Here is a 72,089-nt window from a genome sequence, read left to right on the forward strand (position 1 = left end):
CGATCGAAGGTGAAAGTGACGGTGAACCAGACGGAACAGTTCATGGCAATGTGGGACAGGACACGGAGAACAGTGCACACAGAGGGGACGTTCAGGAAACAATCGGGAAAATAATGATAATTGAGTTGACATAAAACGACCTCAGTGATAATTAAAAACACAAAATGCTGGCAGAACTCAGCAGGCCAGACAGCATCTATGGGAGGAGGTAGTGACGACGTTTCGGGCCGAAACCCTTCATCAGGATACTTCCTCACATAGATGCTGTGGCCTGCTGAGTTCTGCCAGCATTTTGTGTTTTTATTTATTTCCAGCATCTGCAGATACACTCGTGTTGCCTCAGTGATAATGACCAGTAGATCCGCCGCTGCCATGGTCACCAGGTACCGCGTGGTGCAGAAGGAGAGGCCGCACTTTCCCCGGGACAGGATGACAATCGCCACTAAATTCACTGAAGAAGGAAAACGGAATGACATAAACATTATGATTCGCAATCAGGCACCCCGAACTTAATCGCCCTCCACTACCCATCAAGGGTAAGGTTGAGTTACTATTAACCTCAGATTCACTGTTATCGGATTCCAATGATTCTCCACTCACGAGCGTTAAGGAATTTTATCTGATATCCGTCGTGAGCAGTGCATTCATTCTTCTGATATTTTGCCTCCTAGGCTTCGACTGCACGGTGCAGGATACATATTCCCTGCACCCGGTCTGTCAATCACAGAATCATAGAAATCTACAGCGCATTACAGGCCCTTCGGCCCACAATGTTGTGCCGACCATGTAAACTCAGATAGAGATTATCTGCAATATTTGCCAATCATTCATCTTGCTCAGTGTGAATGAATGCACAGGTCATTGTTTGAATGAAGCAGCTTCGTGACGGAGGGTCCAGTCCACGTGATCCAATCGCCGTCACAGTACAGCCACGTCAGAAGCTAAGATGGTGAACATTCCTCTATTGCGAGTCGGTTTTTCTTAAGCACGGAGCACAAGTTACATGCGACACTCCAAATTTTGCCTCATAATGTCGAGACGAAGTTGGAGTAGGAAAACATGACTCTGACAGGGGGATAAAAGTTACTTGCTGAGAATATCAACTGACCATCTCTGAATCTGACGGGTTGTCCTATTTACACGTGAACAGTGAACAGTGTTCCAGGTGACCTGAGAATTGGCGCACGAGAAGTTTCCAATATATTATGCAAGTCGCTATTTTGGTAACACTTCGCTTTTAATTTTCCCCATACAGTACATTTATCCGCGTTATTTATTAATTGCCATGGATTTTCGCACACATCGAGATTCACAAAATTGCACTGGATCATCCCGGCGTCCTCATAATTCTCCACATCGCCCAATTTCACGTCGCCCGGGACGCCAAATAAATATGTCTCGTCCGCATAATTCTCACATCAACCAATTTCACCTCGCGGGAACAGTAAAACCCATCCTCATAATTCTCCACATCGCCCAACTTCACCTCACCGGGAACGCCAGAAAAGAATAAAACGCCCGGTCCCGATCTAATCGACATAATCGATACAGTCTATATCGTGACAGACGGGCTCCATTCTGTTCCGTACCGCACATATGATTGCCTGCTACCCTAAAACGGAATAATTTCTTGCCAATGTCTGTATTTTTCGTCTGACAACGATTGTTCAAACTCGCACATCACTGTCATTTACGCGAGGGAATTTATCCGAGATAATACTTATAATTTCATACTTTATCGGGGATTAGAGAATCGTTCCTGTTATTGCTGATGGACTAGACAGTTCAGAGAGATGGAGCAGAAAAGGAATAAAAGGGTAGGGAGAGGGGTGGAGAGAGGAGCATAGGGTGTGGAGAGGGGTGGAGAGAGGATAGGGTGCGGAGAGGGGTGGAGAGAGGACGATAGGGTGGGGAGAGGAGGATAGGGTGGGGATGGGTGTAGAGAGGTGGTTAGGGTGGGGAGAGGGGTGGAGAGAGGAGCATAGGGTGTGGAGAGGGGTGGAGAGAGGATAGGGTGGGGTGAGGGGTGGAGAGAGGAAGATAGAGTGGGGAGAGGGGTGGTGAGAGGAGCATAGGGTGTGGAGAGGGGTGGAGAGAGGATAGGGTGGTGTGAGGGGTGGGGAGAGGATAGGGTGGGGAGAGGGGTGGAGAGAAGACGATAGGGTAGGGAGAGGGGTGGAGAGAGAAGGATAGGGTGGGGAGAGAGAGGTGGGGGATGAGATGAAGAGGGGACAGGGAGGGAGAGAAAGGCTGAGGGAGTGGGTAGTGTGACATCTCTCCTCATCTTCACTTTCTCCCCTGCCCTCCACATTCTCCCCTCCCTTCCTCAATCTGATCCTTCCCTTTCCCCCACCCTGCAGAAAATGGTGGTGATTCACGCCAACCAGCCCGTACCGCCAGATCTCGCCTCCGTCTTCTCCGGCAAGCCAGCGCCCACTCCTGCCTTTGACGGGCCCCACTCCACGGGACAGCCTGAGGGATTCAGGCCGAGCTACCTGAGTCTCGGCCCGAAAGATAAATCAAGGCGGGATTTTGGAGACGGAGGGGGAAGGAGGGTAGCGGTGCTGGCCACATTCCTCCCCGTGGGAACACCCCCAGTTCCAGCTCCCTTGTTACGAGTCGCCCTCTCCCACCCTCGGCTCCCGTCACTCCTGAAACACTCCGCTCTTTGTCCCCTCGCTCTCCCCTCTATCACCGCCCATCTCACCCTGGCTGGCGGCCATTTTGTGATGGTTACCATTGACAACCGCTCTCCCACCATGGTAGAATGGGGCACATCCTTTTCCTCACCTTCCACTCACTTCCCTTCCTGTTTATTCAATCTCAAATCCTCATCCCTCCTCTCCTTTCCCTCGGTGCCCGATCTCCCGACTCTCCATTTAACCTTCTGCCGACAGCCATTGTGTGACAGTGTGAGACCCTCCTTCCCACTTCCTCCACCATGAAGTGTGTCACTCCCTCACACTCACCATCTTGTCACCCCCCTTCCCATCCCATCACTTGCAAACACCTTCCCTCCCTCCCCTCGCTCTCCTCTCCCAACCACCTCGATGCTCTGCATCGTATGCTAGTTGGCTGCCAATTTGCGATGCCAATCTTCACCTCTCCTCATCGCCCTGTCTCTCTCTCGCTGTTACCCAGTGATTCACTCCCCTACTCACCCCATCACTCCTGACACCCTTTCCCCTTTCTTCCGCCATGCACCACATCCTGGGTGATGAACGGTTTCTGATGGGAAATTCTGCTCCCGCACCCGATCCCTTCCCTCCGTCGTTGAGTGAGTCGCTCCTCTCTCCCTCTGTTGGGACACTCAACTCTCCGTCTCATCAGCCCTGGCCGTGTCCCCAACCACTCCCCACCGCTCCCCCTTGCCTCCGAGCACGCCGCCTTTCTTGCAGCTCGTCTTATTTGCGAAGGCAAATGTCACCACCCATTCATCTTCCACTATTGAAAAAGTCACTCTCCCACACTCCCCACCCTGTCCAATCAGACCACTCCCTCCCGTCCCATTACATCCTCTCCCTTCCCATTACATCCCCTCCCTCCCCGTCCCATCACTCCCGCTCCCTTCACATCGTTTCACTCCTCCTCACCCCGTCATTATCTTCTCCGTGTCGGCCACCAGTTTGTGACAGGAACTTCCGCCCCTCCCCTTTCCGTCCTCTGACTTCGCCACGCTCACCGTCTCATCAGTCCACTCCTCGTCCCATCACTCCTCTTCTTCCCAAACCCCTCACCCCCCCCCTCCCCAAAACCCACATGTATATGTGTATGTGTGAATATCTGAGAGAGGTACATTAGTTTATTCAATGACAACATTATTAGAATTAAATCATATATACAATATGGTAGACGATATAAAACACAAATTAAAATACTGTTATTACAATCAATAACACACTCGATCCCGGGATTGTATCCATGGGCACCGCATGTTCCTTCGCCATAGATTCTGAGTGTGACAGTGGCCATTGTAAGTCAGTGTCTCACTCCATCCCTGGCGGCCACATTAACCATGGATTCGCCCATTTTAAATCAGCGCGTCCCTCCCTCTCTCGTGCTCACTTCTACCAAAGCCGTCACTCCCTCACCAGCGGCCATTTCCAGTGAAGCGTCGGACATCCCACCTCTCCCGGATATTGATAGCGGCTCCCTGACGCCCGCGAATTATATACAATATCCCGCAAATCGTTTTTTTTTAGAACGAGAGAGAGAGAACTGAATACTCTGCCATGGCATAAAACGTACTTCGCCCCAGACTACACTGAAGTTTTCCCCGGCCTAATAGGGGTCAGGAATAATGACAGTGTTGCTCGCTGCCCTGTTTGCAACATTGTGTTTTCTATTGCCCATGGTGGGTTAAATCACTGTTGAGGTGAATTTAACGGGTGTCATTCGTTCATTAGCATAGCTAACGCTATTTAAACTAGCTGGCCAGCTGCTAAGGAGCTGCTCTATTGCAGACATCCCACCTCTCCCGGGAGTTCCGGGAGTCTCCCGCAAATTGATGGTGTCTGCTTCCCTGAAATGAGATTTTGCAGGGTGGAATTAATTGAGTGATGGAATGGTGCAGACGGAGCTTCACTGTGTGTTTGGCATTGCAAGTGTGTGATGGGACGGTGTGGAGGGAAATTCACCCTGTGTCTGAACCCGGGAGTGTGTGATGGGACGGTGTGGAGAGAGATTCACTCTGTGTCTGACCCCGGGAGTGTGTGATGGGACGGTGCGGAGGGAGATTGTCTCTGTGTCTGACCCCGGAAATGTGTGATGGGACGGTGTGGAGGGAGATTGCCTCTGTGTCTGACCCCGGGAGTGTGTGATGGGACGGTGTGGAGGGAGATTGTCTCTGTGTCTGACCCCGGGAGAGTGTGATGGGATGGTGTGGAGAGAAATTCACTCTGTGTCTGAACCCGGGAGTGTGTGATGGGAGGGTGTGGAGGGAGATTCACTCTGTACCTGACCCCGGGAGAGTGTGATGGGACCGTGTGGAGGGAGCTTCTCTCTGTGTCTGACCCCGGGAGTGTGTGATGGGAGGGTGTGGAGGGAGATTCACTCTGTACCTGACCCAGGGAGTGTGTGATGGGACGGTGTGGAGGGAAATTCACTCTGTGTCTGACCCCGGGAGTGTGTGATGGGACGGTGTGGAGGGAGATTCACTCTGTGTCTGACACCGGGAGTGTGTGATGGGACGGTGTGGAGGGAGATTCACTCTGTGTCTTCCCCTGTTGAGTCAGTGACTTCGCCACGCTCACCGTCTCATCAGTCCACTCCTCGTCCCATCACTCCTCTTCCTCCCAAACCCCTCACCCCTCCTCCCCAAAACCCACATGTATATGTGTATGTGCGAATATCTGAGATATATACATTAGTTTAATAAATGACAACATTATTAGAATTAAAACATATATACAACACCCAAGACAATATAAAACACAAAATACTGTTACTACAATCAATAACACACTCGATCCCGGGATTGTATCCATGGGCACCGCATGTTCCTTCGCCATCGATTCTGAGTGCGACAGTGGCCATTGTAAGTCAGGGTCTCACTCCATCCCTGGCGGACACATTAACCAAGGCTTCGCCCATTTTAAATCAGCGCGTCCCTCCCTCTCTTGTGCTCAGTTCTACCAAAGCCGTCACTCCCTCCCCAGCGGCCATTTCAAGTGAAGCGTCGGATATCCCACCTCTCCCGGATATTGATAGCGGCTCGCTGACGCCCGCGAATTATATACAATATCCCGCAAATCGATGAGGGGGAGGGGGAGGGGGAGAGGGAGCTCCATGGCACAGAAAAAAGAAAATACAAGAAATACTTCACCCCAGACTACACTAAAGTCTACCCCTGCCTAATAGGGGTCAGGAATAATGACAGTGTTGCTCGCTGCACTGTCTGCAACATTGTGTTTTCTATTGCCCATGGGGGGGGGGGGTTAAATCACTGTTGAGGTGAGTTTAACGGGTGTCATTCGTTCATTAGCATAGCTAACGCTATTTAAACTAGCTGGCTGGCCGCTAAGGAGCTGCTCTATTGCAGACATCCCACCTCTCCCGGGAGTTCCGGGAGTCTCCCGCAAATTGATGGTGCCTGCTTCCCTGAAATGAGATTTTGCAGGGTGGGATTAATTGAGTGATGGAATGGTGCAGACGGAGCTTCACTGTGTGTTTGGCATTGCAAGTGTGTGATGTGACAGTGTGGATGGAGATTCACTCTGTGTCTGACCCCGGGAGTGTGTGATGGGACGGTGTGGAGGGAGATTCACTCTGTGTCTGACCAAGGGAGTGTGTGATGGGACGGTGTGGAGGGAGATTCACTCTGTGTCTGACCCCGGGAGTGTGTAATGGGACAGTGTGGAGGGAGATTCACTCTGTGTCTGACCCCGGGAGTGTGGGATGGGACGGTGTGGAGGGAGATTCACTCTGTGTCTGACCCCGGGAGTGTGGGATGGGACGGTGTGGAGGGAAATTCACTCTGTGTCTGACCCCGGGAGTGTGTGATGGGACGGTGTGGACGGAGATTCACTCTGTGTCTGACCCCGGGAGTGTGGGATGGGACGGTGTGGAGTGAAATTCACTCTGTGTCTGACCCCGGGTGTGTGTGATGGGACGGTGTGGAGGGAAATTCACTCTGTGTCTGACCCCGGGAGTGTGTGATGGGACGGTGTGGAGGGAGATTCACTCTGTGTCTGACCCCGGGAGTGTGTGACGGGACGGTGTGGAGGGAGATTCACTCTGTGTCTGACCCCAGGAGTGTGTGACGGGACGGTGTGGAGGGAAATTCACTCTGTGTCAGGTCCTGGGTGTGAGTAAATTTACAAATGTAAATTAAACAACGTGTGAGCAGCTGACGTGCGGGAATCAATAAGCTGCTCCCGACTCACTCACAGTCACACACAATTAACTGACCGGCGACAACAAGTGACAGGTTGAATAATCAGTCCCGTTTCTCACCGTCACTCTGCATCGGGGAACCTATGATTATAAAATCACACTTCAGTCCACTGTGGCCGGGATGTTAATCAAGGCTGTTCACAAGTCTCCAAACAAATCCACGGCGAGTTTGCAGTTCCCTTCCTCCGTATCCCTCCCCCCCACCCCCCCCGTCCCAGCCTCTCTTTCTCTCCTTCGCCTTTCTCTCTCTCCCCTTCAGGCTTCTCTCTCTCTCTTCTTCCCACTCTCCCTCCACCCCTCTGTCTCCTCCCCTGCCTCTCTCTCTCTCTCTCTGTCAATTTAACATCATTATATCGGCCAGGCTGCCGAATGCACCGTCCTCAGCAAAGGGAGCAAAATGATTCTCTCCCGGGATCATCCCCCCCACCCCGGGACACCGGTGACCCAGACTGAGCCCCGGACCCCCAGGCTCTTCCTGTCCGGGTAATTCCCCGGGGTGTCACGTGGGAGTCTCGCACACGCATATCCGGCGGAAGCTGCCCCGCCGGACAACAGGCGGAAACACGTCACGGCGGGAACGCTCCCAGCGACGCACACAGCGTGGGGCGCGAGCCGGTTCCGTTAAAACCGTTGGGAATCAGCCCCGGCGCGCGGCCGTTAAAGGTAAGGGCGGGAGTTAAAGGGGAGGGCGGGGAGTCGGCCAAATGTCCCCATCCCGCGGGCGGGGATGTTCACACATTCAGATGTTCACTCTCAGTCCGGGTCTGGGTTCCTGCAGAGATCCCAGTTCCTTCCTCCCGGTCTCACTGAACTGATTGTCCCGCAGCCTGAAACAGATGGGAGAATAAAGATGAAATAAACAGATTACACAACAGTGTCAGTAACAGGGGATCTGGGGTTAATGTTTCAACAACACTCACAGACAAATATCACCAGAAAACCCGCGGATCCGCTGATATTTCATCACATTGAACATTAACACAAACACTCACAGGATCCACTCCAGACTCGGGAGGGTCGGTATGAGGCGGCGGAGAGCGGGGACAGATCCGTCTGTCAGAGAGTTTGATCCCAGGTTCAGCCCCGTCAGTGATGGGTTTGTACTGAGAGCGGAGACGAGATCCTCGGCACCAGAATCTGTGAGACCGACATTGTTCAGCCTGGAGATGAGAGACAGTGAGGGTGAAGGACACAGAGAGACAGGAGACGGTACAAATCCCCAGTGTTTATAAGTAACACCATTACTGATCACATTAATGTTCAGTGTCAGACACCCAGTGACTGTAAACACAATCTCCCACAGTCTGGTACTTACCACAGTTTCTGTATTTTACACTCCGGGTTTCTCAGAGCCGCAAACACCAGTTTCACTCCTGAATCCCCCAGTTTATTACCACTCAGGTTCAGCTCCGTCACTGATGGGTTTGTACTGAGAGCGGAGACGAGATACTCGGCACCAGAATCTGTGAGACCGACTTCCCACAGCCTGGAGATGAGAGAGAGAGTGAGGGTGAAGGACACAGAGAGACAGGAGACGGTACAAATCCCCAGTGTTTATCAGTAACACCATTACTGATTTGTTTTTTTTCAGCACGACTGTGCAAGTCTGCCAGTGAGAACAGCGAGAAGAGTTTAAAAGGAAGACAGATTTACAGAGGAGCGGGAGACGGAGTAGGAAGGCTTTGGCTCAACGGGGCTTCGGCGATAAAGGGTCGAGGAGAGGTAGGTTATCTGTTTACAATACAGACAGAGAGTATGTGTGTGAGGCTGGTTTTCTGTGCTCGGTGTCAGATGTGGGAGATCCTGGAGACTCCCAGCCTCCTGGACGGCAACATCTGCACCCGGTGTGTCGAGCTGCAGCTCCTTAGGGACCGAGTTAGTGAACTGGAGATGCAGCTCGATGACCTTCGTCTGGTCAGGGAGAGCGAGGAGGTGATAGAGAGGAGTTACAGGCAGGTGGTCACACCGGGGCCACGGGAGACTGAAGAAGTGGGTGACAGTCAGGAGAGGGAAGGGCAAGAAGCAGGAACTAGTGAATACCCCTGTGGCTGTACCCCTTGACAATAAGTTTTCCTGTTCGAGTACTGCCGGAGGGGGGTGGCCTATGGGTTGGGGAGCATCAGTGTCAGTGCCTCTGGCACAGAGTCTGGCCCTGTGGCTCAGGAGGGCAGGGAAAGGAAGAGGAAGGCAGCAGAGATAGGGGACTCTATAGTCAGGGGGTCAGACAGATGATTCTGTGGATGCAAGAAAGAAACTTGGATGGTAGTTTGTCTCCCAGGTGCCAGGGTATGGGATGTTTCTGATCACGTCCAAGATATCCTGCAGTGGGAGGGAGAACAGCCAGAGGTCGTGGTACATATTGGTACCAGTGACATAGGTAGGAAAAGGGAAGAGGTCCTGAAAGTAGACTACAGGGAGTTAGGAAGGAAGTTGAGAAGCAAGACCTCAGAGGTAGTGATCTTGGAATTACTGCCTGTGCCAGGTGACAGTGAGAATAAGATTAGGATGAGGTGGAGGATAAACGCATTGACTGAGGGGTTGGAGCAGGAGGCAGGGATTCAGATTGCTGGATTATTGGGACCTCTTTTGGGGCAGGAGTGACCTGTACAAAAAGGACGGGTTGCACTTGAATCCCAGGGGGACCAATATCCTGGCAGGAAGGTTTGCTAAGGCTACTGGGGAGAGTTTAAACTAGAATTGCTGGGGGGAGGGAACCAAATTGATGTGATGGAGGAGAGGGAGGTTGGCTCACAAATAGAGAGAATTTGGAGACAGTGTGAAAGGGAGGATACGCAGGTGATAGAGAAGGAGGCACTCAGTCCGATGGTTTGAGATGTGTCTATTTTAATGCAAGGAGTATGATGAATAAAACGGATGAGCTTAGAGCGTGGATCAGCTCTCGGAGATATGATGTGGTGGCCATTACAGAGACTAGGATGGTGCAGGGGCAGGAATGGCTACTTCACGTGCCAGGATTTAATTGTTTCAGAAAGGACAGGGAGGGAGGCAAAAGAGGTGGGGACGTGGCACTGTTGATCAGAGATAGTGTCATGGCTACAGAAAAGGAGGACACTACGGCATCTCTGGGTGGAAGTTAGGAACAGGAAGGGGTCAATAACACTACTGGGTGTTTTGTATAGACCACCCAACAGTAACAGGGACATCGAGGAGCAGATAGGGAGACAGATTCTGGAAAGGAGTTTTAATAACAGGGTTGTTGAGGTGTGAGATTTTAATTTCCCAAATATTGATTGGTATCTCCCTAGAGTGAGGGGTATAGATGGAGCGGAGTTTGTTAGGTGTGTTCAGGAAGGTTTTCTGACACAATATGTAGATAAGCCTACAAGAGGAGAGGTTGTACTTGATCTGCTATTGGGAAATGAACCTGGTCAGGTGTCAGGTCTCTCAGTGGGAGAGCATTTTGGAGATAGTGATCACAATTTTGTCTCTTTTACCACACCTTTAGAGAGGTATGGGTCAGTTAAGTTCGGGAAACCTTTAATTGGAGAAAGGGGAACTATGGGGCTATCAGGTTGGAACTTGTAAGCATGAATTGGAAACAGATGTTGTCAGAGAATAGTACCAAAGCAATGTAGAAAATGTTCAAGGGATATTTACATGGGGTTCTGAGAAGGTGCGTTCCAATGAGACATGGAAAGGATGGTAGGGGACAAGATCTGTGATGTACAAAGGCTGTTGTAAATCTAGTCAAGAAGAAAAGAAGAGCTTACAAAAGGTTCAAAAACAAGGTAGTGATATGAATCTGGAAGATTATAAGGCTAGCAGGAAGGAGCTTAAGAATGAAATCAGGAGAGCTGGAAGGGGCCATGAGAAGGCCTTGGCGGACAGGATTAAGGAAAACCCTAAAGCATTCTGCAAGTATGTGAAGAGCAAGAGGATAAGACGTGACAGAATAGGACGAATCAAGTGTTTCAATGGAAAAGAGCGTATTGAACCGGAGGAAATAGCGGAGATATTTAATGAACCATTTGCTTCAGTATTCATGACGGGAAAGGATCTTGGCAATTGTAGGGATGACTTGCAGTGGACTGAAAAGCTTGAGAATGTAGATATTAAGAAATATGTGGTGGAGCTTTTGGAAAGCATCAAGTTGGATAAGTCACCGCGACCGGAAAAGGTGTACACCAGGCGACTGTTGGAAGCAAGGGAAGAGATTGCTGAGCCTCTGGCGATGATCTTTGCATCATCAATGAGGATATGAGAGTTTCCGGAGGATTGGAGGGTTGCGAATCTCGTTCACTTATTCAAGAAAGGGAGTAGGGTTAGCCCAGGAAATTATAGACCAGTGAGTCTTACTTCAGTGGTTGGTAAGTTGATGGAGAAGATCCTGAGAGGTAGGATTTATGAACATCTGGAGAGGCAAAATATGATTAGGAATAGTCAGCATGGCTTTGTCAAAGGCAGGTTGTGCCTTACGAGTCTGAATGCTTTTGTTGAGGATGTGACTAAACACATTGATGAAGGAAGGAAGAAGATGCAGTGTATATTGATTTCAGCAAGGCATTTGATAAGGTACACCATGCAAGACTTATTGAGAAAGTAAGGAGGCATGGGATCCAAGGGGACATTGCTTTGTGGATCCAGAACTGGCTTGCCCACAGAAGACAAAGAGTGGTTGTAGATGGGTCATATTCTGCATGGAGGTCGGTGACCAGTAGTGTGCCTCAGGGATCTGTTCTGGGACCCCAAGTCTTTGTGACTTTTATAAATGACCTGGATGAGGAAGTGGAGGGATGGGTTAGTAAATATGATGATGACACAAAGCTTGGGGGTGTTGTGAATAGTGCGGAGGGCTGTCAGAGTTTACAATGGGACATTGATAGGATGCAAAACTGGGCTGAGAAGTGGCAGATGGAGTTCAACCCAAATAAGTGTGAAGTAGTTTACTTTGGTAGGTCAAATATGATGGCAGAATATAGTATTAATGGTAAGACTCTTAGCAGTGTGGAGGATCAGAGGGATCTTGGGGTCCGAGTACATAGGACACTCAAAGATGCTATGCAGGTTGACTCTGTAGTTAAAAGGGCGTACAGTGTATTGGCCTTCATCAGTCGTGGGATTGAGTTTAAGAATCGAGAGGTAATGTTTAACAGTTGAGAGATTATGAGGGGGGATAGATCGAGTTGACGTGGATAGACTTTTTCCATTGAGAGTAGGGGAGATTCAAACAAAAGGACATGATTTGAGAGTTAGGGGGCAAAAGTTTAAGGGTAACATGAGGGGGAATTTCTTTACTCAGAGAGTGGTAGCTGTGTGGAGCGAGCTTCCAGTAGAAGTGGTAGAGGCAGGTTGGGTATTGTCATTTAAAGTAAAATTGGATAGGTATATGGACAGGAAAGGAATGGAGGGTTATGGGCTGAGTGCCGGTCAGTGGGACTAGGTGAGAGTAAGCGTTCGGCACGGACTAGAAGGGCCAAGATGGCCTGTTTCCGTGCTGTAATTGTTATATGGTTATATGTTGCAGCTATACAGGACCCTGGTCAGACCCTACTTGGAATACTGTGCTCAAATCTGGTCGCCTCACTATAGGAAGGACGTGGAAACCATAGAAAGGGTGCAGAGGAGATTTACAAGGATGTTGCCTGGATTGTGGTGCATGCCTTATGAGAATAGGTTGAGTGAACTTGGCCTTTTCTCTTGGAGTGACGGAGGATGAGAGGTGATTTGGTAGAGATGTACATGATAATGAGAGGCATTGATCATGTAGATAGTCAGAGGCTTTTCCCCAGGGCTGAACTGGCTAGCATGAGAGGGCATAGTTTTAAGGTGCTTGGAAGTAGGTACAGAGGAGAGGTCAGGGGTAAGTTTTTTTACACAGAGAGTGGTGAGTGCGTGGAATGGGCTGCTGGCGGCGGTGGTGGAGGCGGAAACGATCGGATCTTTAAACTCCAGGAAGGCTACATGGAGCTTAGAAACATGGAGGGATATGGGTAAAACTGAGGTAATTCTAAGGTAGAAACATGTTCAGCACAACTTTGTAGGCTGAAGGGCCTGTATTGTCCTGTATGTTTTCTATGTTTCTTTGTTTCTACTGATCACATTAATGTTCAGTGTCAGACACCCAGTGACTGTAAACACAATCTCCCTCAGTCTGGTACTTACCCCAGTTTCTGTATTTTACACTCCGGGTTCCTCAGAGCCACAGACACCAGTTTCACTCCTGAATCTCCCAGTTCATTCCACCCAAGTCTAAACACAAACAGACAGATTGATGAACAAAGTGATTCAAACTGTGGGTTTGGGGGAATTTCTCTCACTTGGATATTTGAGGAAACATTAAACTCTTCAGTAAATCACTGATCGGAGTTCCCATCACTATCAATGTCCCTCACTGACCAGCTCCAGCATATTCACCAAATGTCGGTAATTTAGTCTGTCGGTGTGACCCTGTAAACTCCACATATTCTCTCTCATTTCCAGATGGCTAAACAAAATGTTCCTGACAGAAATGCAGAAATGTCAATGGGACACAGTGAAATAGACCCAACCGAGCTAAAGGGATGGTGAATAGAGATCCCACAGGAAGAAAGGGAGTGGGGAAGATAAATCCCACAGGAGGAAGGAGCATGGGCAAGAGAGATCTGATAGGAAGGGGGGGGACGTGGAAGAGAGATCATACAGGAGGATGGCGGATGAGTAGGAGAGATACCTCAGGAAGTGGGGACATGGAACAGAGGAACCACAGGAGGAAGAGGAGTGGGGAAGAGAGATCCCACTAGGAGAAGGGGGATGGGGAAGAGAGATCCCACTGGAAGAAGGGGGATGGGGAAAAGTGATCCCACCGGAAGAAGGGGGATGGGGAAGAGAGATCCCAACGGAGGAAGGGGGATGGGGAAAAGCGATCCCACCGGAGGAAGGGGGATGGGGAAGAGAGATCCCACAGGAGGAAGGGGGATGGGGAAGAGAGATCCCACAGGAGGAAGGGGGATGGGGAAGAGAGATCCCACAGGAGGAAGGGGGATTGGGATGAGAGATCCCAGAGGAGGAAGGGGGATGGAGAAGAGAGATCCCACAGGAGGAAGGGGGATGGGGGAGAGAGATCCCACAGGAGGGAGATGGGGAAGGGATGTCCCACAGGAGGATGTGGGAAGGGGAAGAGAGAACTCGCAGGGTGAAGGGGGATGGGGTAGAGAGAACTCGCAGGGGGAAGGGGGATGGGGTAGAGAGATCCCACAGGAGGATGTGGAAGGGGAAGAGAGAACTTGCAGGGTGAAGGGGGATGGGGTAGGGAGAACTCGCAGGGGGAAGGGGGATGGGGTAGAGAGATCCCACAGGAGGATGTGGGAAGGGAAGAGAGATCCCACAGGAGGAAGGGGGATGGGAAGGGATACCACAGGAAGAAGGGGATGGGGAAGGGAGGTCCCATGGGAGGAAGGGGAGAGAAGAGAGAGGGATTAAACAGGATGAAGGGGGAAGGGGTTGAGAGAACGGCCAGGAGGAGGGATGTGGAAGAGATGTCCCGCAGGAGGAGGGGTGTGTGAAAGAGAGATCCCACAGGATGAAGGGGGATGGGGATTAGGGAAACCACAAGAGGAAGGGGGATGGGGAAGAGAGATCCCACAGGAGGAAGGGGAAAGGGGAAGAGAGATCCCATGGGAGGAAGGGGGAAGGAGAGAGAGGGATTAACCAGGATGAAGGGGGATGGGGAAGAGAGATCCCACAGGAGGAAGGGGGATGGGGAAGAGAGATCCCATGGGAGGAAGGGGGAAGGAGAGAGAGGGATTAACCAGGATGAAGGGGGATGGGGTTGAGAGATTGGCCAGGAGGAGGAGGGATGTGGAAGACAGTTCCCACAGGAGGATGTGGGATTGGGAAGAGAAATCTCACAATAGGAAGGAGGTTGGGGAAGAGAAATTCCACATGACAATGGGGCATGCCAAAGAGAGATCCGACAGGAAGTGGCAGGTATTCGAAACAAGGCCCTACAGGAGTAAGGGAATGGGGAAAAGAGATCCCACAGGAGGAAGAGGGATGGGGCAGAGAGATCCCACAGGAGGAAGGGGGATGGGGAAAAGCGATCCCACAGGAGGAAGGCGATGGGGAAGAGAGTTCCCAGAGGAGGAAGGGGGATGGGGAAAAGAGATCTCACAGGAGGAAGGGGGATGAGGAAGGAAGATCCCACAGGTGGATGGGGGATGGGGAAGAGACATCCCTCAGGAGGAAGGGGGTTGGGGAAGAGAGATCCCACAGGAGGAAGCAGGACGGGGAAGAGAGATCCCACAGGAGGAAGGGGGATGGGGAAAAGAGATCCCAGAGGAGGAAGGGGGATGAGGAAGAGAGATCCCACAGGAGCATGAGGGGTGGAGAAGAGAGATTCCACTGTAGGAATGGGGATGGGGAAGAGAGATTCATCAGGAGGAAGGGAGCTGGTGATGAGAGATCCCACAGGAGGAAGGGGGATGAGGAAAAGAGATCCCAGAGGATGAAGGGGGATGCGGAAAAGAGATCCCACAGGAGGAAGGGGGATGAGGAAGGAAGATCCCACAGGTGGATGGGGCGTGGGGAAGAGAGATCCCACAGCAGGATGTTGATGGGGAGCAGAGAGTGCACAGGTGGAAGGGGATGGGGAATAGAGATCCCACAGAAGTAAGGGGATTGGGGAAGGTATATCCCTAGGAAGAAAGATGGTGGGGAGGAGATATCCCACAGTTGGAAGGAGAATGGGGAAGAGAGATCTGACAGGAGGATGTGGGATGGGGAAGAGAGATACATGTGGAGGGACAAGACAGATCCCACAGGAAGAGGGGGCATTATGATGACCCACAGGAGGAAATGGGATGGGGAAGAGCAATCCCTCGGAAGGAAGGGGGGGTGGTGACAATAGATCCCACAGAAGGAATGGGAATGGGGAATACAGATCCCATAGGATGATCAGGCATGGGGACGAGAGATGGGACAGGAGGAAGTGGGTGGGGAAGCGAGATCATACAGGAGGTTGGGGGATGAGTAGGAGAGATCCCATAGGAGGAAGAGTGATGGGGAAAATAAATGCCATGGGAGGAAGGGGGACAGGGAAGAGAGATCCCATCCGATGTAGGGGATTGGGAAGAGAGATCCCACAGAACGAAGGGGGATGGGGAAGAGAGATCCCACAAGAGGATGGGGAATGGGGAAGAGAGATGTATAGGAGGAAGGGAAATGGCGAAGTAAGATCCCGTAAGAAGTGGAGGGATGGAAACAGAGCCCCCACGGGGGTCAGGTGGATGGGGAAGAGAGATCCCACTGTAGGAAATGGGATATTGAAGAGAGATCCCACAGGAAGAAAGGGGTGGGGAGTTTAAATCCCACAGGAGGAAGGGAGTTGGGGAAGACAGATCCAACAGATGGAAGTGGGATGGGAACAGAGGCCCCAGAGGGTGAAAGGGGATGCGGAAGAGAGATCCCACAGGAGCATGGGGGGTGGGGAAGGGAGATTCCACTGTAGGAATGGGGATGGGGAAGGGAGATTCATCAGGAGGAAGGGAGCTGGTGATGAGAGATCCCACAGGAGGAAGCTGTATAGGGAACAGAGAGCCCACAGGAGGAAGGGAGATGGGTAGAGAGATCTCACAGCAGGAAGAGGGATGGGGAAGGGAGATCCCACAGGAGGAAGGGGGATGGGGAAGAGAGATCCCACAGGAAGAAGGTGGATGGGGAAGAGAGATCCCACAGGAGGAAGGGGGATGGGGAAGAGAGATCCCACAGGAGGAAGGGGGATGGGGAAGAGAGATCCCACAGGAGGATGTGGGATTGGGAAGAGAGATCTCACAGGAGGAAGGGGGTTGGGGAAGTGAAATTCCGCAGGACAATGGGGCATGCCAAAGAGAGATCCGACAGGAAGAAGTCGATGGGGGAGAGAGATCCCACAGGAGGAAGCTGTATGGGGAAGAGAGATCCCACGGCAGGAAGGGGGATGGGGAAGAGAGATCCCATAGGAGGAAGGGGGATGGGGAAGAGATCCCACCGGAGGAAGGGGGATGGGGAAGAGAGATCCCACCGGAGGAAGGGGGATGGGGAAGAGAGACCCCACAGGAGGAAGGGGGATGGGGAAGAGAGATCCCACCGGAGGAAGGGGGATGGGGAAGAGAGACCCCACAGGAGGAAGGGGGATGGGGAAGAGAGATCCCACAGGAGGAAGGGGATATAGAGAGAGATTAAACAGGATGAAGCGGGAAGGGGTTGAGAGATTGGCCAGGAGGTGGAGGGATGTGGAAGAGAGTTCCCACAGGAGGATGTGGGATTGGGAAGAGAAATCTCACAGGAGGAAGGGGGTTGGGGAAGTGAAATTCCACAGGACAATGGGGCATGCCAAAGAGAGATCCGACAGGAAGAAGTCGATGGGGGAGAGAGATCCCACAGGAGGAAGCTGTATGGGGAAGAGAGATCCCACGGCAGGAAGGGGGATGGGGATGAGAGATCTCACAGGAGGAAGGGGGATGGGGAAGAGAGATCCCACAGGAGGAAGGGGGATGGGGAAGAGAGATCCCACCGGAGGAAGGGGGATGGGGAAGAGAGATCCCACCGGAGGTAGGGGGATGGTGAAGAGAGACCCCACAGGAGGAAGGGGGATGGGGAAGAGAGATCCCACAGGAGGAAGGGGGATGGGGAAGAGAGATCCCACAGGAGGAAGGGGGATGGGGAAGAGAGATCCCACTGGAGGAAGGGGGATGGGGAAGAGATATCCCACAGGAGGAAGGGGGATGGGGGAGAGAGATCCCACAGGAGGGAGATGGGGAAGGGATGTCCCACAGGAGGATGTGGGAAGGGGAAGAGAGAACTCGCAGGGTGAAGGGGGATGGGGTAGAGAGAACTCGCAGGGGGAAGGGGGATGGGGTAGAGAGATCCCACAGGAGGATGTGGAAGGGGAAGAGAGAACTTGCAGGGTGAAGGGGGATGGGGTAGGGAGAACTCGCAGGGGGAAGGGGGATGGGGTAGAGAGATCCCACAGGAGGATGTGGGAAGGGAAGAGAGATCCCACAGTAGGAAGGGGGATGGGAAGGGGTACCACAGGAAGAAGGGGATGGGGAAGGGAGGTCCCATGGGAGGAAGGGGAGAGAAGAGAGAGGGATTAAACAGGATGAAGGGGGAAGGGGTTGAGAGAACGGCCAGGAGGAGGGATGTGGAAGAGATGTCCCGCAGGAGGAGGGGGGTGTGAAAGAGAGATCCCACAGGATGAAGGGGGATGGGGATTAGGGAAACCACAGGAGGAAGGGGGATGGGGAAGAGAGATCCCACAGGAGGAAGGGGAAAGGGGAAGAGAGATCCCATGGGAGGAAGGGGGAAGGAGAGAGAGGGATTAACCAGGATGAAGGGGGATGGGGAAGAGAGATCCCACAGGAGGAAGGGGGATGGGGAAGAGAGATCCCATGGGAGGAAGGGGGAAGGAGAGAGAGGGATTAACCAGGATGAAGGGGGATGGGGTTGAGAGATCCCACAGGAGGAGGAGGGATGTGGAAGACAGTTCCCACAGGAGGATGTGGGATTGGGAAGAGAAATCTCACAATAGGAAGGAGGTTGGGGAAGAGAAATTCCACATGACAATGGGGCATGCCAAAGAGAGATCCGACAGGAAGTGGCAGGTATTCGAAACAAGGCCCTACAGGAGTAAGGGAATGGGGAAAAGAGATCCCACAGGAGGAAGGGGGATGGGGCAGAGAGATCCCACAGGAGGAAGGGGGATGGGGAAAAGAGATCTCACAGGAGGAAGGGGGATGAGGAAGGAAGATCCCACAGGTGGATGGGGGATGGGGAAGAGACATCCCTCAGGAGGAAGGGGGTTGGGGAAGAGAGATCCCACAGGAGGAAGCAGGACGGGGAAGAGAGATCCCACAGGAGGAAAGGGGATGGGGAAAAGAGATCCCAGAGGATGAAGGGGGATGTGGAAAAGAGATCCCACTGCAGGAAGGGGGATGAGGAAGGAAGATCCCACAGGTGGATGGGGCGTGGGGAAGAGAGATCCCACAGCAGGATGTTGATGGGGAGCAGAGAGTGCACAGGTGGAAGGGGATGGGGAATAGAGATCCCACAGAAGTAAGGGGATTGGGGAAGGTATATCCCTAGGAAGAAAGATGGTGGGGAGGAGATATCCCACAGTTGGAAGGAGAATGGGGAAGAGAGATCTGACAGGAGGATGTGGGATGGGGAAGAGAGATACATGTGGAGGGACAAGACAGATCCCACAGGAAGAGGGGGCATTATGATGACCCACAGGAGGAAGTGGGATGGGGAAGAGCAATCCCTCGGAAGGAAGGGAGGTGGTGACAATAGATCCCACAGAAGGAATGGGAATGGGGAATACAGATCCCATAGGATGATCAGGCATGGGGACGAGAGATGGGACAGGAGGAAGTGGGTGGGGAAGCGAGATTGGGGGATGAGTAGGAGAGATCCCATAGGAGGAAGAGTGATGGGGAAAATAAATGCCACGGGAGGAAGGGGGACAGGGAAGAGAGATCCCATCCGATGTAGGGGATTGGGAAGAGAGATCCCACAGAACGAAGGGGGATGGGGAAGATGGATCCCACAAGAGGAAGGGAAATGGCGAAGAAAGATCCCGTAAGATGTGGAGGGATGGAAACAGAGCCCCCACGGGGGTCAGGTGGATGGGGAAGAGAGATCCCACTGTAGGAAATGGGATATTGAAGAGAGATCCCACAGGAAGAAAGGGGTGGGGAGTTTAAATCCCACAGGAGGAAGGGAGTTGGGGAAGACAGATCCAACAGATGGAAGTGGGATGGGAACAGAGGCCCCAGAGGGTGAAAGGGGATGCGGAAGAGAGATCCCACAGGAGCATGGGGGGTGGAGAAGAGAGATTCCACTGTAGGAATGGGGATGGGGAAGAGAGATTCATCAGGAGGAAGGGAGCTGGTGATGAGAGATCCCACAGGAGGAAGGTGTATAGGGAACAGAGAGCCCACAGCAGGAAGGGAGATGGGTAGAGAGATCTCACAGCAGGAAGAGGGATGGGGAAGGGAGATCCCACAGGCGGCATGGGAGTGTGGAAGAGAGATCCCACAAGCAGGATGAGGCATGGGGAAGACAGATCCCACAGGAGGAAGGGGGATGGGGAAGAGAGATCCCACAGGAGGAAGGGGGATGGGGAAGAGAGATCCCACAGGAGGAAGGGGGATGGGGAAGAGATCCCACAGGAGGAAGGGGGATGGGGAAGAGAGATCCCACAGGAGGAAGGGGATATAGAGAGAGATTAAACAGGATGAAGCGGGAAGGGGTTGAGAGATTGGCCAGGAGGTGGAGGGATGTGGAAGAGAGTTCCCACAGGAGGATGTGGGATTGGGAAGAGAAATCTCACAGGAGGAAGGGGGTTGGGGAAGTGAAATTCCACAGGACAATGGGGCATGCCAAAGAGAGATCCGACAGGAAGAAGTCGATGGGGGAGAGAGATCCCACAGGAGGTAGCTGTATGGGGAAGAGAGATCCCACGGCAGGAAGGGGGATGGGGATGAGAGATCCCACAGCAGGACGGAATGGGGAAGGTAGATCCCACAGAAGGAAGGGGGATGGGGAAGAGGGATCCCACAGGAGGAAGGTGGATGGGGAAGGGAGATCCCACAGAAGGAAGGGAGATCCCACAGAAGGAAAGGGGATGGGGATGAGAGATCCCACAGAAGGAAGGTGGATGCTGAGGAGAGATCCAACAGTTGGAAGGAAGGTTGAGTGGGAACAGAGAGCCCAGAGGATGAAAGGGGGATGGGAAAATGAGATCCCACAGGTGGATTGCTCCCCGTACCACGTGCTAGTGAGACTAGAAATAGGAAGATAATGCAGCTAAATACGTGGCTGAGGGGATGGTGCATGAGGGTGGGGTTCATGTTTCTGGACAATTGGGCTTTCTTCCAGGGGAAGTGTGACCAGTTCGAATTGGACAGTTTGCACCTGAACTGGAGGGGACTAACATCCTTGCCGGTAGGTTAGTAAGTTCTGCTCCGGGGGTTTTAAACTAGTTGGCAGGGGCAGGGGAAGCAGAGTGTTAGAGCAGATAGTGAAGTGGAGGAGGATAAGGGTCATGCGAGGACTGCTTGTATAGACAGATATCAATGGTTTGTATGTGATAGAAATGTTCTCAGGTACATCTATTTTGATGCAAGGAGTATTGTAGGTAAGGCAGATGAGTTTAGTGCGTGGATTGGCACGATAATGATATCAACATTATTGCTATTAGTAAGACTTGGTTTGCAAGAGGGGCAGGACTGGCAGCTTCATGTTCTGAGTTTCCGTTGTTTCAGAGGTGATGGGGCGGAGGGATGAAAGGGGGAGAAGTGGCATTACCAGTCAGGGAGAATATCACAGCTGTGCGTAGACGGGACTGCCCAGAGGGCTCGTCTATAGAGGCCATATGGGTGGAGCTGAGGAACGGGAAAGGTGTGACCACACAAATAGGGTTGTATTATAGACCACCCAATAGGCAGCGAGAATTGGAGGAGCAAATCTGTAGAGAGATAGCAGACCAATGTAAGAAACAGAAAGTTGTAATCGTAGGGGATTTTAACTTTCCACATATTGACGGGGACGCCCACTCTGAGAAAGGGTTAGATGGCGTGGAGTTTGTCAAATGTGTTCAGGAAAGTTTTCTAAATCAATATATTGAGGTACCAATGAGAGAGAGTGTGCAGTACCTGATCCCCTATTAGGGAATCAGACAGGTCAGGTGACAGAAGTATGTGTAAGCGAACATTTTGGGTCCAGTGACCATAATGTCATTAATTTCAAGATAGTTATGGATAAGGATAGGACTCATCCACCAGTTAAGGTACTGAATTGGAGAAGGACCAATTTTGTGGAAAAGAGAGAGGATATGGGAAGAGTGGATTGGGTTAAGTTTTTTTCTGGCAAGGATGTGTTTAGTAAGTGGAACGCCTTCAAGGGTGAAATTTTGAGAGTGCAGAGTTTGCATGTTCCTGCCAGCATTAAAGGCAAAGTTAACATGGATAGGGAACCTTGGTTTACAAGTGATATTGGTGATCTGGTTAAGTAGGTGTTTAGCAGGTACAGGCAACAAGGGACAAATGAGGTACTTGAAGAGTATAGAAAATGTAAGGGAATACTAAGGAAGGAAATCAGGAAGGCAAAAAGAAGACATGAGGTTGCTTTGGCAGATAATGTGAAGGTAAACCCAAAGGGTTTCTACAAGTATATTAAGAGTAAAAGGATAGTAAAGGACAAAATTGGTCCCCTAGAAGATCAGAGTGGTCGTCTATGTGTGGAGCCTCACGAGATGGGAGAGATCTTAAACAGTTTTTTGCGTCAGTGTTTACTCAGGAAACTGACATAGCGGATATGGAATTAAGGCAAACAAACAGTAGTGTTATGGAACATATAGAGATTAAAGAGGAGTTGCTTGCTGCCTTATAAAGGTAGATAAATCTCTGGGCCTGACATGATATTTTCTCTGACCTCGAGAGAGACTAGTGTAGAAATTGCAGGGGCCCTGGCAGAAATATTTAAAATGTCCTCAGCCACGGGTACAGTGCCGGAGGATTGGAGGGTAGCTCATGTTGTTCCGTTGTTTGAAAAAGGCTCCAAAAGTACACCAGGTAATTACAGGCCAGTGAGCCTGACATCAGTAGTAGGTAAATTATTGGAAGGTGTTCTGAGAGATCGGATATACAAGGATTTTGACAGCCAAGGGCTGATTAAAGATAGTGAGCATGGCTTTGTATGTGGTAGATCATGTTTAATGAATCTTGTAGTGTTTTTCGAGGAGGTTACCAAGAATGCATATGAAGGAAAGGCTGTGGATGTTGTCTGCATGAACTTTTGTAAGGCCTTTGAGAAGGTCCCACATAAGAGGTTAGTTCTAAAGGTCCAGACACTAGGTATCCATGGAGATATTGTAAACTGGATTTGAATTGGCTGGGTGGGAGAAGACAGAGAGTGGTAGTGGATGATTGCTTCTCAGACGGAGACCTGTGACTAGTGGTGTGTCTCAGGGATCTGTGCTGGGACCATTGTTGTTTGTTGTCTATATCAATGATGTAGATGATAATTTGATAAATTGGATCAGCAGGTTTGTGGATGGCACTAAGATGGAGGTGTTGTGGACAGCAGGGAAGGCTTTCAAAGCTTGCAGAGGGATCTGGACAAACTGGAAAAATGGGCCAGAAAATGGCAGATGGAATTTAATGCAGACAAGTGTGAGGTGTTCCATTTTGGAAGGACAAATCAAGGTACAACATACACAATAACGGTAGGGCACTGAAGAGTGTGGAGGAACAGAGGGATCTGGGTTTTAGATACGCAAGTCCCTGAAAGTGGCGTCACAGGTAGACAGTGTTGTAAAGAAGGCTTTTGGCATCCTGTCATTCATAAATCAAAGTATTGAGTATAGGAGTTGGAATATTATGGTGAGGTTGTATAAGACATTGGTGAGGCCAAATTTGGAGTATTGTGTGCAGTTCTGATCACCTAACTATAGGAAGGATATCAGTAAGTTTGAAAAAGTGCAGAGAAGATTTACTAGGATGTTGCTTGGTCTTCAGGAGTTGAGTTACAAGGAAAAATTGAACAGGTTAGGACTTTATTCCTTGGAGCGTAGAAGAATGAGGGGAGATTTGATAGAGGTTTACAAAATTATGAGGGTATAGACAGGGTAAATGCGAATAGGCATAGATTAGGAGAGATAAAAATGAGAAGACATGTCTTCAGTGTGAAAGGGGAAAGGTTTAGGGGGAGCATTAGGAGGAACTTCTTCACTCAGAGGGTGGTGAGAGTGTGGAACGAGCTGCCATCTGATATGGAAAATGTGGACTCACTCTTAAGCTTTAAGAATAAGTTGGATAGATACATGGATGGGAGAGGACTGGAGGGTTATGGACTGGGTCCAGCTCAATGGGACTAGCGGAATAAGGTTTTGGTACAGACTAGAAGGACCGAATGGCTTGTTTTCTGTGCTGTAGTGTTCTATGATTTTATGATTCTATGGGGAAGAGAGTTCCCACAGGCGAAGGTGGGATGGGGAAGAGAGATCCCAAAGGAGGAAGGGGGATGGGGAAGAGAAATCCCACAGGAGGAAGGGGGATGGGGAAGAGAGCCCACAGGAGGAAGGGGATATAGAGAGAGATTAAACAGGATGAAGGGGGAATGGATTGAGAGATCGGCCAGGAGGAGGAGGGATGTGGAAGAGAGTTCCCACAGGAGGATGTGGGATTGGGAAGAGAAATCTCACAGGAGGAAGGGGGAAGGTGGAAGAGAAATTCCACAGGACAATGGGGCATGCCAAAGAGAGATCCGACAGGAAGAAGTCCATGGGGGAGAGAGATCCCACAGGAGGAAGGGGTATGGGGAAGCGAGTTTCAACAGCAGGAAGGGATGGGGAAGAGAAATCCATAGAAGGAAGGGGGATTTGGAAGAGCGATCTCATAGGTGAAAGGGAGATGGGGAAGAGAGATCCCACAGGAGGAAGAGGGATGGGGAGGAGAGATCCCACACGGGGAAGGGGGATGGGGAAGAGAGATCTCACAGGAAGGGGGGGGGGGGGTTGTGTGGAAAAGACATCCCACAGGAGGATGAGGAAAGAGTAATAGAGATCCCACAGGAGGAATGGGGATGGGGGCGAGATTCCAAAGAATGGAAGAGGAATTGGGATGAGATGTCCCACAGGAGGATTCCAAGGGTAACCGATAATCCTACAAGACGAGAGGATGCAGAAATTTTTTGTGTGTGTGTGTGTTGGGTCTGAACAGAGACCCAGAGGAAATGCTCTTTGAAAGTGAGCGAAGTCACACACGGGGAATGGCAGTGGGAGGACAATCTCACAATGGTATTTCTTTCCTTCTCACTGGGACAGTCTGCTGACAGTCTCTTGTCCCTCACCGGGAAGGAGGTGTGAATCTCTGACCCACCTGCTGCAGTCTGTGTTGGTCTGGGTGTCAGTAAAAGTGAGAAGGAACATTGTCAATGGACGTGTCACAGGCAGTGAGAAGCACGGCCATTCCTGTGATTTACTACCATTGAACCAATGGCCATTGTTCACTGATCTGATGAAGTCTCCAACATCCCTTCACAAGGAACCACAGAACCCTCCCGTCCTGGGGGAATTACTGACTGATCCCCGTGGGCATTTGTCACAATTCTTCACAATCTGATTTACTACAAATTTACCGAAATTCCTTTGCTTTGAAACAACACAATGAGACAGTTTCACAGTTCAGAGTGAGAGATAAATCAAGTTACCTCAACTCCTGGCACTTGGGCAGCCCGGGTCCCAGCCGCTGGATTCCTTCACACTGAATGTCGCAGTTCTCCAGGTCGAGGTGTTTTATTGTATCACAGAGTCCGATGACATGAGACAGGACCGCGCAGTCAATTGGGGTCAGTGTCATTCCACTGAATGAAAGTGTTTCCACTGATCCCAGTGCGGCCTGAGCCAGTCCACGATTCTGAGACTCAAACAGGTAGTGCAATGTGTTCAGGCGGCTCCTTTTACCAGCTTCACTCCCCGTGTTTCCACTCCAGCGTTTAACCTCCTCCTTCACCCAGTCAATCACCCGGCAGGTTGTTTCATGAGGAAATGGACCCAGAAACTCCTCCAGGTGCCGAGCTGTCATTGGGTTGGAGAGACCAGCAAAGAAACGGAGAAATACCTCAAATCGCCCATCTGTCATGTTGTGGGCTTCAGTGAGGAATTTCAAGATATCCCCGGGATGTGGATTCAGGAATTGTGCGACTGCAGCTACAAACTCTTGGATGGTGAGGTGTGGGAATGTATACACCACACACCGGGCTGAATCCTCTCTCTCCAAAAGTTCCATCAGGAACCCGGACAGGAACTGGGAAGGCTGCAGAGTGTAATTGATCAAATCTCCATCTGTAAACACAATCTTCCTATCAAACACCCCTCTGAAGGCCATCTGACCAACCCTGAGTAACACATCACGGGGGCTCTCAATCTCACGGCCGTGGTTTTTCAGGATGTTGTAAATATAGTAGGAGTACAGTTGGGTGATGGTCTTGGGAACTCGCTGTGGGTCCCTGACTCTTTGTGTGAAGAAGGGGCCCAGTGCCAGAGCGAGGATCCAGCAGTAGGAGGGGTTGTAGCTCATGGTGTACAGGATCTCGTTCTCCTTCACGTGTTTGAAAACAGCTTCCGCCACTGTCTGATCTTCAAAATACCTGATGAAATATTCCTTCCGTTCCTCACCAACAAATCCCAGGATTTCAGCCCAGACACTGATACCCGCCTTTTCCAATAAATGTAACGCAGTGGGACGGGTGGTCACCAGCACTGAACACCCTGGGAGCAGCTTGCCCTGGATTAAACTGTACACAATGTCAGAAACCTCACACCACCACTCGGGATCTGGGCACTGGTGCTTGGGTTCTGTATCTCTCCGACTGTCAGCAAAATCGATTTTGTGCTTGAATTCATCCAAACCATCGAATACGAACAGCAGTCCCTCTGTCTGTTTCCAGATCTCTCCCAGGATATTCCCAAAGTAGGGGTAATGATGCAGAATCAGTTCTTTCAGGTTTATTCTGCAGTTAATGGTGTTTAAATCCCGGAATTTGAAACTGAAGACAAACTGGAATTGTTGGTATATCTTCCCCGTGGCCCAGTCGTAAACAATCTTTTGTACCATTGTTGTTTTCCCGATCCCCGGGACTCCGGCCACTGCTGCGGACATCCCGGATTTGTTTCCAAAGAAATATCTTTCCAATTTTTGAAGAAAGCTCTTCTTGAATAACTGATCAGTCCGGAGTTTTTCCAGCTCTCCGTGGAGATGTTTCTGTCTCCACTCCTCGTGGTCTCTGCCTCTTGCCAGCAGCTCATGTTCCACCAGTCTCCGATCTCGAACAGTAGAAATGACCGTGAGCTCAGCGTATCGATCAACCAGCTGGAAAACCTTCACCTTTTCCCTCATCAGGATCGTGTTCACTCTCAGTTTTTCAGTTTCTGCCCGCAGAGTCTCCTTGTGTTTCCTTCGAACATCTTATGACGGACAGAAATAGGTTGTCAGTGCCTGATCTGATGAACATGGAGCTCACAACATATTTTATTTAATAAAAAAACTACTCGTTAAAGACACTGTTTGGGTGAAATTGGGAGATCAGAGATTAGAGTGTCTAAAAGTGAACGATGGCCCAGAAACAGTTCTGATCTGATTCAGATTCGCTGTTAAAGTCTCCACTCTCCCCTCTGTTGGTAGTTTGCAGATTCCCCGGTGTTCCAGCGAGCACCAAGTGCACACGTGATTCTGGAGAGGAGAGTGTTGTGTGGAGCGGGTGGTTTCACTGCTTTCAGTGCTCAGCTTCTGCTGAACTGTTCAACCCTGCAGAGGGTAACAGTGGGGGCTGAGGGGGGCATTTACTTACTCTACTGACTTTTACTTCTCTCACAATGGACCCCATGTTCTTGACACTCCTTTAGGATGAAGCTGTCAGTACTGAGCCACAGAAAAGGAACAAAACTTGTTTCCTTTTCCAGGCTGAGCCAGTCACAATGTGACACACCCTACACTGGTCTACAGTCTCTTATTCTCCGAGGAGCTGGTCCATGAACCCAGGCAATTCCCCGATGATGTGTGGAAGAGCAGGAAGCCGAAGAGGATGGCAGCGGGAATAGGAAACTCTAAAGTCAGGAGGACAGGTAGGCGATTCTGTGGACACCGATGGTACTTTGCCTCTCGGGTGTCATTGTCCGAAATGTTTCTGGATGCGTTCACAATATCCTGAGAAGGGCGGTTGAACAGCCAGAAGTCGTGACAAACATTGGTAACAACGACATAGGAAAAGCAAAGGGAGGAGGTCTGGAAAACCGAACACAGGGGGTTAGGAAAGAAGCTGAGGAACAGGACCTCAAAAGTAGTGACCTCAGGATTGCTGCCTGTGCCACCCGACAGTGGCAATAGGAATAGAATGAGGTGGCAGAGAAATGTGTGGCAGAGCATTTGGAGCAGGGGGCAGGGATTCAGATTTCTGGATAATTGGGACCACTTCCGGGGCAGGTAGGACCTGTACAAAAGGCACGGGTTGAACGTGAATCCGATGAGGACCAATATTCTTGCGGGCAGATTTACTGGAGCTGTTGGGAGTGTTTTGGCCGGGGGACTGGAACTAGGACGATGAGGACCAATATTCTTCCGGGCAGATTTACTGGAGCTGTTGGGAGTGTTTTGGCCGGGGGACTGGAACTAGGACGATGAGGACCAATATTCTTCCGGGCAGATTTACTGGAGCTGTTGGGAGTGTTTTGGCCGGGGGACTGGAACTAGGACGATGAGGACCAATATTCTTCCAGGCAGATTTACTGGAGCTGTTGGGAGTGTTTTGGCCGGGGGACTGGAACTAGGACGATGAGGACCAATATTCTTCCGGGCAGATTTACTGGAGCTGTTGGGAGTGTTTTGGCCGGGGGACTGGAACTAGGACGATGAGGACCAATATTCTTGCGGGCAGATTTACTGGAGCTGTTGGGAGTGTTTTGGCCGGGGGACTGGAACTAGGACGATGAGGACCAATATTCTTGCGGGCAGATTTACTGGAGCTGTTGGGAGTGTTTTGGCCGGGGGACTGGAACTAGGACGATGAGGACCAATATTCTTCCGGGCAGATTTACTGGAGCTGTTGGGAGTGTTTTGGCCGGGGGACTGGAACTAGGACGATGAGGACCAATATTCTTCCGGGCAGATTTACTGGAGCTGTTGGGAGTGTTTTGGCCGGGGGACTGGAACTAGGACGATGAGGACCAATATTCTTGCGGGCAGATTTACTGGAGCTGTTGGGAGTGTTTTGGCCGGGGGACTGGAACTAGGACGATGAGGACCAATATTCTTGCGGGCAGATTTACTGGAGCTGTTGGGAGTGTTTTGGCCAGGGGACTGGAACTAGGACGATGAGGACCAATATTCTTGCGGGCAGATTTACTGGAGCTGTTGGGAGTGTTTTGGCCGGGGGACTGGAACTAGGACGATGAGGACCAATATTCTTGCGGGCAGATTTACTGGAGCTGTTGGGAGTGTTTTGGCCGGGGGACTGGAACTAGGACGATAGAGCTGTGGATGAAACAGCAGTTTTACAAGTAGATGATGGGTTTAACATGAATGTGAGGAAGGACAAGCCAATGACTGGGTTCACATACAGACAGAGCAAACTGTTCAATTGTACCACATCCACAACATTCAAAAGGGGGGAGATGGAGAACTGAACACATTGCATGTAAATGTATGCAACATTCAGAATAAGGTGGACGAACTTTTGGCGCAATTAGAGATTGGTCGGTATGGTGTTGTGGGCATCACCATGTCGTGGTTGAAAGAAGACCATAGCTTGGAGCTTAACGTTAAAAGATTTACGTCTTATCGAAAGGACTGGCAGGAAGGCATAGGCGGTGGTGGTGTGGCTGTGTTGGTTCAAGATGGAATCACATCTTGTTAAAGAGGTTACATCGGGTTAGAGAATGTTGAATCTTTGTGGGTGGAGATAAGAAGCTACAGGGGTTAAAAAAAGCTTTATGGGAATCTTATATTGGCCTGCAAATAGCAGCGAAGGTGTGGGGTTGAGATTGCAAAGGGAGCTGGGAAAGGCGTGTCATCAAGGTGATGACATAATTCAATTTGCACGGGGAATTCGAAAATCAAACAAACTAGTTTTTTTGAAACTACTCAGGAAAATTCTGTCTTTGATTGGGTGTTATGTAATAGCTCGGATCTTATAAGGGAGCTTAATGTAAAAGAGCCCTCAACTGGTAGTGATCATAATATGAGTGAATTCATTCTGCAGTTTGAGAGGGAGAAGCATAACTTATGGTATCAGTATCACTATGGAATAAAGTGAATTACAGAGGCACGAGAGGGAAGCTTTCCCAGGTAGATTGGAGAAGCATAACTTATGGTATCAGTATCGCTTTGGAATAAAGTGAATTACAGAGGCATGGGAGGGAAGCTTTCCCAGGTAGATTGGTGAAGGATACCAGTGGAGATGACGGCAGAGCAGAAATGGTTGAAGCTTCGGGGAATAGGTCACAAGTTGCAGAATAGATACGGCCCACGGAGGAAGAAGTTCTCAAGTGTCACGTGTCGGCAAACATGGTTGACAAAGGAAGTTAAGGATTGCATAAAAGCCGAGGAAAGGCCATGCAAGATAACAAAAGTGAGGGAAAGTTGGATGAATAGAAAACTTTTAAAATCCAACAAAAGGCAACTAAAAAAGCGATAAGAAGGGAAAAGATGAAATGTGAGGGCAGAAAAGCCAATAATATAAAACAGGATAATAAACACTTTTTTCAGTTATATGAAGAGTAAAAGGGAGGTGAGAGTTGATACTGGAACACTGGAAAATGATGTTGGTGTGATAGTAATAGTGGACAAACAAATGTCAGAATAACTTAATGTGTACTTTGCATATATCTTCACTATGGAAGATGCTAGCAGCATGCAGTGGTCTGCGAGTGACAGGCAGTAGGAGAGAGTGCCATTGCTATTACAAAAGAAAAAAGTTCTTGGTATACTGAAAGCCCTTAAGGTGCACCGTCACCTGGGCCAGATGGACTGCATCCCAGAGATCCGAGAGAGGTTGCTGAAGTGATGACGGTTGGATTGGTCATGATCTTTGAAGAATCACTTGATTCAGGCATGGTCCCGGAGGACTGGAAAATTGCTATTGTCGCTCTAGTCTTTAAAAGGGGGAAAGGCAAAAGAAGGAAAATTATAGTCCAGATAGCTAAAACTCGGTGATTGAAAAGAGTTGGAGTCTTTAATTAAGGTTGAGGTTTCGAGGTACTTGAGACTAATGACAAAATAAGTTAGCAATGGTTCTTTTAGATTTCATGGTGGAAGTAAGAAGCAGGCTGGACAAAGGAGAGTCATTGGATGCCATTTACTTGGATTTTCAGAAAGCATTTGATAAGGTGCCGCACACGAACCTGCTTAACCAGATAAAAATCTATGACGTCACAGGAAAGATACTGGCCCGTGGAGCGGAATTGCTGACAGGCAGCAGGCAGCGAGTGGGAATAAAAGGGGCCTTTTTCTGATTGGCTGCCAATGACTGGTGTGCTCCGCAGGGATCAGTAATGGGACCGCGGCTTTTCAGATTGTTTGTCAATGATTTAGATGATGGAATAAATGTATTTGTGGCAAAGTTTGTGGATGATACAAAGATAGGTGGAGAGGTAGGTACAGCGATTGCAACAGGACAGAGGCCGACAGGAATGTCTGTTAATCAAACTCACAGAGGTCTCCGGGTACAGATCCCGAGACCGGGAAGGTGCCGGGTGTTGTGGCAAATGCAAATTGCTTCCTGTCCTCCAGCCACAGCAACAAAAACCTGTCTCCCAGACTCTGACAGTCTCTAAACAGGCCTCTAAAGAGACGTATTCAGACTCTCAGAGTGAAATAACAACAAAAGCCTGGCTCCCAGACTCTGACAGTCTCTAAACAGGCCTCTAAAGAGACGTATTCAGACTCTCAGAGTGAAATAACAACAAAAACCTGTCTCCCAGACTCTGACCGTCACTAAACAGGCCTCTAAAGAGACGTATTCAGACTCTCAGAGTGAAATAACAACAAAAACCTGTCTCCCAGACTCTGACCGTCTCGAAACAGGCCTCTAAAGAGACGTATTCAGACTCTCAGAGTGAAATAACAGCAAAAACCTGTCTCCCAGACTCCGACAGTCTCTAAACAGGCCTCTAAAGAGACGTATTCAGACTCTCAGAGTGAAATAACAACAAAAACCTGTCTCCCATACTCCGACAGTCTCGAAACAGGCCTCTAAAGAGACGTATTCAGACTCTCAGAGTGAAATAACAACAAAAACCTGTCTCCCAGACTCTGACAGTCTCTAAACAGGCCTCTAAAGAGACGTATTCAGACTCTCAGAGTGAAATAACAACAAAAACCCTGTCTCCCAGACTCTGACAGTCTCTAAACAGGCCTCTAAACAGACGTATTCAGACTCTCAGAGTGAAATAACAGCAAAAACCTGTCTCCCAGACTCTGACAGTCTCTAAACAGGCCTCTAAAGAGACGTATTCAGACTCTCAGAGTGAAATAACAGCAAAAACCTGTCTCCCAGACTCTGACAGTCTCTAAACAGGCCTCTAAAGAGACGTATTCAGACTCTCTGAGTGAAATAACAGCAAAAACCTGTCTCCCAGACTCTGATAGTCTCTAAACAGGCCTCTAAAGAGACGTATTCAGACTCTCAGAGTGAAATAACAACAAAAACCTGTCTCCCAGACTCTGACAGTCTCTAAACAGGCCTCTAAAGAGACGTATTCAGACTCTCAGAGTGAAATAACAACAAAAACCTGTCTCCCAGACTCTGACAGTCTCTAAACAGGCCTCTAAAGAGACGTATTCAGACTCTCAGAGTGAAATAACAACAAAAACCTGTCTCCCAGACTCTGACAGTCTCTAAACAGGCCTCTAAAGAGACGTCTTCAGACTCTCAGAGTGAAATAACAGCAAAAACCTGTCTCCCATACTCTGACAGTCTCGAAACAGGCCTCTAAAGAGACGTATTCAGACTCTCAGAGTGAAATAACAACAAAAACCTGTCTCCCAGACTCTGACAGTCTCTAAACAGGCCTCTAAAGAGACGTATTCAGACTCTCTGAGTGAAATAACAGCAAAAACCTGTCTCCCAGACTCTGACAGTCTCTAAACAGGCCTCTAAAGAGACGTATTCAGACTCTCAGCGTGAAATAACAACAAAAACCTGTCTCCCAGACTCTGACAGTCTCTAAACAGGCCTCTAAAGAGATGTATTCAGACTCTCAGAGTGAAATAACAACAAAAGCCTGTCTCCCAGACTCTGACCGTCTCGAAACAGGCCTCTAAAGAGACGTATTCAGACTCTCAGAGTGAAATAACAACAAAAACCTGTCTCGCAGACTCTGACCGTCTCGAAACAGGCCTCTAAAGAGACGTATTCAGACTCTCAGAGTGAAATAACAACAAAAACCTGTCTCCCAGACTCTGACCATCTCGAAACAGGCCTCTAAAGAGACGTATTCAGACTCTCAGAGTGAAATAACAACAAAAGCCTGGCTCGCAGACTCTGACAGTCTCTAAACAGGCCTCTAAAGAGACGTATTCAGACTCTCAGAGTGAAATAACAACAAAAACCTGTCTCCCAGACTCTGACCGTCTCTAAACAGGCCTCTAAAGAGACGTATTCAGACTCTCAGAGTGAAATAACAACAAAAGCCTGGCTCCCAGACTCTGACAGTCTCTAAACAGGCCTCTAAAGAGACGTATTCAGACTCTCAGAGTGAAATAACAGCAAAAACCTGTCTCCCAGACTCTGACAGTCTCTAAACAGGCCTCTAAAGAGACGTATTCAGACTCTCAGAGTGAAATAACAACAAAAACCTGTCTCCCAGACTCTGACAGTCTCTAAACAGGCCTCTAAAGAGACGTATTCAGACTCTCAGAGTGAAATAACAGCAAAAACCTGTCTCCCAGACTCTGACAGTCTCTAAACAGGCCTCTAAAGAGACGTATTCAGACTCTCAGAGTGAAATAACAACAAAAACCTGTCTCCCAGACTCTGACCGTCTCTAAACAGGCCTCTAAAGAGACGTATTCAGACTCTCAGAGTGAAATAACAACAAAAGCCTGTCTCCCAGACTCTGACAGTCTCTAAACAGGCCTCTAAAGAGACGTATTCAGACTCTCAGAGTGAAATAACAACAAAAACCAGTCTCCCAGACTCTGACAGTCTCTAAACAGGCCTCTAAAGAGACGTATTCAGACTCTCAGAGTGAAATAACAACAAAAACCTGTCTCCCAGACTCTGACCGTCTCGAAACAGGCCTCTAAAGAGACGTATTCAGACTCTCAGAGTGAAATAACAACAAAAGCCTGGCTCCCAGACTCTGACAGTCTCTAAACAGGCCTCTAAAGAGACGTATTCAGACTCTCAGAGTGATATAACAACAAAAACCTGTCTCCCAGAGTCTGACCGTCTCTAAACAGGCCTCTAAAGAGACGTATTCAGACTCTCAGAGTGAAATAACAACAAAAACCTGTCTCCCAGAGTCTGACAGTCTCTAAACAGGCCTCTAAAGTCACGTATTCAGACTCTCAGTGTGAAATAACAACAAAAACCTGTCTCCCAGACTCTGACAGTCTCTAAACAGGCCTCTAAAGAGACGTATTCAGACTCTCAGAGTGAAATAACAACAAAAACCTGTCTCCCAGACTCTGACCGTCTCGAAACAGGCCTCTAAAGAGACGTATTCAGACTCTCAGAGTGAAATAACAGCAAAAACCTGTCTCCCAGACTCTGACAGTCTCTAAACAGGCCTCTAAAGAGACGTATTCAGACTCTCTGAGTGAAATAACAGCAAAAACCTGTCTCCCAGACTCTGATAGTCTCTAAACAGGCCTCTAAAGAGACGTATTCAGACTCTCAGAGTGAAATAACAACAAAAACCTGTCTCCCAGACTCTGACAGTCTCTAAACAGGCCTCTAAAGAGACGTATTCAGACTCTCAGAGTGAAATAACAACAAAAACCTGTCTCCCAGACTCTGACAGTCTCTAAACAGGCCTCTAAAGAGACGTATTCAGACTCTCAGAGTGAAATAACAACAAAAACCTGTCTCCCAGACTCTGACAGTCACTAAACAGGCCTCTAAAGAGACGTCTTCAGACTCTCAGAGTGAAATAACAGCAAAAACCTGTCTCCCATACTCTGACAGTCTCGAAACAGGCCTCTAAAGAGACGTATTCAGACTCTCAGAGTGAAATAACAACAAAAACCTGTCTCCCAGACTCTGACAGTCTCTAAACAGGCCTCTAAAGAGACGTATTCAGACTCTCAGAGTGAAATAACAGCAAAAACCTGTCTCCCATACTCTGACAGTCTCTAAACAGGCCTCTAAAGAGACGTATTCAGACTCTCAGAGTGAAATAACAGCAAAAACCTGTCTCCCAGACTCTGACCATCTCGAAACAGGCCTCTAAAGAGACGTATTCAGACTCTCAGAGTGAAATAACAACAAAAGCCTGGCTCGCAGACTCTGACAGTCTCTAAACAGGCCTCTAAAGAGACGTATTCAGACTCTCAGAGTGAAATAACAACAAAAACCTGTCTCCCAGACTCTGACAGTCTCTAAACAGGCCTCTAAAGAGACGTATTCAGACTCTCAGAGTGAAATAACAGCAAAAACCTGTCTCCCAGACTCTGACCATCTCGAAACAGGCCTCTAAAGAGACGTATTCAGACTCTCAGAGTGAAATAACAACAAAAACCTGTCTCCCAGACTCTGACAGTCTCTAAACAGGCCTCTAAAGAGACGTATTCAGACTCTCAGAGTGAAATAACAACAAAAACCTGTCTCCCAGACTCTGACCATCTCGAAACAGGCCTCTAAAGAGACGTATTCAGACTCTCAGAGTGAAATAACAACAAAAACCTGTCTCCCAGAGTCTGACAGTCTCTAAACAGGCCTCTAAAGAGACGTATTCAGACTCTCAGTGTGAAATAACAACAAAAACCTGTCTCCCAGACTCTGACAGTCTCTAAACAGGCCTCTAAAGAGACGTATTCAGACTCTCAGAGTGAAATAACAACAAAAACCTGTCTCCCAGACTCTGACCGTCTCTAAACAGGCCTCTAAAGAGACGTATTCAGACTCTCAGAGTGAAATAACAACAAAAACCTGTCTCCCAGACTCTGACCGTCTCTAAACAGGCCTCTAAAGAGACGTATTCAGACTCTCAGAGTGAAATAACAACAAAAACCTGTCTCCCAGACTCTGACAGTCTCTAAACAGGCCTCTAAAGAGACGTATTCAGACTCTCAGAGTGAAATAACAACAAAAACCTGTCTCCCAGACTCTGACCGTCTCTAAACAGGCCTCTAAAGAGACGTATTCAGACTCTCAGAGTGAAATAACAACAAAAACCTGTCTCCCAGACTCTGACAGTCTCTAAACAGGCCTCTAAAGAGACGTATTCAGTCTCTCAGAGTGAAATAACAGCAAAAACCTGTCTCCCAGACTCTGACAGTCTCTAAACAGGCCTCTAAAGAGACGTATTCAGACTCTCAGAGTGAAATAACAACAAAAACCTGTCTCCCAGACTCTGACCGTCTCGAAACAGGCCTCTAAAGAGACGTATTCAGACTCTCAGTGTGAAATAACAACAAAACCCTGTCTCCCAGACTCTGACAGTCTCTAAACAGGCCTCTAAAGAGACGTATTCAGACTCTCAGAGTGAAATAACAGCAAAAACCTGTCTCCCATACTCTGACAGTCTCGAAACAGGCCTCTAAAGAGACGTATTCAGACTCTCAGAGTGAAATAACAACAAAAACCTGTCTCCCAGACTCTGACAGTCTCTAAACAGGTCTCTAAAGAGACGTATTCAGACTCTCAGAGTGAAATAACAACAAAAACCTGTCTCCCAGACTCTGACAGTCTCTAAACAGGCCTCTAAAGAGACGTATTCAGACTCTCAGAGTGAAATAACAACAAAAACCTGTCTCCCAGACTCTGACAGTCTCTAAACAGGTCTCTAAAGAGACGTATTCAGACTCTCAGAGTGAAATAACAACAAAAACCTGTCTCCCAGAGTCTGACAGTCTCTAAACAGGCCTCTAAAGAGACGTATTCAGACTCTCAGTGTGAAATAACAACAAAAACCTGTCTCCCAGACTCTGACAGTCTCTAAACAGGTCTCTAAAGAGACGTATTCAGACTCTCAGAGTGAAATAACAACAAAAACCTGTCTCCCAGACTCTGACAGTCTCTAAACAGGCCTCTAAAGAGACGTATTCAGACTCTCTGAGTGAAATAACAGCAAACACCTGTCTCCCAGACTCTGACAGTCTCTAAACAGGCCTCTAAAGAGACGTATTCAGACTCTCAGCGTGAAATAACAACAAAAACCTGTCTCCCAGACTCTGACAGTCTCTAAACAGGCCTCTAAAGAGACGTTTTCAGACTCTCAGAGTGAAATAACAGCAAAAACCTTTCTCCCAGACTCTGACAGTCTCTAAACAGGCCTCTAAAGAGACGTATTCAGACTCTCAGAGTGAAATAACAGCAAAAACCTGTCTCCCAGACTCTGACAGTCTCTAAACAGGCCTCTAAAGAGACGTATTCAGACTCTCAGAGTGAAATAACAACAAAAACCTGTCTCCCAGACTCTGACAGTCTCTAAACAGGCCTCTAAAGAGACGTATTCAGACACTCAGAGTGAAATAACAGCACAAACCTGTCTCCCAGACTCTGACAGTCTCTAAACAGGCCTCTAAAGAGACGTATTCAGACTCTCAGAGTGAAATAACAACAAAAACCTGTCTCCCAGACTCTGACCATCTCGAAACAGGCCTCTAAAGAGACGTATTCAGACTCTCAGTGTGAAATAACAACAAAAACCTGTCTCCCAGACTCTGACAGTCTCTAAACAGGCCTCTAAAGAGACGTATTCAGACTCTCAGAGTGAAATAACAACAAAAACCTGTCTCCCAGACTCTGACCGTCTCTAAACAGGCCTCTAAAGAGACGTATTCAGACTCTCAGAGTGAAATAACAACAAAAACCTGTCTCCCAGACTCTGACCGTCTCTAAACAGGCCTCTAAAGAGACGTATTCAGACTCTCAGAGTGAAATAACAACAAAAACCTGTCTCCCAGACTCTGACAGTCTCTAAACAGGCCTCTAAAGAGACGTATTCAGACTCTCAGAGTGAAATAACAACAAAAACCTGTCTCCCAGACTCTGACCGTCTCTAAACAGGCCTCTAAAGAGACGTATTCAGACTCTCAGAGTGAAATAACAACAAAAACCTGTCTCCCAGACTCTGACAGTCTCTAAACAGGCCTCTAAAGAGACGTATTCAGTCTCTCAGAGTGAAATAACAGCAAAAACCTGTCTCCCAGACTCTGACAGTCTCTAAACAGGCCTCTAAAGAGACGTATTCAGACTCTCAGAGTGAAATAACAACAAAAACCTGTCTCCCAGACTCTGACCGTCTCGAAACAGGCCTCTAAAGAGACGTATTCAGACTCTCAGTGTGAAATAACAACAAAACCCTGTCTCCCAGACTCTGACAGTCTCTAAACAGGCCTCTAAAGAGACGTATTCAGACTCTCAGAGTGAAATAACAGCAAAAACCTGTCTCCCATACTCTGACAGTCTCGAAACAGGCCTCTAAAGAGACGTATTCAGACTCTCAGAGTGAAATAACAACAAAAACCTGTCTCCCAGACTCTGACAGTCTCTAAACAGGTCTCTAAAGAGACGTATTCAGACTCTCAGAGTGAAATAACAACAAAAACCTGTCTCCCAGACTCTGACAGTCTCTAAACAGGCCTCTAAAGAGACGTATTCAGACTCTCAAGTGAAATAACAACAAAAGCCTGTCTCCCAGACTCTGACAGTCTCTAAACAGGCCTCTAAAGAGACGTATTCAGACTCTCAGAGTGAAATAACAGCAAAACCCTGTCTCCCAGACTCTGACAGTCTCTAAACAGGCCTCTAAAGAGACGTATTCAGACTCTCTGAGTGAAATAACAGCAAAAACCTGTCTCCCAGACTCTGACAGTCTCTAAACAGGCCTCTAAAGAGACGTATTCAGACTCTCAGAGTGAAATAACAGCAAAAACCTGTCTCCCAGACTCTGACAGTCTCTAAACAGGCCTCTAAAGAGACGTATTCAGACTCTCAGAGTGAAATAACAACAAAAACCTGTCTCCCAGACTCTGACAGTCTCTAAACAGGCCTCTAAAGAGACGTATTCAGACTCTCAGAGTGAAATAACAGCACAAACCTGTCTCCCAGACTCTGACAGTCTCTAAACAGGCCTCTAAAGAGACGTATTCAGACTCTCAGAGTGAAATAACAACAAATACCTGTCTCCCAGACTCTGACCATCTCGAAACAGGCCTCTAAAGAGACGTATTCAGACTCTCAGTGTGAAATAACAACAAAAACCTGTCTCCCAGACTCTGACAGTCTCTAAACAGGCCTCTAAAGAGATGTATTCAGACTCTCAGAGTGAAATAACAACAAAAACCTGTCTCCCAGACTCTGACCGTCTCTAAACAGGCCTCTAAAGAGACGTATTCAGACTCTCAGAGTGAAATAACAACAAAAACCTGTCTCCCAGACTCTGACCGTCTCTAAACAGGCCTCTAAAGAGACATATTCAGACTCTCAGAGTGAAATAACAACAAAAACCTGTCTCCCAGACTCTGACAGTCTCTAAACAGGCCTCTAAAGAGACGTATTCAGACTCTCAGAGTGAAATAACAACAAAAACCTGTCTCCCAGACTCTGACCGTCTCTAAACAGGCCTCTAAAGAGACGTATTCAGACTCTCAGAGTGAAATAACAACAAAAACCTCTCTCCCAGACTCTGACAGTCTCTAAACAGGCCTCTAAAGAGACGTATTCAGACTCTCAGAGTGAAATAACAGCAAAAACCTGTCTCCCAGACTCTGACAGTCTCTAAACAGGCCTCTAAAGAGACGTATTCAGACTCTCAGAGTGAAATAACAACAAAAACCTGTCTCCCAGACTCTGACCGTCTCGAAACAGGCCTCTAAAGAGACGTATTCAGACTCTCAGTGTGAAATAACAACAAAACCCTGTCTCCCAGACTCTGACAGTCTCTAAACAGGCCTCTAAAGAGACGTATTCAGACTCTCAGAGTGAAATAACAGCAAAAACCTGTCTCCCAGACTCTGACAGTCTCTAAACAGGCCTCTAAAGAGACGTATTCAGACTCTCAGAGTGAAATAACAGCAAAAACCTGTCTCCCAGACTCTGACAGTCTCTAAACAGGCCTCTAAAGAGACGTATTCAGACTCTCAGAGTGAAATAACAACAAAAACCTGTCTCCCAGACCCTGACCGTCTCTAAACAGGCCTCTAAAGAGACATATTCAGATTCTCAGAGTGAAATAACAACAAAAACCAGTCCCCCAGACTCTGTCAGTCTCTAAAAAGGCCTCTAAAGAGACGTATTCAGACTCTCAGAGTGAAATAACAACAAAAACCTGTCTCCAAGACTCTGACAGTCTCTAAACAGGCCTCTAAAGAGACGTATTCAGACTCTCAGAGTGAAATAACAACAAAAACCAGTCTCCCAGACTCTGACAGTCTCTAAACAGGCCTCTAAAGAGACGTATTCAGACTCTCAGAGTGAAATAACAACAAAAACCTGTCTCCCAGACTCTGACAGTCTCTAAACAGGCCTCTAAAGAGACGTATTCAGACTCTCAGAGTGAAATAACAACAAAAACCTGTCTCCCAGACTCTGACAGTCTCTAAACAGGCCTCTAAAGAGACGTATTCAGACTCTCAGAGTGAAATAACAACAAAAACCAGTCTCCCAGACTCTGACCATCTCTAAACAGGCCTCTAAAGAGACGTATTCAGACTCTCAGTGTAAAATAACAACAAAAACCTGTCTCCCAGACTCTGACAGTCTCGAAACAGGCCTCTAAAGAGACGTATTCAGACTCTCAGAGTGAAATAAAGGCTTTGAGCTTTCCAGTCCATCAGTTACCTTTCAGATGCTCGGGCACTTCAGATAAACCCCGCTCAGTCTCCATGTAGGCGAACTGGCCGTCACCTGTTCAAACAGATTAACCTGCATTAAGTCTGTTCTGTGTAATACTGTAAATTAATCAGCATTTACATCTGTAACACACAGTGTACTGTTCACCGTACCTCGTTCCCGTATTTCCTTCAATATTCTGCTCAGCTTCGGTAAATGGTGATGTAGTTTCACAAAGGATTCCCACATCTCCCTCCGGGCCCCGGAGCCCTTCTCCATCACCAGATCCAGGAGGAGTTTGGAAGCGCCCGCTCGTTTTCCCTTCTCCGCGAGGTCAGTCACGCTCTGTAATGAACAATGGGGAATATATTGAGGAGCGGAGGGATGGGTACAAATCTACCCTGAACATGGACTGACCCAGCACATTCTGCTCATCACAGATCACTGACAGCAATTGTTCGTAGCAGGAAAAAGAATTTAAAAGAAGTTAGCGTGGCCAGTGATGACTTTCTGAACGCCACAGATTACGGGGTACTTATCCACTTGGCAAGGTTTAAAAGGAGCAGACATAGTGTGAGTGAGCCAGAGATAGAGTAGGTTATTGAGGCTTTGTGTCAGAGAGGGTTCAGTGAGGAGAGGCGGAGGATTTAGGTAGATCTTGGGTAATATTTCCCTTCTCTGTTTCACTGTTAGAACAGTGGGAATGCCAGGCAGCATAGTGGGATGCTCTTCCTACAGGGTGCGGCAAGTCAGGGAGACCTCCAGTGTCCCTGACAACTGCACCTTCAGGAATTTCATCCAGCTGCAGCTTCTTACAGACTGTGCTGAGGAATTGGAGCTGGAGCTGGATAAGCCCGGGATCACTCGGGAGACTGAGAGGTTGACTGACAGACTTTACAGGGAGGGAGCTATACCCAAGGCGCAGAACACAGGAAACTGGGTGACTGTCAGGAGGGGGAAGGGAACAGGTAGCCACTACAGGAAACTCCTTGTAACTGGTGTACGGATTTCTGTTTCGGGGTATGGTCTCGCAGAGGAAAGCCACGGTGATTATGCCTCTGGCTCTGAGTTTGGCTTTGTGACTCAGAAGGGATGAGAATTGCTGATCTGCACTGACAGGGGGAGTTCAATGTCAGGAGAACAGACTGGAGATTCTATTTACGAGAACAGGATTTTTGGATGGTGTGTTGCCAAGGTCAGTAATATCTCGTATCGACTCTGAAAGTTTCTTAAGGGCAGGATGAGCAGGTCTTGGTCCACGTTGGTACCAATGACAAGAGTAGGAAGTGTGATGAGATCCTGCAAAGTGATACAGATCCAAAATTTCTTGAAAGTGTTGTCGAAGGTAGATGACGTTGTAAAGCTTTTCGGACATGGGGCTTCATAAATCAAAATATTGAATACAGAAGTTGGGATATTACGTCGAAGTTGATGTTGCAGAGGCTAATTTGAAGCAATGTGTACACCTACCTCCCGGAAGGATATCAATAAGATTGAACGAATGCAGAATAAAATACAGATTGTTACCAGGAGTTGAGGATCTGAGATATAGAGGAAGTGTGAATAGGTTAGGACATTATTCCATAGAGTGTAGGAGGACCATGAGAGATGTGACAGAGATATACACGTTTATAAAAGGTATACAGAGAGTTATTGCGAAAATGCATTTATTACTGAGGTTGGGTGGGACTGGAATTAGAGATCATAGGGTAATGATGACAGGTGAAAGGCAATATGAGGGGGAACTTGTTCACTCAGAGGTTGCTGAAGAGCGCGGAACGTGCTGCCATCTTAATTAGTCGATGTACATTCGAGTTGATTATTTAAGATCAGTTTGGATTAGTTCATTTAATGGGGGAGTTATGGACGTCACCAATCCGGGTTCAGTTCAATGGGACTAAGCAGATAATAGGTCAGTGCGGACTAGATGGGCAGGAGGGCCTGTTGCTGTACTGTAGGGTTTGATGACTATGACTAGGTGAAACTATGGCCGGGTCACTGTTGATTTTCGCCAGGGTAATCCCTGGTGAACCGCAGCAGCTTCACACTTCACTGCCAGGCTCCATGAGGGGTCCAGTGCCAGTCAACAGCTGGAAACTGGCAGTGAGGAGCAGCCAGCAAACTCAGGACTATTGTGCGTGTGTGACAGACCAAAGCCAACAGCTGGGAACTGGCAGTGAGGAGCAGCCAGCAAACGCAGGACTATTGTGCACGTGTGACAGACCAAAGCCGACTGGTGGGAATGTTGAGTAAGAAGTTTGGACTGAAATTGTAAGCTGCCTCACGTGGAATATAGTGTTTGGTATGGTGTCTGGCTCTTCACTAATATTCATTCTGGGTGGCAGTAGGTGAATGCACTCCAGTAGCACGAGGACCATTGGAAAGCTGTTTCTTTGTAATTCTATGTTAGCTGTAGATGTTTAGAATATTTTCAGTGGCACTAACGTTGCACTTCCCATGTTAACAGTATATGCTGTGGTAATTACAAACTCAAATTGGAAGTCACAAGGAACAGATGGTAACAGAAACATGAGGCATGTTGGGATATTGATAAAGAAAGGGTCAGCAGTTCAAATGAGAGACGATAGTCAGTGTTGCCTGAGTTGAAAATAGGGTTGAAGGTAGACTGAGAATGAGCTGAGAAATATGTCACTATATATTTGATTTGTGGGAAACCCGTCGGTCATCAGGAGAACACAGATTGGTGAATGGCCATTAATGTCGAACATTGGGAACATGATGTGATGTCAGACTGAGTGGTGTAGAGTGGTTCTCTGTCCACTTGCAATGTCCGTCAAGTGTCACATCACTAAATTCACCTCTCAATCATTGCCTGTATCCTAATCTGTCTATAAATGAATGTGATCAGAAAACTGGAGAGAGGCTTGTATTGGTTAATAAAAGTTCAGGGTTTCCGCAGATGAAAACTCTTTTCTTGATGTTCACCACAAGCATTACAGGATTTTCATAGCCCAGAGGTGCCGTTACACCGGTTCTGTTGGTCTGTGATTGATTCAGTAGAATCTACACTCAGTGTATGTCCATTCCACTTACGTGATACTCCCGGTCATTAAAATGACGACCATGTGTTAACATGAAGCTGACTCCCTCCACACCCTCCTCAATCGCCTGCTCCAGTCGCTCCATGTAGAATCTCGTCAACTGGAACAGCTGGTGTTCGTCACAATTTGTCAGGCAGGCAGAGATGGCGGAGTTCAGATCTGTCATAGAACATAAAATAGTAGATGTACCATGCGGATGCAGACACGATGCCAATTTAAACCAATCCCATCTTCAGGAACACAGTCAATATCCCTCCGTTCCCGGCCTACTCATGAGTTCAAACGCCTCCCAGACGCTGCTGAGTATCTGTTTCCAGTCTCTCCCTCGGCAGCTCATTCCAGACACCGATCACTCTCTGTGGAAAACATGCATCCTAAATCCCCTTTAAACTTTACCATCTAAACTTAAACCTGTTACCTCAGGTTTTTGTGGTGAAACTCGTCTGCACCCTCTACAGACCCTCCACATCATTCTCGATTTGTGCACAATACTGAAATGGTCTCTTAACCAACGTGTATCCAGTTACAGTCTAACGTTAAAAAATACCTCAACTCATCGTTAGCACACTACCAATTGTGTTGCCACCTTCAGGGAGCTATGCATACCCATCACAAGACCCGACAGTACATCGATCTTATTATCAGATAGATAGATAGATAGATAGATACTTTATTCATCCCCATGGGGAACTTCAACATTTTTTCCCAATGTCCCATACACTTGTTGTAGCAAAACTAATTACATACAATACTTAACTCAGTAAAAATATGATATGCATCTAAATCACTCTCTCAAAAAGCAATAATAGCTTTAAAAAAGTTCTTACGTAGTTTACTTAAATACAATCAACCCCCGGCACTTTAACATATCTTACTCCTGGCGGTTGAATTGTAAAGCCTAATGGCATTGGGGTGTATTGACCTCTTCATCCTGTCTGAGGAGCATTGCATCGATAGCAACCTGTCACTGAAACTGCTTCTCTGTCTCTGGATGGTGCTATGTAGAGGATGTTCAGGGTTTTCCATAATTGACAGTAGCCTACTCAGCGCCCTTCGCTCAGCTACCGATGTTATACTCTCCAGTACTTTGCCCACGACAGAGCCCGCCTTCCTTACCAGCTTATTAAGACGTGAGGTGTCCCTCTTCTTAATGCTGCCTCCCCAACACGCCACCACAAAGAAGAGGGCGCTCTCCACAACTGACCTATAGAACATCTTCAGCATCTCACTACAGACATTGAATGACGCCAACCTTCTAAGGAAGTACAGTCGACTCTGTGCCTTCCTGCACAAGGCATCTGTGTTGGCAGTCCAGTCTAGCTTCTCGTCTAACTGTACTCCCAGATACTTGTAGGTCTTAACCTGCTCCACACATTCTCCATTAATGATCACTGGCTCCATATGAGGCCTAGATCTCCTAAAGTCCACCACCATCTCCTTGGTCTTGGTGATATTGAGACGCAGGGAGTTTGAGTTGCACCATATCACAAAGTCCTGTATCAGTTTCCTATACTCCTCCTCCTGTCCATTCCTGACACACCCCACTATGGCCGTGTCATCAGCGAACTTCTGCACATGGCAGGACTCCGAGTTATATTGGAAGTCTGATGTGTACAGGGTGAACAGGACCGGAGAGAGCACGGTCCCCTGCAGCGCTCCTGTGCTGCTTACCACCGTGTCAGACCTACAGTCTCCCAACCGCACATACTGAGGTCTATCTGTCAAGTAGTCCACTATCCAATCCACCATGTGAGAGTCTACTCCCATCTCCGTTAGTTTGTGCCTTAAGATCTTGGGCTGGATGGTGTTAAAGGCACTACAGAAGTCCAGGAATGTAATCCTCACAGCACCACTGACCCCATCTAGGTGAGAGAGGGATTTGTGCAGCAAATACGTGATAGCATCCTCCACTCCCACCTTCTCCTTATACGCAAACTGAAGAGGATCCCGGGCGTGCCTGGTTTGTGGCCTCAGATTCTGTATTATCAGCCGCTCCATGGTCTTCATCACGTGCGACGTCAAGGCAACAGGTCTGAAGTCATTCAACTCCTTTGGTTGTGGTTTCTTCGGTACCGGGACAATACAGGATGTTTTCCACTGTCTGGGTACTCTTCTCTGCTCCAGGCTCATGTTGAAGATGTGCTGTAGTGGTTCTCCCAGCTCAGTCGCACAGGCCCTCAGTAATCGTGGGGAAACTCCATCCGGTCCAGCCGCCTTGCTGGTACAGATCTTCCTCAGTTGACCTTCCACCTGTGCAGCCGTAATCCTGGGCGTGGGCAAGGTCTCCTGTGAGTGGCTATTTTCCTGTGAGGGAAGTAAGCCTGGTGTGGAGTTCTGCGGTGAGGGTGGGATTGTGCTGTCGAACCTATTGAAGAAGTTGTTCAGCTGGTTCGCTTTCTCCACATCTCCACTTATGTTTGCCCCCCGCTTTGCACCGCATCCGGTGATGATCTTCATCCCATCCCACACCTCCTTCATGCTTTTTTTCTGCAGCTTTTGTTCTAACTTCCTCCTATATTGCTCCTTTGCCCCCCTTATCTGTACTCTGAGTTCCTTCTGAACTCTTTTAAGCTCCAACCGATCACCATCTTTAAAGGCCCTCTTCTTCTGGTTTAGGAGGCCTTTGATGTGACTAGTGATCCAGGGCTCCCAACATTCACTGTGCACATTGCTCGCGAATTTGATTTCTCAAAATGCAGCTTCTCACATTTACCTGAATTATCTGTACTTGGTGACTCTCTGTTCCTATTTCTAACTGGATGCTGAACATGTTGACAACAGTCCCAAATTTATTCAACTCCTCCAACTCTGTAAATCAACAAATAAGTCCACCCAGTATATCATATGATTAACCTATTTGATTCACACACACGACACATGGCGAAACAGTGATCCTTGCTAACACGACTGGTCGCAGACCTTCAGCTAGAACAACGCTCCTCTAGTGCTGACTCCATTTTATGTACCCAAGATGACTTTGAAATCAATTTACAGATTCTCAGCCCAAAACGTTGAAGGTTATTTTTTCTCTGTAGGTGCTTCCTGACCAGCTGAGTTCCTCCAGCATTTTGTACGGTGTCCTCTCCACTTATTATTTTGTTTTACTTTAATCCTATTCGCCAAGCACATTTCATTGCTTCAGTAGCGCCCCCCCCCCCCCCCAGATTCCCTGTGTACAATTTCTCTTGTTAACTGTCTCCTGCACCCAGCCCGTCCTCCCTCAATATAACGTTCTTTAACTCGGCCACAGAAAACAGACACCGGGAACTCCCCTCATCTCCATTGTGCAACAAACCGTTAATCTGGGGAGAATTCAACATTGCCCTTCCAAACATAAAACAACATCTGTTTCTCTCAATGGCTGTCGGAGGCATTTCCCACATCAGGGCATACCAAATGCTGACGGAAATTCTATCTGTTCCCTCGACTGTTACATTGCCTGTTGTTGTATTCCTGTCTGAGTTTTACCCACAGCCACCTTATTCAGGGGCTCCTTCTCCTTTCACTCAGGTGAAGATTTGTGTGGTGAGGGGAGTGATTCGACCATTCCCCTTGTTAGGTCCCCGCGCTGGACCTGGTGAATTGTTCCAATGCTCATGGACGCTTTACCAGTTGGAACAATGACCCCGTTTGATGGTACTTTATCTCTGCCCCTTTATCGCCCAAGTTTATCCCTCTGAATTATTGACGATTTGACTACACGTGTACCATGATGACAGAGTTTTAATGAGAAAGAGGCCAGTGAGCATACCTGTGTCCATTCTGACTCTGTTGTTGGTTGATTACCGTCTGCTTGTCTGACGTCTGGGTGGAAGCAAGCCCCACCTGCTGGCAATGACCTGAATTACACAAATAAAAAAGTATGATTCAGTTGCACTGTCCTTCAAATTTAAAACACTTTTGTAAGGTCACTGCTCACTCTCCGACATTCCAGGGAGTAAATGGAGATTGGTACAAAGACCTCCAACTGAACACAAATTTCAAGAAGATAGCAAGGAAATATAAGGAAACTTACTTAAAGGAGCGATGCAGTGAAGCTGAAGAAGCCAAAAGAATTGGAAAAAAAGAAGAGATCTGTTGCAGGAGATTAGAGAAATCAAAGGAACATTTCATGTAAAATGAGCATAGGTAGAGACAAAGAAGGGAAGGACCTTACAGAAGCAAAGGACATCAAAGGGAAACGGCAGGAACACACAGAAGAATTGCAGAAAGTTCCGACAGCGAAGACACCTGCAATGACTCCCTCATCGATCTAGAGCCAAGCATTCTGGAAAGTGAAGTCGAATGGGTGATAGAAAGCATTGCCAATAATAAGGCTGCAGGATGTGACAGGATTTCAGTAAAATTGTTAAAAATTCTAAAAGGTGATGCTGTAAAAATGTTGCATGCAATTTTCCAGCAGATCTGGGAAAATATAAACAACAATGACTTTTAGGCTGGATTAAGATCCGTTTTTATCCCAATACCGAAGAACGGAAATGTAAAGTATTGTTCAAATTACCGAAAGTTTTCACGTGCTAGAAAGGTAATGCTAATGATTGTGCAAGCAAGACCCGAGCAATATATGGAACACGAACTGCCAGATAGAAGCTGCTTTTAGAAGAGGCAGAAGCACCAGAGACCAAATTGCTAACCTACGCTGGATAATGGAGAAATCGCGAGAATTTCAGAAAAGTATTTATCTATGTTTTATTGACTACTCTAAAGTCTTCAGCAGTGTGGTCCATAATAAACTATGGCAAATCCTTAAAGAAATGGGAATACCTGGACATCTGTTCTGCCTTATGAGAAACTTGTACAAAGATCAAGAAGCAACAGTTAGAACAACACAGAACAACAAACTGGTTCAAGATTTGGCAAGGAGTATGACCAGGCTGCATACTGTCACCTTGTTTGTTTGTTTTTCCAATTTATTTATTTATTAAATGTTTAGAAAATTACAAAGAATAAATGTGATGATAAAATAGTAAGAAAAAGAAAAATAATATTAACCCTCCCCCCCTTAACCCTTATCTAAAGAAAGAAAAAAAAGAAAGAAGAGAAAGATTGCCTGGATATCGGAGGATCCCCACATGCTCCATGGAGTTCAAAATAATTTTAATATTTATTTTTACTTTCCCCAATTACTTTATAATTTTATCTTCAAAGGACCTATGTATTTAATCCTATCTTTCGTAGGTATGGGAGCCAAATTTTCAAAAATATATCATATTAATTTCTTAGATTATATGTAATTTTTTCAAGTGGAATACAACTATATATTTCATTATGCCAATGATCCATAGTTAAATATAAATCAGATTTCCAAGTAACTGCAATAACTTTTTTGGCTACTGCCAATGCAATGTTTATAAATTTTTTCTGATACTTATTCAATTTAAGTTTCGGTATTGTCCCTTCAATATCTCCTAATAAAAATAATATTGGTCTATGTGGGAGTTGTACTCCAGTAATTTGTTCCAATAAAAGTCTCAGATTTATCCAAAATGGTTGAATTTTAAAACAAGACCAAGTAGAATGTAAAAAAGTACCAATTTCTTGATTACATCGAAAACATTGGTCAGACATATTTGAATTTAATCTACTTATTCTCTGTGGTGTTATATATAATTGATGTAAAAAATTATATTGTATTTATCTAAGTCAAACATTTATTGTATTTATCATACTATCAGAACATAATCTTGACCAACTTTTTCCATCTATTTTAACATTCAAATCAGATTCCCATTTATGTCTTGATTTATGAATTCCTGATTTAATTGTCCGTTTTTAAATCAAATTGTACATACAAGATGTAATTTTTTTAATTTTTCCTTTTTGAATTAATATTTCTATTTCACTAGGTTTTGGCATCAACATTGTTTGACCCAGCTTTTCTCGTAAATAAGCCTTTAATTGAAAATAACAGAAAAGAGTGTTGTTTAATATTTTATATTTATTTTTTAATTGATCGAACGACATCAATATACCTCCTTCAAAACGTTCAGCTATATATTTAATCGCCTTTTGGAACCAATTATATAAATGTTTATTATCCATTGTAAAAGGAATAAGCCTATTTTGAATTAAAGTTCTTTTTGCTAATAAAGATTTCTTTATCTCATCATCCATATTTACCTTATTCCATAAATCAATCAAGTGTCTTAATATAGGAGATTCTGTTTTTTCCCGTATCCATTTGGATTCCCATTTATATATAAAATCTGGTATGTTTTCTCCTATCTTATCTAATTCTATTCTAATCCATGCCGGGTTTTTTTTTCATCAAAAAAAGACGCAATAAATCTAAGTTGATTTGCTTTATAATAATTCTTAAAATTTGGAAGTTGTAACCCTCCTAAATCAAATTTACAGGTCAATTTTTCCAATGATATTCTTGACATCTTTCCTTTCCAAAGAAATTTCCTTACATATTTATTCAGTTCTTGAAAAAACTTCTGAGGTAATTGTATTGGTAAAGTTTGGAATAAATATTGCAATCTAGGAAATATATTCATTTTTACAGCATTAACTCTACCTATTAATGTTATTGGTAACATCATCCATTTATCAAGATCCTCTTTTTTTTAATAATGGCAAATAATTTTGTTTATATAAATTTTTTACATCATTATCAACTCTAATACCTAAATATTTTATCCCATTCATTGACCATCGAAATTGAGTTACTAATCAACATTGATTATAATTTCCTTTGGTAAGGGGTAAAATTTCACTTTTATCCCAATTTACTTTATACCCTGATACTTTCCCATATTCTTCCAATCTAAAAGATAATCTTTGCAAAGATTGCAATGGGTTTGTTAAATAAATCAAAACATCATCAGCAAATAAATTAATCTTATATTCTTCTTGATTAACGCTAAAGCCCCCAATGTCTGAATCTGTTCTGATTAATTCAGCTAATGGTTCTTTTGCCAATACAAATAAAGCAGGTGATAATGGGCAGCCTGGTCTAGTTGACCTCGTTAAGTAAAATGGTGTTGAAATCTGACCATTTGTAACTACTTTAGCTTGATGATTAGTATTTAAGGTTTTAATCCATTGTGTAAAAGATTTTCCTAACTCATATTTTTCCAATACTTTAAATAAAAAATCCCATTCCAATCTATCAAATGCTTTTTCTGCATCCAAAGCAACTGCCACACTCATTTCCTCTCTTTTTTTGTGCCAAATGAATTATACTAAGTAACCGGCTTATATTATCCATTGATTGTCTGTTTTTAATAAAACCTGTTTGATCCATATGTATTAATTTTGGTAAATATTTAGATATTCTATTAGATTAAATGTTTGCTATTATTTTATAATCTGTATTCAACAAAGAAATAGGCCTATATGATGTTGGTTTTAAAGGATCTTTTTTTTGGCAATACACTTATGATCGCTGTTAAAAAAGATTGTGTGAGTTTATGCATTTTTCCACTTGATATATTAATTCCATAAAAGGAGGAATTAATAAATCTTTAAATGTTTTATAAAATTCAGGAGGAAAACCATTTTCTCTTGGGGATTTATTACTCTGAAGTGATCATAAAGCTTCTTCAACCTCTTTTAATGTAAAGGGCATATCTAATCCTTCGTTCTTCCAAATTTAATTTTGGAAGGGTTATTTGTGATAAAAATTTATCTATCTCAGCAATCTTATTTTGTGATTCTGATTGATATAGTTCAGTATAAAATTTTTTTAAAGTTTCATTAATTTCTAAAGGCTTATAAGTAACCTTATTTACACCTGTTCTAATTGCATTTATTGTTTTAAAAGCCTGTTCTGTTTTCAACTGCCAAGCAAGAATCTTATGTGATCTTTCACCTAATTCATAATATTTCTGTTTAGTTCTCATAATTACTTTTTCTGTACGATATGTCTGGAGTGTATTATATTGTAGTTTTTTATTAACAAGTTGTCTTCGTTTTTCTTCTGTCATATATCTTTGAGATTCTTTTTCTAACTTTATGATATCTTTCTCCAATTGATCTATTTCTGCCATGTATTCCTTCTTAATTTTAGATGTATAACTTATAATCTAACCCCTTAAATATGCTTTCATCGCTTCCCATAATAATTTTATCCTCAACTGAATGTAAATTTGTATCCAAAAAAAATTGAATCTGTTTTTTCATAAAATCACAAAAATCTTTGTTTTAATAAAATTGAATTAAATCTCCATCTATAGATCGATTCCTCCTTATCCATCATTATCATTGTCATTATCAAGGGGGAATGATCTGACAGTATTCTTGCTTTATATTCCACACTTTTCACTCTATCCTGAATATGTTTTGATAATAAAAAAATCAATCCTTGAGTAAGTTTTATGTCTATTTGAATAAAATGAATAATCACTTTCTCATGGATAATTTTTCTCCATATATCAATCAGGTTTAAATCTTTCATTAATGATAAAGTTAGTTTTATTACTTTTGATTTTGTAGCAACTTTATTTGACCTATCCAAAACTGGATCTAAACAAAAATTAAACTCTCCACCTATTAATATTTTATCATGTGCATCAGTCAAGTTCAAAAAACATTCTTGTATGAATTTTGCATCATTTTCATTTGGTGCATAAATGTTCATAAAAGTCCATAATTCTGAAAAAAATTGACAATGTATAATCACATATCTCCCCACAGAATCAATTACTACATTTTGTATTTTAATTGGTAAAGTTTTATTAACCAAAATTGCAACTCCTCTCGATTTTGAATTAAATGAAGCTGCAATGACATTTCCAACCCAATCTCTCTTTAATTTCTTATGTTCTGTTTCTGTTAAGTGTGTTTCTTGTAAAAAAGCTGTATCTCCTTTCATTTTCTTAATATATGTTAAAACTCTTTTTCTTTTCACAGGTCTATTAAGTCCATTAACATTAAAACTTAAAAAAACTAAGTAAATTAATCATTCATAATACCTTGGGAACTCTTTGAAATTCTCCATGTTGCTATGAGTCTCTCCCCAACCATCCAGACAAAAAAGAAAAATAGAAAAAAGGTAACTAATATATAAGGGAAAAAAAACAAAATACCCCCCATTAATGTTGCGAATAAAAAGAACACATTACCCCCCCCCCATTTTACGGGTCATGGCAATCGCCATGATTGTACACGTGAAACTCGCAGCCATCGATCAGGAGCTCCTCCAACTCCCCCGCAAAAAAAATATATTAGTGAAGAAAAAAAAAGAAAATAATTAATGTCTCTACTCCCAATTAATACTCAACTATTTTTGTTTTCCTTATAAATGTCCGTCAAGTCCAACCTTATTTCAGTCTTCATCATTAGTCCACTTCATTTCTATAATTCTTTAGTCCTCTTCCTGGACATCAGGTAATTCTTGTACAAATTTCTCCGCTTTCTGGTAGTCAACGAAAAATCTTCTTTCTTCGTAATCCAGGAAAATTATCAATTTTGCTGGGTAGCTCAATAAAAATTTATAGCCCTTTTCCCTTAAAGATTTTTTCACTGGATTAAATTCCTTCCGCCTCTTCAGAAGATCGTAACTTATGTCTGGATTTTTAAAAACTCTTTTCCCTTCTATTATCAATGGCCCATTTCTCTTTTTAGCACCTTGAGTAGCTGCCTTCAAGATCATTTCTTTATCTTGGTACCTTAAGCATTTTATCAAAATTGATCTTGGATTTTGATCTTGTTGAGGTTTTGGTCTTAAAGCTCTGTGTGCTCTTTCAATTTCAATTACTTGGCTTCCTTCTTTCATTTCCAAAATTTTCGGAATCCATTCTTGAAAGAATTTTATTGGATTTTCACCCTCTGTACCTTCCATAAGACCAACAATTTTAATATTATTTCGTCTACTAGAGTTTTCAAGCGCATCTATTTTTTCCAACATCCGTTTTCTTTCTATTGTCCAGGCAAGATTATTGTCTTCTATCTTATCTATTCTTTCAGTGTTTTCTTCCATTTCTTTAACTTTATTATCCATCTTCTTTTGTTTTTCCACCACATTATCGAGTGTAGTCTGCATCCTTCTTATATCTGTTCTTATAGCTTTTAATTCATTCATCATATATATCAGGATATCTCTTATGTCTCCTTTAATCTCCTCCTTCTTTTCCTGTTCTTCATCCTCTGTATTTCCCAAAGAGTCTGATTCCACTTCCAGCCGTAGCTGGGATTTGTAGTTGTGTTAATATCTGTTCATTCATGCTTGTTTCTTCGCGCATGCGTTGTTCTTGCCGTTTCTTCTCAGAGACCGCCGACATTGCTGCAACTTCCTGTCCCGCATCATCAGAACTGCCATGCACTTCACCGGGAGAAGATCCAACTTGAGTCCGAGGCTTCGCCGAGACGGTTAGGCCTTTTTCCCCGCCGATTTGCGCAGTCTTCGAAGTAGTAACTTTCTTCTGTTTCGGTTTAGGAGCCATATCCAAAAATAATCTTGAGTTGCTTATATAGGTATTTATTAACTCTTCTTCTTTTAAACCCTATTTCATTAATTTTTACGGAAGAGCTGGATTCCCAACGTCTCGACCCTACGTCATCACGTGACGCCCCCTCACCCAGCTGATTTAATCTATATGCTGAACATATGAGGAATGCTGGTCGAGAAGACTCAAAATGTTGCAGTGAAAATTACCAGACAGAATATTAATAAATTCAGATATGCATGTGATACTATTCTAATGGCTGAAAGTGAGGATGATCTGAAGAAGCTTCTAATGAAAGTGAAAGAAGAAAGTGGAAAGCTGGCTTCTTGCTCAATATTAAGAAAACCAGCCAGTCCTGTTAACACTGTGGTAATAAATGGAAAGGAAATGGAAGCAGAGACGGATTTTTTCTTCCCTGGTTCAAAGATTTCTATAGATGGTAAATGTGATGGCCTTTTCAAATTTATTGGGTAGGAGAGCTATTTTGTTGCATTGGAAGGATCCTAATCCACCTACTGCTTTTTTCTGCCTCTCCTCCATTATGTTTTGTTTAAACTTGGAGAAAATTAGAAGTCGGACGTTCGATACATCTTTCAAATTTGAACAAACCTGGCCACCTTTTATTCAATATTTTCATACGATCCAATTTCTTTTCTTTTCTTTCTCCCTCCGTGAAGGTTCAGATTTGACCAGAAGGACGTTTTCTTCTTTTTTTGTAATCTTGTCCTCAAATGGACTGCCCAGTCCTTTTTTGTTTGTTTTAGGTTAGTTTAGTGTTTTTTTTCTCTTCTATAAATAGAACATTTCCAGTCTTTTTTTGTATGAATTGTCAAGAGTTGTGGTTCTCTGTTTTTATATTCTTGCTTCCTGCTATAATTCTCAACCTACTTAGCAATCCAGAACATGAATATACCCAACGATAGCCTCCACCACTGTTTGTGGTGACAAATTCCACAGATCAAACAACCTTTAGCTGAAGTAATGTCTCTCATCTCAGTTTTAAAGTGATGTTTCTTTATTCTGAGGCAGCACTCTCAGATCCCACACTCTCCGTCTAATCCAGACACCCTCTCCACTCCCACTGCATCCAGACTTGTTGTTACTGAGTTGGTAAATAATCACCCCCGTCCTAACTTTAACACCCCCCCCCACCAACCCTAGAGTTTGAGGGCGGGGGTTGATTTACTTTTCAGCTGGTTTGGCACACCATTGTGGCTGAAGGGCCTGTCCCTGTGATGTACTGTTCCATGTTCTGTTCTATCTTCAGCATCTTGAGTTTCTCTTTGACTCCCACTGGCAGATAGACATGTGACAGTGAGGGGGAATTTCCAAATGTGAATTGATTTCTGAAACCCCGGTCTATGTCTACTGGCGCAAACACAAAACAGCGTATTTAATCACAGCCTCTCCCTGAGAGGGATGGAATAGGAACATTCTCTGCTTTGCTTCCAAAGAGACATCAGAACCAAACATCTGAGCACAGAACAGAAATACTCGCTCAACAACGCATAAACCCGGACAACTTGATTCCCTGAATCATTTTATCTGGGTCAAGACATGTGTGGTAACCCAGGATCCAACCTCAGAGGGTCACAGCCCACATCGAGAGCCTCGCACATCTTTTCCACATCTCACACTGAGAGATTCACACTAGCAATATCCAGCCCCCGGAGACGTCTGCTTCATTGCGGAAGGAGGAACATCCAGCCGCTTCTGTAAAAGCACCAACGTAGAACGAAGCCCAAACTCTGACAGTTCCATATTCCTGGAACCCCCATCCCAAGATTGTATCTCAAGCACCAGCTCTCCCTGGGCTCTTTGCTGCCGGTAATATGCGGCAGTGTCTCAGCCAATCCCAGTTCAAAAACTTACACTCCCACACCAACCCGTGACAGAACTGGAGCCTGATGATCCTTTGTCTGGACGGGGATCAGCTGTAAAACATGGGCCTTGGATCACAAAGAGGGTGCTGATACATTTTAGCTTGTTCCCACAGTTACATTGAACATAGTTCATTATTTTATTGAGTGCGGTATAGCCCAGGTCAATTAACAGCCACTTTCCCCGTCGGGTAACAGGAACAAAATGTTTTAAATATAAAATTAAAAATATAGCACTGGAAACTCAGTGCAGGAGATTTCATTTTGTTTCTTTTGATGCAGAAACGATGACTAACTGCAAGATGTTTGACCCCCAGAACAGAATCGCATAAATACAATCCCTACAATCTTCTTCATTCCATCCCGGACAGGAAATGCTCAAAGCATCCTCGTATCTGAGGCCACTCTCTCTCCGCTGAGAGTCAGCAACCAGAGAGCGATAAACATGTTCAACAGTCTCTGCAGCTCTGGTGAGCTGTTGCCCTGGTGACGGAGGAAGTGGCTCGCAAAGACAACCGAGCAGGGAAATAACAAACTCAGTGTGACACGTTCTCGGTTTCATTGTGACAAAGATGAACTGAACATTCAGCCATTTTGTAATGGTGATACTGAAATTCCAGCGGTTGTTTTTACCCCTTGGAGGTGCATTCAGTAAATCTCAATGTGGTTCCAGCTCTACAGAACTCTCAGCAGTGCAGCCGCTGGTCCAAAATAAATCGCAGTGTTGGATACGACCTATAAGTTAGGTATAATGTAAATTAGATATGGCCCTAGTGGCTGAAGGGATGGAGAGAAAGCAAATACAGGGTTCTGAGTTGGATGATCAGCCATGATCATACTGAATGGCGGTGCAGGCTCGAAGGGCCGAATGACATACTCCTGCACCTATTTTCTATGTTTTCTATGACCAGTCTGCAATAAATGTCGATTATGTGTAGAAGTTTCAATTGAGATTCACAGAGCCCTTACAGCACAGACACAGGGTTGTTAAAGTCCATCCAGTCCGTGCCGTGTTCGGTTTGGTTCCATCCCCCTGCACCCAGACCACAGCCCTCTATACCTCCCTCATCCATGTACCTACCCAAACATCTCTCAAATACCACAATCGAATCTTCATCTCTTACATCTGCTGGGAACTTGTTCCGCATTCGCACCACCCACTGAGTGAAGTAGTTCTCCCTCAGATTACCCTTAAATGTGTCACTTTTTTGCCCTAAATCCATGATTTTACCCAACCTGAGGGGGAAATGACTAACTGCATTCACCCTATTTATACCATCATAGGTTTCTATATCTCTAGCAGGGCTTCCCCACCTAGGGTCCTGGACCCTTCCTCTAATTGTAGGGGCAAATGGCATAGAAAAGTTGGAATCCTGCTAGGATACCCCATCATTCCCCTGTATTCCAGGTAATCGAGTTCTAACCTGTTCAACCTATCGCTATAATTATTTCCTGAAATACCAGCAATGTCCGTGTAATTTTCCCTGCACTCTTTCACGCTTATCGACATCTTTCCCCCAAGTAGCTGGCCAGAACTGCACTCAATTCTGTTTTTTTGTTTTGGATTCCCGGCGTCTTTTACAACTTTAGCATTAATATCCAGGCCCCTCTTCATAACAGCCTGCGTTATAATGGTCAATATGTCCTAAACTCTCTTTACAACTCTGGTGTTACTTTAAAGGAATTGTGGATCTGTAACACCCACGGCAGGACAATCGGGCTCAAAACAGTTATTTTCACCAAACAGTCAGCCTGATTAACAGCTCTACTCACTAACCCACACTCCGCACCCCACCCACTACTGGTTTAACATTTCCTGACAGTTCTAGGCACTCCTGTGCCTGAAGTGACTTTATGGACAGACAATCAATATCATTCTCCGTAGGTCCAGGCTTTCCTGTACCTAATGTCACTTTACAGACATACAATCAATGTCAGTCTCATATGTCCAGACAATCCTGTGCCTAACATCACTTTATGGACATACGATCAATCTCACAGACCAGAGAATTATGCAATATTGCAAAGGAAAAATGGCTGAATCAAAAAATGCAATGAAGTAGAAGGCCGTATTAACAACAGCAAAGAAATGCACCAGAAAATTTAAGGAAATTACTGGCATTAAGAAAACCTCCTCTACAGGATGCCTAGAATCAGCAGATGGACCCATCCTAACGGATAAAGTATGTGAGAGGTGGATTCAGTATGTAGAGCAGCTTTTTGAGATAATAGAGGGAACCCCCATATATAAAACACCCTAATTCTGGCCCTCATTACCGAAGAAGAAATAACTAAAGCAATGAAAAGCATGAAACAAGGTAAAGCCACTGGACCTGATGGAATTTCAGTGGAAATGATACAAGCCCTAGAAGATCTGGGAGTAGATATTCTTTTTGAAGAGTATAATGGCATTTATGAGTCTGGTGTATTGCCTGACGATCTCTTGAAATCAGTATTTATAACTCTGCCTAAAATTCCTGGAACTATTGACTGCGAAAATTATAGAAAAATCAGTCTTATGAGTCACATAACAAAGATTTTGTTGAGAATTGTTCTGAGTCAAATTAAAAACAATTTAAGTCCAGAAAATTCTGAACTGTAATATGGATTTATTGAGGATAGAGGAACTAGGAATGCAATTTTCATACTAATAATGCTTTCAGAAAGGGCAATTGAATATCAAAATGATGTATTTTTATGTTTTATTGATTTCACTAAAGCATTCGACAAAGTGCAACATGAAAAATTATTTCAACTTCTCATTTAACTAAACATTGACGGAAGGGACAAATAACCGCTTCAAAATTCATATTGTAATCAATCGGTGGCGGTAAAAGATGATGATAATATAAGCAGTTGGACTAAAATTCAAAGGGAAGTTAGACAGAGATGCGTTGCCGCACAGAAATTATTTAATATCTATACTGAAATGATTCTCAGAGAAACAGAAGACCTAGATGGGATAAAAATGGGAGATGTTTCCATCAACAATATAAGATATGCAGACGATACCACTCTAATAGCAAGTGCTGCAGAACACCTACCAATTCTCCTGGACAAAGTAATACAAACAAGTGCAGATTTTGGTCTAACCATTAACTGTAAAAAAATAAGTATGTGGTAATATCAAAAGAGCAGGATACTCCCAACTGCAAGTTGCCCGTCAGTAACAAAAGAGATTGAACAAAAGACCAGCGTTAATTACCTTGGTAGCTTTATATCACAAGATGCTAGAAGTAAAGTAGAAATAAAAAGAGTTGCCATTGCCAAAATCAACTTCCAAAAAATGAAACCCATTTTTACCAACAGACACATTTCTATGACAACAAGGCTCAGGCTACTAAAATGTTACATCTGGTCAATCTTGCTGTATGCTTCCGAAACGTGGACTATAACATCAGAACTCCAAAGAAACATAGAAGCAACAGAAATGTGTTTTCTAGAAGAATGTTGAAAATATCACATAGAGACAGGGTAGCTAACGAGACAGTACTCCAACGTACCCACACCAAAAGATCTTTAATGAGAACATTAAATGAGAGGGAACTTCAATTCCCGGGGCATGTCATCAGAAAGGGAGAAATAGGATGTCTTACATTGCAAGGCCGTATGCCTGGGAAACGCGGAAGAGGAAGGCAAAGAAGAACATATATAGACAGCGTGAAAGAACTAACAGATCTAAATGTGCGAGATATCATTGACGCTGTGAGGGATCATTGGATGTGGAGAGCCATGATCGCCCAAGCGTGTAACGCGCAAGGCACATACAGAAGAAGTATCAATGTCAGTCTCATATGTCCAGACACTCCTGTGATTAACGTCACTTTATGGACAGACAATCAATCTTTTTAAACTATCATACTTCAGGTATAGTGTTTTGTTTATTATTGTGGTCTCCATCATTTTGGTTTTTTCTTCTGTCCTGAGTAACAATTATTTTGTTCTCCTTTACACTTGTTACTGGATTGACATTAAACAATTTTGAATCTTGAAACCTGGGTAAAATACCACGACCAACCACATTATCTATGTTCCCTTTTGATTTCATGAACTCTTATAATGTCACCCTCATTCTCCTCTGCAATGAAGACCCAGCTCGGCCAAAAGCTTCCTATGACTCGGCCCTCTAGTTCAGGCAACATCTTCAGCAATCTCTTCTGCACCCTCTCCAGCTTGATAATATATTTACTACAGTAGGGTGAACACAACGGGACATAATACTCTGTGTAGCCATGTACATTCACATACAAATCAATGGCATGAATAATAAATTACAGAGGTCTCAACACTGACACTCACATCCTACTCGTCACAGGCCTCCATTCGCTAGAACCATCTACATTCATCCCCCTCTCCTTCTTGTTCTCGAGTCCGGTGTGAATCCACCTCGCCAGGTCCCTGTGAATCCCACGCGACCGAACCTCCCCGATCAGCTGCCATGCGGGAACTTGTTACAGACTTTACCAAAGTTCAGATGAACAACATCACTGCCCAACTTCACCTAACGTCCTAGTTCATTCTTTTTTTAAAAAACTTTTTTTATTGAGTTTTCAAATGATTACAGAAAGAAAAACATATATACCCTTCCCCCCTCCCCTTAGCCCCTCCCCCTAACATCCCTATAGAAAAAAAAGGAAAAAAAAGAAAGAAAGAAAGAGCGCCTGGATATCGGAAGATCCCCATATGCTCCATGGAGTTCGTAATAACTTTAGTATATATATTTATTTATTTCCCCAAATAACCAATTATTTTATCTTCGGAGCACCTATATATTTAATCCTGTCTTTTGTAAATAAGGGCGCCAAATTTTCAAAAATGTTTCATATTTATCTCTTAAATTATAAGTAATTTTTTCAAGTGGAATACAGCTGGAAATTTCATTCTTCCAACGATCTATACTTAAGTATGAATCCGATTTCCAAGTAACTGCAATAGCCTTTTTGGCTACAGCCAGTGCAATTTTTATGATTTCTTTCTGATATTTATTCAATTTGGGTTTCGATTTTATCCCTTCAATATCGCCTAATAAAAATAATATTGGATTATGTGGAAGCTGTGTTCCAATAATTTGTTCCAATAAAACTCTTAAATTTGTCCAAAAAGGTTGAATTTTAAAACAAAACCAAGTAGAATGTAAAAAAGTACCGATTTCTTGGTTACATCGGAAACACTGATTAGATAAATTTGGGTTTAATTTATTTATTTTTTGTGGTGTAATATATAATTGATGTAAAAATTATATTGCACTAATCTTAACCGGACATTTATTGTATTTGTCACACTATCAAGACATAGTCTTGACCAATTTGTTTCTTCAATTTTAATATTCAAGTCACTTTCCCATTTTTGTCTTGACTTATGGACTCCTTGTTTAAATGCCTGTTTTTGAATCAAGCTATACATTCAAGAAATAATTTTTTTAGTTTTTCCTTTTTGAATTAAAGTTTCTATTTCATTAGATTTCGGCAATAACATTGTTTGACCTAATTTTTCTCTTAGATAAACCCTTAATTGGAAGTAACAAAAAAGTGTGTTGTTTGATACTTTATATTTATTCTTTAATTGATCAAATGACATTAATATACCTCCTTCAAAACAATCTCCTATATATCTAATACCTTTTTGAAACCAATTATATAAAAGTTGATTATCCATTGTAAAAGGAATAAGTCTATTTTGAATTAAAGATCTCTTTGCTAATAAAGATTTCTTTGTCTCATCATCAACATTTATCTTATTCCATAAGTCAATCAAATGTTTTAATATAGGAGATTCTTTCTTTTCCCGTATCCATTTAGATTCCCATTTATATATAAAATCTTCTGGTGTATTTTCTCCTATTTTATCTAGTTCTATTCTAATCCATGCCGGTCTACCTTTCTCAAAAAAAGATGCAATACGCCCTAGTTCATTCTTATCTAATCTCCAAAATACTTGACAGATATGATATCCTATTGGACAGTGTAGACGGTGATTTCCCCATAACCAATGTCCGACCACTCGGGATTTCAGCTTCACTGCAGACTGAGAAAATTCCGATCACAGCTGCAGAATTACCAACCTGGACTGTAGCCCGTATACTGCCAGTTCCATATCATCAGAGTCACCAGCCCAATATTATCACCCATACAAAGACGCCTTGGTGCCGGCAATTTGCCGTGGAGTTCCTGCCAGTTCCGATTCACAAACTAAAGTGGAATTGGAAGCTAATGACCCTCTGCCGAAGCTGGTGCTCAGGCCGTTTCCCCGGTCTGAAAAGAGGATACAATTCAGCCTGACCCCAGCAGCTAAACCGAGCACATTTGATCACAATCTTCCTGCTGTGTGGGATCTTGCCCAGCACAGCTGGCTGCCATGTTTCCTGCAGTGTAGCAGGAACAAAATGTAAAATTATAAAGTAGAAAATGCTGGGAGCTCAGTACATCAGACTACATCTCTGAAAGGACAAATGGTGGAAGACCCAGTTCCAGAACGGAGACCGTTCAAGATGCTGCCGATCTGCTGAACGTCTCCAGTATTTTCACCTCCTTACTTTAAATTTCCTGCAACTGTAGTATTGTCGCCATCTTCATTTTAACGCACAGATAGTAACTGATTGCCACCCTAGACTGTAAATGCCACCCCACCCCAAACAATTTGTTAGTTCTGAGTTCATTCTGACCCTGGTGTAATACATCCCACACAGTCAATGCTCACAGCATCCTTTCCTCCCACTATCACTCTGTTACATTTGCTCCCGAGGCCACTGTCTCCACGCCGAGAGGCGGTGACCACAGAGCGATAAAAACTGCAACACTTGCTGCAGCTCTGACGGGCCGTTACCCTGGAAACGGAGGAAGTGGCTCACTGAAAATAACCGAAAAAGGAAATAACAAACTGAACATCAGATGCTATGAGTCCCATTATGACAAAGATTAACACTGCAGCCATTTTGTAACGGTGAATCAAAAATTGAAATGGTTGCTTTTACCCTGCCACGTGCTGTGTCCAACTAAACCTTTGGTATTCCTAGCGAACAATAACTAACTAATTAACTAACTAGCTAACTAACTAACTAATTAAATAAATTAATAAGCAAACAAACAAACAAACAAATAAATAAATAGAAAGGTGCAATACAAAACTTCACAAGGAAGACAAAGTTTAGAAGAGAGATTGCTGAAATATATCATTGCGGCATTGGGATACAGGCTGGGCAAACATGAACAAGACTTAACTCTCGCATTAATAGGGCCAGACATCGGGAAACCCTGTCAGCATTTCGGCAAGTCGTAGCAATGGAAAGAAGAAGGAATTTAACTTCCCAGTCCCCCGAGAGGACGTGAGAGATCTGGATCTCACTGTCCTGTCTGAACGGGGAAAGATGAAACTACTCATACACGTGGAGGAGTCTCCCGAGGGTGCGATTACTCTGCTTAACCCTCGAGTCTGCAAGAACACAACGGGCTGAACGGCCGCTTCCAGTGTGCTGGAAATATGTAAAACAATTATCGACCCCAGGCGTCGATCCAGGTGAAGTTTGGATCCGATACCGGGCCGGGTGATGGAGGTAAAGTTCACCAGGTACATCTTAATGGATGGGTTCAGTCTCGGCATCACCACCTCATCCCGCTCCTGGGACCAGAACACCAGGGGTTGAGCGGCGGCTCATCTCAGGCGGTTCGGTGTGAAGGTCCCATAACCCGGACCGACCCCGGCAGGTTGTGTTCAGGAAGCGGGACGAGGCCGCCATTTCGAGGAAGTTAACGGGACTCTCTGCACAACATCAGGTTTCCCTCCCCTGGGATCGGCTTCAGTACTCACCGATGGGAAATCCTCGGTCGCGTTCACCCCGAGTGACCCGCCACAATATTGACCGATGGGAACTTGATCAATTTGCCCCGCAGACAGCGATCGGTCCACCGGCTCCACGCCGACGATCCGCTTCAACAGAGAACGGAAATAAAACCCCGCCCATCCGGACACTGTGAGAGCGGGGGCGGGGCCTCGGAAGCGTAAACAGCGGATGCTGCTGATCTGCGTTTGAAATGGGAGCGAGAAACTTGTCGGGTGGAGGGTCTCCCGTCTGAACCGATGACTCTGCTCCTCGCCCCTCACACACTGCCCGACCCACCGCATTTTAACTATACCGATAACGCATTTTACACGTTATTTCATATTTACACCAGCTACATTTTTTATTTTGCCCTCGGTACCTTTGGCGTCCCCATTGCTCCACCTCTCCGATCTCGGAGTTACGGATTCGATTCCCATCCCGATCCGATACACAAGTCAGACGCGAAAAGGTTTCATTCAAATCACTTCTATCTTTATAAGTAATAATATTATTCACATTCCTCCAGCCTCACTGGACAGGATCACTGAAACATCAAGTGAGAAACAGCAGGAGAAGGCCATTCAGCCCCTCTAACCATCAACAAGATGGCGGCTGCTCTCCCATCTCAGCCACATGTTTCTGCCCGGTCCTCATTTCCTCGATCCCCTCGGTCCCCACACATCTGCCGGGCTGTTTTATGTGAAGACGATCAGTGAGACTTCGTCGTCCTCCAGGAATCAGTGTGGTAAATCTCTAAACCATATACTCTATAACCTTTTTGTTAATCCTTCATTGAATTAAATTCCATTTCTGCAGCCCCTTGTTGCCCCAACCACTCACCTCCCACCCCTGTCACTGTTTCCACCTTCCCACCTCCCCTCTCACCTGGATCCACCTCTCACTCCCCAGTTCTTGCCCCATCCCCACCCTCACCTCTTTTCCCTGACTATTTCCCGTCCACACTCAGTCCAGAGGGAGGGTCTCGGCCTGAAGTGTTGACGGTCCATTTCCCTCCACAGATGCTGCCCGACCCACTGATTTCCTCCGGCAGTTTGTCCTTTAGTCTGTATAACCCGTGTTAGTATGGCGAGCGGGATTTTACACCATATTCCAGGTACAATCTTAACAAAACCCAAATAATTGTTACGGTAATTATCATACTTAAACAGTAGAAAGCTTGCAAAGGCTGGAAGTCCAAAGCAACACACAGAGAATGCTGGAGGAACTCAGCACAACAGGCAGTATCTATGGAGAAGAGTAAATAGTCCACATTTTGGACCACGAGCCTTTTTCATTACTGAGGGATGGGGGGTGGAGAAGTGATCTGAATATAAAGGTCGGGGAAGCGAAAATGGCGAACTGGAAGCTGATAGGTGATAGGTGAAGTCAAGTCATGAGCGGGTCAAGGGCAGGAGATGACAGAATTGGAGCATTGTCAATAGGACAAAGGGAAAGAGGAGACCCGGGGGGAAGTAATAGACTGGTGAGCAGAAATGAAAGTTCAGAGTGGGGAATAGAGAAGTGGGTGGGGGGGATTTGATTAGTGGAAGGAGAATTCAATATCCATTCAATCAAGTTGGAGGGTACCCGGATGGAATATAAGGTGTTGCTCCTCCACCCTCTGGGTGGTCTCATCTTGGCACACGAGGAGGCCATTGATCGAGACGTCGGAATGGGAATCAGAATTGAAATGTTTGGCCACTGCGAAGTCCCCCTTGTGGCAGATGATATAGAGATGCTCGACATAACGGTCTCCCAATTGATGGCGGATCTCACCAATGTAAAGGAGGCCGCATCGGGAGCACCGGACACAATAGATGACCTCAGTAGATTCGCAGTGAAGTGTTGCCTCACCTGGAAGGACTGTTTTGTGTCTGAATGGAGCTGAGGGAGGAGGGGTACGGGTAGGTGTAGCACTTAGGCCGTATGCAGGGATAAGTATCTGGAGGAAAATTAGTGAGGATGGGTGAATGAACAAGGGGATTGTGGAGGGAGTGATCCCTGTTGACCCCTGTTTGTGACATCCTGAACAGATGTGTATCAATGCAATCCCTACATTCATTAGTTATCTCTCTATTGCAACTTAAATATCATATATTTCCATACAGTAAATGCTCAAGGCATCCGGGCCTCCACTCCGGCTCCTGAGGCCACTGAGGGGCGGTGACCAGAGAGCGATAAAAATGTTCAACACTCTGTAGCTCTGCTGGGCTGTTACCCTGGTGATGGGGGAAGTGGCTCAGCAGAATTAACTGAAAATAGGAAATAAGGAACAACCTCACATACTTTGAGTTTCATTGTGACAAAGATGAAAGCTGAGCTCTCAGCCATTTTGTAATTGGGAAACTACAATTCTAATGGCTGTTTTAACCCTGTCTCGAGGTGCCTCCATTAAATCTGTTACTAGTTTCATCTCTACAGAACTTACAGCAGTGCCGAAGCTGTTCCAAACTCAAAACACATTGTTGGATGCGAAATGTCTGTTCCAAATGTGAAATATAGGATATTTACAAAGGGCATCACACAATGCATTGTGGTGATAACCATTAAGGGTCCTTATTCATTCAATTAAGTAGTTAAAATGCCATTATATTCTTGTGCCTGCAATTAACATATAACTACCATCAACACTAGGTATTCATACAGGTGATATTCAGATCCTGTTACTGGACAGAAGTATGGAAGATAATGTCCCTATATACAACTGAATACATTGAGAGTGTGATCTCAGATCCTAGACTCCCCTCCTGTTTAAAACATCATGTCCTATCACTCTATCCAGCACTCAGGATTTCATTGACATTTCTGTTCCCAGAGTCACCACCCCTCCATTGAGAACAGGTCCAGAGACACAAAATGCCCGTCATACATAAAACTTTTCATTCTATAATCACCCTTGTGAAATTTGTAAACAACAACTGTAATGAGCACATTTCCACGAATTGGTGCAGGATAATTTATTGAGAGAAACTGTGCTTTCCTTACTGCCCTGTTAACGGTCACAAGATATCTCCCGATTTTCAGTGTGCCAATCTATGCATGGAGCCGAAAGAGATGGGAGAGATTTTCAACAAATTCTGTGTGCCTGTGTTTCCTTGGGAGACAGGAAGAGACAGTGGAAATGACGAAAGCCGGCCAGATCATGGATTGTGTACGGATTACACAACAGGTGCTTGCTGTCTTGAGGTAAATTAGGATGGATAAATCCCCATGAATAGGGTAGAGGCTGCAGGAGCCCTGCCGGACACGGATGTTGCTGGTGTTTAAGGAGTAGAGTTACAGGGGTCGGTTGAACAGGTTAGAAATTGATTCCCTGAAACACAGGAGAATGAGGGGAGATACTAGCAGGGGTTCCCAAATTTTTTGTTTGTCATGGATCCCTACCATTAACTGGAGGGTTTGTGGGCCCCAGGTTGGGAACCCCGGCTAGAGTTAAAGACAACTATGATGGTAGAAATAGGGTGAATGCAGGTGGGGTTTTGCCCCTCATGTTCAGTGTGGTCATGGGTTTGGGGCAAAAAGTGAAATATTAAACGGGAATCGGAGTAGGAACAATCTCACTCAGAGGGTGACATGAATGCGGATGCAGGTTTCAAATGCAAATAGGAGAAGTTTGTATGGGTGCATGGATGAGGGAGGTGTTCAGGGATATGGTCTGGGTGCATGTGGATGGGTTCAGGCAGAGGAAGGCACAGTCTAGATGGGCCGAAAGCACTGTTTCGGTACTGTGAGATGGCGAATTTAAATTGAATGTCCTACACAAGTTTTATACCAGGAGACTAAATCATTCAAACTTAATGTTCGAGAATCCTGCAAGCTCAAGGAACACTCTACAGATAAAGAATATCAGTGGAGAGGAACAAAGTTAATGCTCCAACCCCCTATGTCGGAATGGTTTCAAACATTTTCTGATTTGATTTCAAATCAAATCAACTTGAATGTTTCTTTAATTTCCAGATGCTCACAGACAGACGACAGTGAGTGGGGATTTCCAAACACGGAGAGAATACTGAACCCAGGGTAGATAAACAACAATGCAAACACTGAACAGTTCGTTCCAGACACTCACTCGTTCTGTGTCTTGAGATTACCCCTCAGGTCTCTCTGGTCTCTCCGCTCCATTGTATCTGTGCTCTTTGGGTTTGGACTCCCCAACCCCGAGAAACAATCCTTGATATATATTGACTGGACATCAAAGGCAATACAGACTACGTTAGAAAAAAAAGCTTTGACTGTACCAGTGATACCACCTCCCCGCCCCCCCGTGCTTCGAGGCACCCAACACAAACCAGCCACGAAAGCTACCCGCTCCTACGTTTGAATAGATTGCAATAGGTACACTTAATATCAAAGAAGTGTACACAATATACATCCTGAGATTATCTTTCTTCGCAAACATCCATGAAAACAGAGGAGTGCCCTGAAGAATGAATGACAGTTAAATGTTAGAACCCCAAATCCCACCCCCCAAGCTCCCCCTCCGATGCATAAGCAGCAGCAAAGCAACAACCACTCCCCCCCCCCCGAGCAAAAAAAAGCATCGGCAACCCCCTGGAACAATCAAGCGCGCAGCAAAGCATCAATAAAGACACAGACCTGCAGAACCCCAAAGACTACTCGTTCACCTGATAATTCGAAATACCACAGTGTGTGTGTCACTCTCTCTCACCCTCTCTCTCTCACCCTCGCTCTCACACTCTCTTCTCCTCTCTTTCCCTCTCTCCGCCTCTCTCTCTTTCTCTCTCTCCCTCTCTCTCTCTTGCACCCTGTCTCTCTCCCTCTCTCTCACCTCTGTCTCACTCTGACACTCTCTCTCTCTCCCTTCCCCTCTCTCCCTCCCCCTCTCTTTCTCCCCCTCTCTCTCCCACCTCTCTCCCCTCCAAATAAGGGAAAAAGGTGTCATAATTTCACAGGTGAGCAGCCACTCTCTGTAACAACAATGAACAGACTCTGCCGAGATCCAACCTCTGAGAGGCTGCCAGGGCAGAAACATCCCAGGCCGAGTGCTCCGGCAGTGTGGGCACCAGCTCACTGATGACATCACGGCCATCGTCAACACTTCACTTAAGCAGGCTTCACATCGGCCAGCATCATCCCTGCACCAAAGAACTCTACAGATTCAGAATGAAACGACTACCGCCGGGTGAAACTGCCACCAATCATCACAAAGAGCGTGAAACGGCTGGTAGTGACACAAATCAATAACTCCAATCCTGCCGCACTGGTTACTCACCAATATTCTTACTGACAGAACCGCTCTGTAACAAATTCCAACTCTACCATCTAAATACAGCCCTGTGCAACTGGGTGTTGGACTACTGAACCATCCGGTTTCAGAAAGTCAGGATGTAGAACTGCTCCTCACTCCCAGTCATCCTCAACACGGGCTGTGTGCTGAGCCCATTGCTCTACACTCTGTTCACACGTGACCGCACGGCCAAACACCCGGGGAATCACATTGTCAAGATCGCCAACGACAAGACAGTGTGGGGTCCATCACTTATCAATGAGATGACATAGAGAGAGAAGGGCTCAAGGCCGGGTACACCTCAACCCACAAACTCACCCCACCACACCCTCATTACCCCGAGTTTAACATTTCCTGGCACCCACCATATGTACAGATACTCCTGTGCCTAACGTCACTTTATGGACATACTACCAATGTTTTAAGCTATGACATGTTTTTATATAATTCTGATATTTATCTCTGCGATTTTTGTTCCTGCATGAGATCCACAGCAACAATGATTTATTTTCCCCTTTACAACAGTTCACTGGATTGACATTAAACAATCCTGTGTATTGAACCCTGGGGAGAATACCACGACCACCCACATTATCTGTACACCCTCCTGATTTTATAAACTCCGATAATGTTACCCCCATTCTCCTGTGGAATAAAGATCCAGCTCGGCCAACCACTCCATATAACTCGGCCCTCTAATCCAGGCAGCATCTTAAACAAACTCTTCTGCGCCCTGATAATGGCTTTCCTACGATAGTATGAAAAGAAAACACGTATTTAATTTTCGGTGTAGTCTTACCAACAATTTATATAACTACACTATAATGTCCATAATCGAGAATTCAATGCCTAACTGATGAAGGCCAGCATGATTAAATCCTTCTTTTCCACCCTCTATACTTGCCCGTCCACTTTCAGTGAACGGTACTCCTGTACTCCCAGATCTCTCTGATCCACAACACTCCATGCCCTCCCATTCACTATACCAGTCCCACCCTGGTTTGACTGCCAAAAGTCACCATCTCTCACTTATCCAAGTCGAAACCATTTGCCATTTCTCAGCCTATCTCTATAACTGACTCAAGGGCCCCTTGAAATTATTTGTAACCTGTCGGAATATGAAAAAAGACTCTCAAATTTACTATCAAACTTGCTAACGGTGCCAGATACATTCATGTCAAATCAATGGCATGAATAATGAATTACAGAGGTCTCAATACTGACACGCATATCCCACTCGTCACAGGCCTCCATTCGCTAAATCCAATTTCAGTCATCTCCCTCTGCTTCCTGTCATTGAACCCGCTGTGAATCCACCTCGCAAGGTCTCCGCGAATCCCACGTGACCCAACCTTGCAGATGAGCTGCCACGCAGGATCCTATTAAGGGCTTTACCGAAGTCCATTTAGACAAAATCTCTGCCCTACGTCATCTATCTCCATCGTTACCTTTTCGGACATCTCCAGAATATTTGAGAGGTATGATGTCCCAAAATATTTGAGAGGTATGAGGTCCCAATGGGAATTGTGGTCGGTGATTTCCCCATAACCACTGTCTAACCACCCGAGACATCAGCTTCACTGCAGATTGAGGAAATTCCAACCCGAGCTGTAGAATTACCAGCCTGGATCGAAGTCCATATACTGTGAGTTGCATGTTCTTAGAGACTCCATCCCTACATTATAACCCAGTCACAGATGCTTTGTTGCCGGCGATTTGCCGTTGTGTTCCTGCCATTTTCGATTCACAAACGAAGGTGAGAGGGGATCCTAAGGACCTTCTGCCTGCGCCGTTGTTCAGGCTGGTTTACCGGGCTGTAGATTGTGAGAGGATACGGATACACTTCAGCTTGTCTCCAGCATCTAAACTATCTTTGATCACTGTCTTCTTGCACTGTGGGATCTTGCCTAGCACTGACACAAGGTCCTCTTGAAAGTCATTGTAACCTGTTGCGATATGAAACAGACTTGCAAACTTAGTATCAGACTTACTAACATTCATGCCAACTCAATGGCACGAATAATGAATTATAGAGGTCCAAATTCTGACACACACATCCCACTCGTCACAGGCCTCCATTCGCAAAATCCAACTTCAGTCATCGCCCTCTGCTGCCTGTCATCGAGCCCGGTGTGAATCCACCTCGCAAGCTCCCCGTGAAGCCCACGTGACCGAACCTTCCAGGATCTTGTTCGATGCTTTACCAAGGTCCATTTAGACAAAAATCACTGCCCTGCTTCACCGATAATATTTGAGAGGTACGATGTCCCACTGTGTGGCGTAGTCAGTGATTTCCCTGAAAAAGTAAGGAGGCACGGGGTCCAAGGATACCTTGCTTTGTGGATCAAGAACTGGTTTGTCTACAGAAGGCAAAGAGTAGTTGTAGACAGGTCATATTCTTCATGGAGGGCAGTGATCGGTGCAGTGCCCAGTGCCTCAAGGGTCTGTTATGGCGCCCGTTCTCTTCGTAATTTTTATAAAGGACCTGAATGAGGAAATGTCGGCATAGGTTAGTACATTTGCTGATGACACAAAGTTTACAGGTGTTGTGGATATTGTGGAGGGCTGTCGAGGTCACAGCGGGACCTCGGTTTGATGCAAAACTGGGCTCAGAAGTAGCAGATGGAGTTCAACCCAGCTTAGTGTGAGATGGTTCAATTTGGTAAGTCAAATATGATGGCAGAATATAGTATTAATGGCAAGACTCTTGGCAGTGTGGAGGATTAGAGGGATCTTGCGGTCCGAGTCTACAGGACACTCAAAGCATACGTTGCATTGGCCTTCATTACCGTAGGAATGTGTTCAAGAGCCAAGGGGTGATTTTAAGGCTATATCGGATGCTGGTCAGACACAACTGGAGTACTGTGCTCAGTTCTGGTTGCCTCACTACCCGAAGGATGTGGCAACCATAGAAAGTGCGCAGAAGAGATTTACATGAATGTTTCCTGGATTGTGGAGCATGCATTCTGAGAAAAAGTTGAGTTAACTTGGCCTTTTCTCCGTGGAGAGATAGGGGATGTGAGGTGAACTGATAGAGGTGTATAAGATGATGAGAACACCGATCGTGTGAGGCTTTTTCTCAGGGCTGAAATGGCTAACACGAAAGGGCACAGTTTTCAGGGCCTTGAAAGTAGGTACCTAGGCGATGTCAGGGGTATGTATTTTTCTTTTACCCAGACAGTGGTGTGTACGTGGATAGCTCTGCCGGCGATGGTGGTAGAGGCCGATAGGTTAGGGTCTTTTTAGAGGATCTTGGATATGTACATGGATCTTAGACAAGTAGGGGACGATGGGTAACCCCAGAAAATTTCTGAAGTAAGTACG

At 45.6% G+C, this 72,089-nt stretch overlaps 1 protein-coding gene across 1 annotated transcript; it reads right to left on the reverse strand.

Annotated features, from left to right (window-relative positions):
* Positions 1-25,368: 25,368 nt before the first annotated feature.
* Positions 25,369-43,596, reverse strand: LOC140720821 (NACHT, LRR and PYD domains-containing protein 3-like). The gene is made up of 5 exons (XM_073035660.1): positions 43,423-43,596; positions 40,542-40,713; positions 40,378-40,443; positions 25,472-26,839; positions 25,369-25,379 (listed from the first exon to the last, which is right to left on the reverse strand). The coding sequence occupies exons 1-5, from the start codon at positions 43,594-43,596 to the stop codon at positions 25,369-25,371; spliced, it is 1,791 nt and encodes a 596-aa protein (XP_072891761.1).
* Positions 43,597-72,089: the final 28,493 nt, after the last annotated feature.

The sequence above is a fragment of the Hemitrygon akajei genome, unplaced genomic scaffold (assembly GCF_048418815.1).
Source record: "Hemitrygon akajei unplaced genomic scaffold, sHemAka1.3 Scf000047, whole genome shotgun sequence".
Lineage (NCBI taxonomy): Eukaryota > Metazoa > Chordata > Chondrichthyes > Myliobatiformes > Dasyatidae > Hemitrygon > Hemitrygon akajei.

Excerpts from the sequence above, each read along its gene's own strand:
- LOC140720821 (XM_073035660.1), bottom strand. The coding sequence starts at position 43,596 with ATGACAGATCTGAACTCCGCCATCTCTGCCTGCCTGACAAATTGTGAC. Across the intron at positions 40,714-43,422 it reads TTAATGACCGGGAGTATCAC|AGCGTGACTGACCTCGCGGA; the intron begins GTAAGTGGAATG and ends TGTTCATTACAG. Across the intron at positions 40,444-40,541 it reads GAAGGAAATACGGGAACGAG|GTGACGGCCAGTTCGCCTAC; the intron begins GTACGGTGAACA and ends CTGTTTGAACAG.